The sequence below is a fragment of the Pristiophorus japonicus genome, chromosome 2, assembly GCF_044704955.1.
Source record: "Pristiophorus japonicus isolate sPriJap1 chromosome 2, sPriJap1.hap1, whole genome shotgun sequence".
In the NCBI taxonomy this organism is placed as follows: domain Eukaryota; kingdom Metazoa; phylum Chordata; class Chondrichthyes; family Pristiophoridae; genus Pristiophorus; species Pristiophorus japonicus.
In genome coordinates, this window is record NC_091978.1 from 38,642,712 (window position 1) to 38,714,800 (window position 72,089).

General features: G+C 45.8%; 1 long non-coding RNA gene and 1 other non-coding gene across 3 annotated transcripts; one reads left to right on the forward strand and one right to left on the reverse strand.

Moving 5' to 3' along the window:
- Positions 1–3,963: 3,963 nt before the first annotated feature.
- Positions 3,964–45,732, reverse strand: LOC139229973 (uncharacterized). 2 transcript variants are annotated; one of them, XR_011587871.1, is made up of 3 exons: positions 45,359–45,732; positions 40,343–40,423; positions 3,964–3,981 (listed from the first exon to the last, which is right to left on the reverse strand). It is a non-coding gene; the product is annotated as an uncharacterized lncRNA (long non-coding RNA). The 2 variants fall into 2 exon arrangements; XR_011587870.1 differs by lacking the exon at positions 3,964–3,981 and adding an exon at positions 37,599–37,642.
- LOC139252510 (U2 spliceosomal RNA) lies at positions 10,634–10,830 on the forward strand. Its single transcript, XR_011591490.1, has one exon. It is a non-coding gene; the product is annotated as a U2 spliceosomal RNA (small nuclear RNA).
- Positions 45,733–72,089: the final 26,357 nt, after the last annotated feature.

Consider the following 72,089-nt stretch of genomic DNA (forward strand, 5'->3'; position numbering starts at 1 on the left):
TATAACAGGATACAAACACCTCCCACACCCAGCCCCCCAACAGTCAAAAAATGTATAATGACAGTAACAATAGTAACATTAACAACCCCAACAGTAAACAATACAAAAACAAAATTAATGTTCCCCCACTCCCACCCCCCATGCTTACCTTGGCCTCTGCCCTTCCTGGTCTGAAACCCCCTTTCCCACTTACAGTCCCCCTTCTACATGCATTTACACCAAGCTGGCTTGCTGTAGGGCAGCTTGAGCGCTGCTGCTGTGGGTGGGGATGATGGTGGCAGAGTCACATTCTCTGTTGAAGCTGGAGAAGACGGTTCCAAAGAAATGTTTTCCAAGTTAGAAGTAACTGCTTCCTCCTGACTCGCATCTGTTGATATGGGTGGTACGGCACCTTGGGGTGCAGTGCCGTATCCCAAGTCCACTGCCTGCCACATGGCATCGACGGAATCGGCCATTCTCCGCTTTGCCGCAACCATCTGCGTCATGTCCTCCGAGATACGCGCAGTCACTGCGGCAATGTTACCGGTCAACCAGACAAAAGCAGAAAACTATAGACCAGTTAGCCTAACATCTGTTGCTGGGAAAATGCTGGAGTCTATTATTAAGGAAGCAGTAGCAGGACATTTGGAAAAGCATGATTCAGTCAAGCAGAGTCAACATGGGTTTTATGAAAGGGAAATCATGTTTGACAAATTTGCTGGAGCTCTTTGAGGATGTAATGAGCAGGTTGGATAAGGGGGAATCAGTGTGTATTTGTGGTGTATTTGTGTTCCAGAAGGCATTCGATAAGGTGCCACAAAAGAGGTTACTGCACAAGATAAAAGTTCACGGGGTTTGGAGTAATATATTAGCATGAATAGAGGATTGGCTAACTAACAGAAAACAGAGAGTCAGGATAAATGGGTCATTTTCCGGTTGGCAAACAGTGACTAGTGGGGTGCCACAGGGATCGGTGCTGGGTCCTCAACTATTTACAATCTATGTTAATGATTTGGATGAAGGGACCGAGTGTAATGTAGCCAAGTTTGCTGATGATACAAAGATGGGTGGGAAAGCAAATTGTGAGGAAGACACAAAAAATCTGCAATGGGATATAGACAGGCCAAGTGAGTAGGGAAAAATTTGGCAGATGGAGTATAATGTGGGAAAATGTGAGGTTATTCACTTTGGCAGAAATAATAGAAAAGCAAATTATAATTTAAATGAAGAAAAATTGCAAAGTGCTGCAGTACAGAGAGACCTGGGAGTCCTTGTGCATGAAACACAAAAAGTTAGTATGCAGGTACAGCAAGTAATCAGGAAGGCAAATGGAATGTTGGACTTTATTGCAAGGGGGATAGAGTATAAAAGCAGAGAAGTCCTGCTACAACTGTACAGGGTATTGGTGAGGCCACACCTGGAGTACTGTGTACAGTTTTGGTCTCCGTATTTAAGGAAGGATATACTTGCATTGGAGACTGTATAGAGAAGGTGCACTAGGTTGATTTCGAAGAGGAGGTGGTTGACTTAGGAGGATAGGTTGATTAGGTTGACCCTATACATATTGGCGTTAAGAAGAATGAGAGGTGATCTTATTGAAACTTATAAGATAATGAGGGGACTCGACAAAGTGGATGAGGAGAGGATATTTCCACTCATAAGGGAAACTAAAATTAGGGGACATAGTTTTAGAATAAGGGGCCGCCCATTTAAAACTGAGATGAGGAGGAATTTCTTCTCTCAGAGGGTTGTAAATCTATGGAATTCTCTGCCCCAGAGAGCTGTGGAGACTGGGTCATTGAATATATTTAAGAACATAAGAACATAAGAAATAGGAGCAGGAGCAGGTCATACGGCCCCTTGAACCTGCTCCACCATTTAATAAGATCATGGCTGATCTGATCGTGGACTAGCTCCAATTCCCCACCCGCTCCCCATAATCCCTTATCCCCTTATCGTTTAAGAAACTGTCTATTTCTGTTTTAAATTTATTTAATGTCCCAGCTTCCACAGCTCTCTGAGGCAGCGAATTCCATAGATTTACAACCTTCTGAAAGAAGAAATTTCTCCTCATCTCTGTTTTAAATGGGCAGCCCCTTATTCTAAGATCATGCCCTCTAGTTCAAGTCTCCCCCATCAGTGGAAACATCCTCTCTGCATCCACCTTGTCAAGCCCCCTCATAATCTTATAAGTCAACCCCCTCATCCCCGGAATCAACCAAGAGAACCTTCTCTGAACTGCCTCCAAAGCAAGTATATCCTTTCGTAAATATGGAAATCAAAACTGCATGCAATATTCCAGGTGTGGCCTCACCAATACCTTATATAGCTGTAGCAAGACTGCCCTGCTTTTATATTCCACCCCCTTTGCAATAAAGGCCAAGATACCATTGGCCTTCCTGATCACTTACTGTACCTGCATACTATCCTTTTGTGTTTCATGCACAAGTACCCCCAGGTCCCGCTGTATTGCGGCACTTTGCAATCTTTTTCCATTTAAATAATAAGTTGCTCTTTGATTTTTTTTCTGCCAAAGTGCATGACCTCACACTTTCCAAAATTATACTCCATCTGCCAAATTTTTTCCCACTCACTTAGTCTGTTTATGTCCTTTTTGCAGATTTTTTGTTTTCTCCTCACACATTGCTTTTCCTCCCATCTTTGTATCGTCAGCAAGCTTGGCTATGTTACACTCAGTCCCTTCTTCCAAGTCGTTTATATAGATTGTAAATAGTTGGGGTCCCAGCACTGATCCCTGTGGCACCCCACTAGTTACTGGTTGCCAACCAGAGAATGAACCATTTACCCTGACACTCTTTTTTCTGTTAGTTAGCCAATCCTCTATCCATGCTAATATATTACCCCCAACTCCGTGAATTTTTATCTTGTGCAATAACTTTTTATGTGGCACCTTGTCAAATGCCTTCTGGAAGTCCAAATGCACCACATCCACTGGTTCCTCTTTATCCACCCTGCTCGTTACATCCTCAAAGAATTTCAGAAAATTTGTCAAACATGACTTCCCCTTCATAAATCCATGCTGACTCTGCCTGACCAGAGATAGACAGATTTTTGAGCGAAAAGGGAATAAAGGGTTATGGGGAGCGGGCGGGGAAGTGGAGCTGAGTCCATGATCACATCAGCCATGATCTTATTGAATGGTGGAGCAAGCTCGAGGGGCCAAATGGTCTCCTTCTGCTCCTATTTCTTATGTTCTTATGTTCTTAATCCACCCATCACCTGGAGGAGCTCTCGACCAATGTCGACATTTGTCCTTGACAGTGCTACCATATCCAGGTTGACATCCGCCTGTCGTTGCGCAATCCTACCTCGCCGAACCAACCTCCGCAGTGTTGGCGTAGCTGTTGGACCACCCGGGTGCCCTGCTGCAAGATGCTTGGCCCCGCTACTTCCTCAGTTGGTGAGGACGTGGCCGCAGGAACATTAGAACAGCACACTCCTCATCATCCTCCTCACTGGTCTCCTCTGTGGTTAGCACGACCTGCACGAGAAGTGGTGATGCTCTAGGGGCCTCCATGTTCCTGTCTTGCTCCTGGGGAACCTGGGGATCTAGAAAACATAATTGAGGTTAGTAGAATAGAAGGAGAGGCCATGGTGACATGAGAATACTTACGCTATGCAGGCATATGTACAAGGAGCAACAGTACGGCAATAAATATCAACGACAGATGTCACATATAATTAACATCATGATTGTAATGCCATGCATCCTCTGTACTATGAGATTTCATGATCCCATCATTAATTACATAACATTACATCATTCATATATTATAATGAAACGGCATTAAATTACTTTAAATCACCAATGGTTTATACATTACTCACGAGGCACAACAACAGGACCAGCACCACCCCGGGTGGCCAAACGATTATGCGACCAAGTGCTGAGACACGCTCTTCCAGGTCGGTTAATTGGTATAGTTCAGCAGGCCTTCCTCCTGTGTGCCTGCGCTCAGCGCGTCTCTTAGATATCTTCCTCTGCAAAGGTGACAAGAGCATGGCATAAGCTAATTGCCGAGGTATTATTACAGATATTACTAGATACTATTACACAACACACAGAAAACACAGATATTATAATCCACAATTAGTCATCGCCCATGCTATTCACCGTTAACGTTAACTTTATATGCTAATTCAGGTCTCCAGCTGTCCTGGCTAACCCTTGCCACTGGATAAAGGCCTAGCTCTGTCGAGCCCGTGTGGTGGCTGATGTGCAACAGTCACCACACGTTTTTAAAAAAAATTCACGCACAGGCATCTTCCACCCCCTCAATTGGAATTCAGGACTGGAACATTGGGTCCGTAATTGAAACATCTGTGAATCCATGTGGAAGCAAGTCATCCTCGTTCGAGAGACCGCCTATGATGATGATATGATATATGCTAAAATGCTTTGTATGCAATTGATGCATGGTTATATCTCCGGTCGTAGAGTAAATTTAATAAGGACGTGGTTAGGAACTAATGCATAACACCAAGATTACCAGCTTAATTACAATCTGGCAGATTTACATTTTAATTAATGAGTCATTGCATCATTACAATTATAAATTGAATAATTTAATACTTACTCTTCCAGGCCCAATCAGGTGGTTCCAGCACTTGCGGCACTGGTTTGGCACTTGGACATCGTGAGCCGCCAATGATACAACCTCAGCGATCTCCGCCCAGATTCTTTGGTGTATATGGGGGAGGGGGTGGGGGGCGTTCTCACGACCACCCTGGGTTAATTGGACCCACCGAGTTTCCACCTTGTGGACCAAGGCAGCATTTGCTTCTTCAGAGAATCTTTTGGCTCTCCTGCTCCCACCAACCTCCGCCAAATCACTCCCCTCAGCCACTTCTGCTACTTCACCAACATCACTCACTCCCAACTTCACCATCTCCATTCTACTATCAGGTTTTTTTATTTTCTCCCTGCTTGCCTCGACTGTAATGCGTTCGCTCTCTCCCTCTCTTTCAGTCTTCTGAGCATGCGCAGATGACCCCCTGACCTCATGAATCATGGGAAAAGTTAATCACCTTAAACAAACCACACATGCGCAGAACAGCTGTTGCTATGGATGCTGGCCTTGCATGACAGAATACATCGCTATCACCCAATTCACATCACTACGGCTATCGGCCAAATTAAAAAGGCGAAACTAGCAGTTTTTAAAATGGGCGATATTCCGGCAATCCCGAAAAATAATACAACCACTAACGCTGGAAATATCGCCCATTTTAGGGCAATAGCGATGTAAATGGAAAGTCTAGCCCTTTATGTTATTGGCAAAAAATGCAATAATCTAAAACAATGTTTATCGTATAACAGCCAACTCTACTCAATGTGTTAATACACTTCATATCTAAAAACCAGAGTTTGAATCCAGATCAAGGGCCAGCGATAAATACATTCTTAAGAATTGTATATTATTTCTTTGAAGTTCACAGTGGGTATAGATCTCCAACTCTACTTGTAATTTGTCATGGGTCTAAGAAAATAAGGGATAAGAATATACAAAAGAAAAAAAATTATACACTTCGACGGCAGATGGGAATTGTATTAATTTTGCTCATAATTGTGAAAGTGCTGAAATAATTTTTAAACTCTCTAAAGTTACATTCAGAGTTAAGATCAGATAGGTCAGATATGAAAAACTCGCCTTGCTTTATAAATGTACTTGGTTTCAATGGTAACCTTAGGAGAACACCCATTAAGAAGTGAGGTTGTTTGCTGATGATTTTACAGTGTTCAGTTCCATTCGCAATCCCCAGATAACGAAGCAGTCCGTGCCTGTGTGCAGCAAGACCTGGATGACATTCAGGCTTGGGCAGATAAGCAGCAAGTAAAATTTGTGCCACACAAATATCAGGCAATGACTGGGCCAAAAACTGCGGCCTCGCCGGGTGCGTATGAAGTGCGCACGCACCCGGCGAGGCCTCGCAAGTCGATTCTCGGCGTGGGATGCACACGCGCCAAGCACCAGCTTTTCCGATCTGTCAAAATTTCTTTTGACAAATCGAATACATCCCCGCAGGAAGAACATCTGTGGGGCAGAGCTTTGGCTATTTGCCCAACTCTTGCCCAGTGAATGTTCTTCAAACTCTTATGCCTGGTAAAAGCAGGCATAGAGCCAACTTTTACCAGGCATAATACTATTAAATCATAGAAAAATTAAATGTAATCATTCATTTTTATATCAAAAACCCTGTCCATTAAGGTAAGTTTATTTTTAACCCTATTAAAACACATTAAAAATCAATTTCAAAAAAATATTTTTTTTCTGAAACATTTAATTGCATTCAATTTCAATTAATTTTAAATATGTGAGGTGTATTTCTTATTTATTGTGTTGTGTTTCTTGTTTAAGGGGTATTCTCATTGATAGTAATGGGAGATCGTAAAAACAGCTCCCATTATTATCAATGAGAATACTAAATAGTGATTGGTGGTCCAGGCCCACGTGATTCCAGGATACATTTGCGTATCTTGAGGACAGGTGCCCGTACGTTGCACAGCAAATGAAGGCCTCTGACTGGAAGCCTACTTTCCTTCAGGAACACCAGGTATTTTCGTAGATTTTTTTCAGGTTGGAGGCTTTCATCCAAAAGAAGCCCCCGACCGCAATTTTCCCCCACTATCTCCAACAAGAGAAAATCGAACCACTTTGAGAGTCAGTTGTGGCTCAGTGGGTAGTGCACTCATCTCTGAGTCAGGCGATTGTGGGTTCAAGACCCACTCCAGGGATTTGAGCACATAAATCTAAGTTGACACTCCAGTGTGGTGCTGAGGGAGTGCTGCACTGTCGGAGGTGCCGTCTTTTGGATGAGATGTTAAACCAAGGCCCCGTCTGCTCTCTCAGGTGGACGTAAAAGATCCCATGGCACTATTTTGAAGAAGAGCAGGGGAGTTATCTCCGGTGTCCTGGCCAATATTTATTCCTCAATCAACATAGTAAAAACAGGTAATTGGTCATTATCACATTGCTGTTTGTGGGAGCTTGTTTTGCGCAAATTGGCTGTCGCGTTTCCCATAGTGCAACAGTGACTACATTCCAAAAGTACTTCATTGGTGGTCATAAAAGGCGCTATATAAATGCAAGTATTTCTTTCTTTCTTGACATTTAATGGCATTACCATCATCGAATCCCCCATCATCAACAACCTGGGGATTACCATTGACCAGAAACTTAATAGGACAAGCCACATAAATACTGTGGGAACAAGAGTAAACCATAGAAACATAGAAACATAGAAAATAGGTGCAGGAGTAGGCCATTCGGCCCTTCGAGCCTGCACCACCATTCATGCAACGTCAGCACCCCATTCCTGCTTTCTTTCCATACCCCTTGATCCCTTTAGCCGTAAAGGCCACATCTAACTCCCTTTTGAAGATATCTAACAAACTGGCCTCAACAACTTTCTGTGGTAGAGAATTCCACAGGTTCACAATTCTCTGAGTAAAGAAATTTCTCCTCATCTCGGTCCTAAATGTCTTACCCCTTATCCTTAGACTGTGACCCCTGGTTCTGGACTTTCCCAACATTGGGAACATTCTTCCTACATCAGAATTTCTTCCCGTCAGAATTTTATATGTTTCTACGAGATCTCCGCTCATTCTTCTAAATTCAAATGAATATAAGCCTAGTTGATCCAGCCTTTCTTCATATGTCAGTCCTGCCATCCTGGGAATCAATCTGGTGAACCTTTGCTGCACTCCCTCAATAGCAAGAGTGTCCTTTCTCAGATTAGGAGACCAAAACTGTACACAATATTCAAGATATGGCCTCACCAAGGCCCTGTACAACTGCAGTAAGACCTCCCTGCTCCTATACTCAAATCCTCTCGCTATGAAGGCCAACATGCCATTTGCCTTCTTCACCGCCTGCTGCACCTGCATGCCAACTTTCAATGACTGATGTACCATGACACCCAGGTCTCGTTGTACCTCCCCTTTTCCTAATCTGTCACCATTCAGATAATAATCTGCCTTCCTGTTTTTGCCACCAAAGTGGATAACCTCACATTATCTACATTATACTGCCATGCATTTGCCCACTCATCTAACCTGTCCAAGTCACCCTGCAGCCTCTTAGCATTCCCTTCACAGTTCACACTGCCACCCAGCTTAGTGTCATCTGCAAACTTGGAGATATTACATTCAGTTCCTTCGTCTAAATCATTAATATATATTGTAAATAGCTGGGTTCCCAGCAATGAACCTTGCGGTACTGCACTATTCACTGCCTGCCATTCTGAAAAGGACCTGTTTATCCCGACTCTCTGCTTCCTGTCTGCCAACCAGTTCTCCATCCACGTCAGTATATTACCCCCAATACCATTAATTTTGCACACCAATCTCTTGTGTGGGACCTTGTCAAAAGTCTTTTGAAAGTCCAAATACATCACATCTACTGGTTCTCCCTTATCCAAGAGTAGGTCAGAGGCTGAGTATTTTCAACTACTGGCTCCCTCAAACCTTTCTATAAGGCACAAGTCAGGAGAGTGAAGGATAATTTCCATTTGCCTGCATGAGTGCAGCTCCAACAACACTCAAGAAGCTTGACACCATCCAGAACAAAACAGCTCGCTTGATTGGCAACCATCTAGCACCTTAAGCATTCACTCCCTCCACCACCTAGAAGCCTAACATCTGTGGTTGGGAAAATGTTGGAATCCATTATTAAAGAAGCAGTAGCAGGACATGTGGAAAAGCAAAATTCGGTCAGGCAGAGTCAGCCTGGATTTATGAAGGGAAAGTCATGTTTGACAAATTTGCTGGAGCTCTTTGAGGATGTAATGAACAGGGTGGATAAAGGGGAACCAGTGGATGTGATGCATTTGGACTTCCAGAAGGCATTTGACAAGGTGCCACATAAAAGGTTACTGCACAAGATAAAAGTTCACAGGGTTGGGGGTAATATATTAGCATGGATAGAGGATTGGCTAAATAACAGAAACAGAGAAGTCGGGATCAATGGTTCATTGTTTGGTTGACAACCAGTAACTAGTGGGGTGCCACAGGGATCAGTGCTGGGACCCCAACTATTTACAATCTATATTAACGACTTGGAAGAAGGTACTGAGTGTAATGTAGCCAAGTTTGCTGAGGATTCAAAGATGGGAGGAAAAGCAATGTGTGAGGAGTGCACAAAAAATCTGCAAAAAGACATAGACAGGCTAAGTGAATGGGCAAAAATTTGGCAGATGGAGTGTAATGTTGGAAAGAGTGAGATCATGCACTTTGGCAGAAAAAAATCAAAGAGCAACTTATTATTTAAATGGAGAAAGATTGCAAAGTGCCTCAGTACAGTGGAACCTGGGGGTACTTGTGCATGAAATACAAAAGGATAGTATGCAGGTACAGCAAGTGATCAGGAAGACCAATGGTATAGAAAATAGGTGCAGGAGTAGGCCATTCGGCCCTTCGAGCCTGCACCATCTTGGCCTTTATTGCAAAGGGGATGGAGTTTTATAGCAGGGAAGTCTTGCTACAGCTATACAAGGTATTGGTGAGGCAATACTGTGTGCAGTTTTGGTCTCCATATTTACGAAAGGATATACTTGCTTTGGAGGCAGTTCAGAGAAGGTTCACTAGGTTGATTCCGGGGATGAGGGGGGTTGACTTATGAGGAAAGGTTGAGTAGGTTGGGCCTCTAATCATTGGAATTCAGAAGAAAGAGAGGTGATCTTATCGAAACGTATAAGATTATGAGGGGGCTAGACAAGGTGGATGCAGAGAGGATGTTTCCACTGATGGGGGAGACTAGAACTAGAGGGCATAAACTTAGATTTTGGGGGCGCCCATTTAAAACAGAGATGAGGAGAAATTTCTTCTCTCAAAGGATTGTAAATCTGTGGAAGTCGCTGTCTCAGAGAGCTGTGGAAACTGGGACATTGAATAAATTTAAGACAGAAGTAGACAGTTTCTTAAACGATAAGGGGATAAGGGGTTATGGGGAGCGGGCGGGGAAGTGGAGCTGAGTCCATGATCAGATCAACCATGATCGTATTAAATGGTGGAGCAGGCTCAAGGGGCCATATGGCCTACTCCTGTTCCTATTTCTTATGTTCTTATGTTCTTACAAGGGTAGCAGGCTCATGGGAACACCACCACCTGCAAGTTCCCTTACAAATCACACACCATCCTGACTTGGAAATATATTGCCGTTCCTTCATCGGCGCTGGGTCAAAAGCCTGGAACACCCTCCTTAACAGCACTGTGGGGGTACCTTCACTCGCTTCTCGGCCTTTTGGCTAAGATCTGCATAACTAACCTGACCAGCCACCATGACCTCCGGGTGGTTTCTCCCTGGTCAGGAAGGTATATGCTTACATTTTTGTAAACAGGAGGTGGGTGGGATGGCTTGACCCATCCACCTCCACGGAGGTGTGTGGGGGACCTGACCCATCCACCTCCACGGAGGTGTGTGGGGGACCTGACCCATCCACCTCCATGGCACGAACCTGGTATTGCAGTACTTCCAGGAACGGTGCAGTGGCTCTAGGCCTTTTGGCTAAGAGCATTGGCGCAGAGTGATCCTTGACTGGTGCAGGGTGACCTCTGGCGTTTGACAAAGAATTGTAACGATTGGAACGATTGGACACGAATTAAAAAAAAAAAAAAAAAAATTGAAGAAAGCGGCTTCTTTCTCGGCCTTTTGGCTAAGATCATGCGTAACTGACCTGACAGGGGAGTAACCGTGACCCCAAAGTGGTTCTCCCTGGATCAGGAAGGTGGTTCTCCTATGCTTTTTGGAAATAGGAGGTGGGTGGGGTGGCTTGACCCATCCACCTCCACGGAGGTGTGTGGGGGGCCTGACCCATCCACCTCCATGGCACGAACCTGGTATTGCAGTACTTCCAGGAACGGTGCAGTGGCTCTAGGCCTTTTGGCTAAGAGCATTGGCGCAGAGTGATCCTTGATGTGTGCAAGGTGACCTCTGACGTTTGTGATTTGACAAAGAATTGGAAAGATTGGCTACGAATTTTAAAAAAAAAATTGAAGAAAGCGGCTTCTGAATGGTAATTAGGAATGGGCAATAAATGCTGGTCTTGCCTGTGACGCCCACATCCCATGAATGAATAGAAAAATAACAATGTCTGGCACTCTCTCACTATATTGTGTGCACAATAAAAGCAATGAACATCTCATTAAAAGTCATAATTGTTTCCAATACCAGCTTTAGAAAAACATTTAGCTATTGAATCTTCTGAGAAATACACTTCCGAAAATAACATCAATAATTATTAGGTCCCGAAATAAATATTAAGAAAGAATTGCTTGGCAGTTGCTATCTTTGATTTATTGCATTCCTTAGATGGGGCATCAGTGGGAAGGCTGGCATTTATTGCCCATTCCTTGTTATTCTGGATGCAACTAAGTGGTTTGTTAGGCCAATCAAGAGTCAAGAATGTTGGTGTGAGATTAGAAACCCATATAGGCTAGACCGGGTAAGGGACCAGGTTTCCTTCCCTAATGGACATTAGTGAACCAGTTACGTTTTTACGACAATCTGACAGCTTCATGGTTACTTTTAATTGAACCTGCTTTTAATGTCCAGATTTTTCAAAATGAATACAACTTCTCAGACTGCCGTGGTTGGATTAGAACCCACATTCATCTCGATTATTAGCCCAGGCCTCTGGATTACTAGTCCATCATCATAGACAGTCCCTCGGAATCGAGGAAGACTTGCTTCAACTCTAAAAATGAGTCCTTAGGTGGCTGAACAGCCCAATATGAGAACCACCATCTCTGTCACAGGTGGGACAGATAGTCATTGAGGGAAAGGGTGGGTGGGACTGGTTTGCCGCACGCTCCTTCCGCTGCCTGCACTTGGTTTCTGCATGCTCTCGGCGATGAGACTCGAGGTGCTCGGCGCCCTCCCAGATGCACTTCCTCCACTTCGGGCGGTCTTTGGCCAGAATTCCCAGGTATCAGTGGCGATGTTGCACTTTATCAGGGAGGCTTTGAGGGTGTCCTTGTAATGTTTCCTCTGCCCACCTTTGGCTCGTTTGCCGTGAAGGAGCTCTGCGTAGAGCGCTTGTTTGGGAGTCTCGTGTCTGGCATGTGAACGATGTGGCCTGCCCAGCGGAGCTGATCAAGTATGGTCAGTGCTTCGATGCTGGGGATGTTGGCCTGGTCGAGGACACTAATATTTGTGCGTCTGTCCTCCCAGGGGATTTGCAGGATCTAGTGGAGACATCGCTGGTGGTATTTCTCCAGCGACTTGAGGTGTCTACTGTACATGGTCCATGTCTCTGAGCCAAACAGGAGGGCGGGTATTACTACAGCTCTGTAGACCATGAGCTTCATGGCAGATTTGAGGGCCTTGTCTTCAAACACTCTTTTCCTTAGGCGGCCAAAGGCTGCACTGGGGCACTGGAGGTGGTGTTGAATCTCGTCGTCAATGTCTGCTCTTATTGATAGGAGGCTCCCGAGGTATGCAAAATGGTCTACCTTGTCCAGGGCCGTGCCGTGGATCTTGATGACTGGGGGCAGTGCTGTGCAGCGAGGACAGGTTGGTGGAGGACTTTTGTCTTACTGATGTTTAGCGTAAGGCCCATGCATTCGTATGCCTCAGTAAATACGTTGACTATGACTTGGAGTTCAGCCTCTGTATGTGCACAGATGCAGGCAACGTCCGTATACTGTAGCTCAACGACAGAGGTTGGGGTGGTCTTGGACCTGGCCTGGAGACGACGAAGGTTGAACAGCTTCCCACTGGTTCTGTAGTTTAGTTCCACTCCAGCGGGGAGCTTGTTGACTGTGAGGTGAAGCATGGCAACGAGGAAGATTGAGAAGAGGGTTGAGGCGCTGACACAGCTCTGTTTGACCCCGGTCCGTATGTGGATTGGGTCTGTAATGGATCTGTTGGTAAGGATCACGGCCTGCATGTCGTCGTGGAGCAGGCGGAGGATGGTGATGAGCTTTTGGGGGCAGCCGAAACGGAGGAGGACGCTCCATAGACCCTCGCAGTTGACAGTGTCAAAGGCCTTTGTAAGGTCGAAGAAGGCCATGTATAAGCGCTGGTGCTGTTCCCTGCATTTTTCCTGCAGCTGTCGTGCTGTAAAAATCATGTCCGTTGACATAGAAACATAGAAAATAGTTGCAGGAGTAGGCCATTTGGCCCTTCGAGCCTGCACCACCATTCAATATGATTATGGCTGATCATGCAACTTCAGTACCCTATTCCCGCTTTCTCTCCATACCCCTTGATCCCTTTAGCTGTAAGGGCCTCATCTAACGCCCTTTTGAATATATCTAATGAACTGGCCTCAACAACTTTCTGTGGTAGAGAATTCCAGTGGTTCACAATTCTCCGAGTGAAGAAGTTTCTCCTCATCTCGGTCCTAAATGGCTTACCCCTTATCCTTAGACTGTGACCCCTGGTTCTGGACTTCCCCCAACATGGGGGACATTCTACCTGCATCAAACCTGTCCAATCCCGTCAGAATTTTATATGTTTCTATGAGATCCCCTCTCATTCTGTGCACAATGGTCTCTCTTATTCCAATCTTATATTCTTATGGTAGTGTATCAGCATAAAAGTATCGTACTTTGATAGAGTGCCATTTTCTAACCACTAGCATGTTCATCAATAAGACTGCATGGGGCAAATAATTTGCTGGTGGTCACCTATAGAATCATAGAAATTTACAACACAGGAGGAGGCCATTCGGCCCATCATGTCCGTGCCGACTGACAAAGAGCTACCCGGCCTAATCCCACTTTCCAGCTCTTGGTCCGTAGCCCTATAGGTTATAGCATTTCATGTGCACATCCAAGTACTTTGTAAATGCAATGAGGGTTTCTGCCTCTACCAACCTTTCAGGCACTGAGTTGCAGACCCCCACCACCCTCTGGGTGAAAATATTTCTTCTCAAATCCCCTCTAAACTTTCTACCAACTACTTTAAATCTATGCCCTCTGGTTATTGACCTCTCTGCTAAGAGAAGTAGTGTAATATACTGCTGCACCTAGTGGACCACTGCTCCACCTAGTGGACTACTGTGGTAATGCAGCCATTGCTGTTTACAATAATAAAAAGGCCAGGTCACCTGACAAGTCTCTGTGTTAAGAGCCATTTTGTAAAAGTGTGTTTGTGATGTCGTGAAGAATATATCACAAATAGGTCCTTCCTATCCACTCTATCTAGGCCCCTCATAATTTTATACACCTCAATTAGGTCTTCCCTCAGTCTCCTCTGCTCCAAAGAAACATAATTTGCTGGAACAGGAGATCTGACGGTGTCTGTTAAACTTGCCCTTGCGCATTTAGGCTTTAAAAATGTTTCTGTGGCACATTGCTGAACGTGTGAGTTGAGAACAGCACCGCAAGGGAGACAGGGTATCTAGGAGACAGGATATCTGGGAGACAGGATATCTCCTTAACCAATCAGTTGTGAAATTATAAGCATAAGGACTGAAAAGGAAGTACAGAAAGAGAAATGAAAAGAGGGACAGGAAAATTGGATTAAGCAAGAGTGAATAAAGAGAGAAAGGAAAAGTTAAAAGCATTGAAATTTAAAATGTTACATTTTTAAAAATCTACAACAATTAAAACCTGAAGGAATGAGAGTCCACACGTGTAATAGTTAATTTTCCATGTCAGAGAGGCTGATTGGCAGTAATTAGCACACAACACGCCGTTAAAATGGAACTTAGAATTGAATGGATAAAACTTTCTGCCCTTTTCATTCTTTTCCCCATGGACGTCCAATCCCTCTGCACCTCCATCCCCCGTTAGGGTCCTCCTTCCACCACACCCTCCTCCGCCTGGCTCAACTTCGCAACTTGTTCTCACATTGAACAACTTCTTATTTCAATCTACTTACTTCCTCTTCTGGAATCTGGCCTCGATGTGCGTTGCAAGGGCCACAACCTGCTCGCAGCAATTGCGTTTGGGCCCTTGCTAACTTCAGTCACTTCCTACAAATAAAAGGTGTTGCTATGGGAACCCGTATGGCTCCTAGCTATGTCTACCTTTTCCTGGGATAGGTGGAACATTCTTTGTTCCAGTCCTACTCAGGTCCCCTCCCTCACCACTTTTTCCGATACATTGATGACTGTATCGGTGCTGTTTCCTGCTCTCACCCTGAACTAAAAAATTTCATTATCTTTGCTTCCAATTTCAACCTTTCCCTTGCCTTCACATGGTCTATCTCCAACTCTTCCCTTCCCTTCCTCGACTTCTCTGTCTCCATTTCTGGGGATAGGTTATCGATCAATATCCACTAAAAGCCCACTGAAACCCACAGCTACCTTGGTTATACTTCCTCTGACCCCGCTTCCTGTAAGGATTCTATTCCATTCTCCCAGTTTCTCCATCTCTGTTGCAACTGTTCGGACAATGTCACATTCCATACCAGTGCTTCCGATATGTTTTTCATTTTCCTCAACCGAGGATTCCCCCCCCACTGTCGTTGACAAGGCCCTCAACACATGAGGAAGTGTCCATTCCATGTTCCGCACTTCTGCACTCACCCCTTCTTATTCCTCCCAGAGCCATGATAGGGTTCGCCTTGTCCTCACCTTTCATCCCACCAGCCTCCGCATTCAATGGATTACTCTCCACCATTTCTGCCATCTCCAGTGAGATCCCACCAACAAACACATCTTCCCCTCCCCTTTCAGCATTCCAACAGGACCATTCCTTCCACGACACCCTGGTTCACTCCTCAATCACCCCCAACAGCCCCTCCCCTTCCCATGGCAAGTGCGGGAGATGCAACACCTGCCCTTTTACTTCCTCCCTTCCCACTGTCCAAATCCTACAGCCTGAGTAATGGCTGGATAAATACGTATACTCCTGTCATTCAGCCACTATTTCACCACGCTCCCGATACAAACAGTGGCACTGCAGTACGGAGGCACTCAGCTCCTCAGGTGAATAGTTCACAAGAACATAAGAAATAAGAGCAGGAGTAGGCCATTTGGCCCCTTGAGCCTGCTCTGCCATTCAATGAGATCATGGCTGACCTTCTACCTCAACTCCACTTGCCTGCATATCCCTTGATTAGCTCACGTACAAACTGAAAGACATTTAAATAAACAGTTCAATTTGCCTGAAATCAGTGGAGCTATTAAAACGGTAAATACAGCGGACTATGGTAATCTCATTTTAGCGAGGTTCGAAAAGCTTATTAAATTGCTCAAAATAGTTGATGCATTAACGCGTTATAAGTGGCGCCTTTGTAATCGACTTGAGTGGAAATGGCAAATGGTTAGTGCCATTTGTCCAATGTGGGCGATAAATGTAGATGATGTAAGTGGTGAGAACAGATCAGCACGAAAGCATCCAATTCTTCCCAATGCCCAGCACAAAGGGGAGATAAAATTCTACTTTTGCAGGGGCACAAAATGGTAGTGGCGGATTGGCTGTCCATTATATGCCCTGCTTGACTCTCATTTCTAGTGATCTTAATACCATTTAACAGAACTGGGTCCCAGCCCACATTCCATGCCCTTTCCTGAACCCTGAATAATGTTTGAGGAGCGTTCGCCGAAGCCCGTGAATTTGGGGCTTAATGCATTGAATGTCCAGTGTTCTTTATGCTTAGTGGTTGACGCAGAGACCACTGCATCTTTTAATGGAAACGAGGGGAAACACTTGCATCAGGAGAAGCTATGAGCCAATGGGGAGAGAGTTGAGCAATGGAATACATTTTGGATTGCAGTAGCAAAAAGCTGGCACAGACCCATGATGGGCTGATTTGGCCTCCTCCCATGCTATAAAGTTCGATTGTTTTATCGAAGTCTACCGTAACACATAAGAAACGCTTACCCTCAACAGATCTTTGCTGTGACGTGAGAAATGGTTGCAGGATTGTATGGTACCCCTCACTCCCGATATTACAGCTCAAATAAAATGGGCCTTACTGTTCATGGTAGCAGACCATAGTGCTACGTTAATCTGACAGCTGATGGGAATGGTAACATAGAAACATAGAAAATAGGTGCAGGAGGAGGTCATTCGGCCCTTCAAGCCTGCACCACCATTCAATAAGATCATGGCTGATCTTTCACCTCAGTACCCATTTTCTGCTTTCTCTCTATACCCCTTGAACCCTTTAGCCATAAGGGTCACATCTAACTCCCTCTTGAATATATCCAACGAACTGGCATCAACAATTCTCTGCGGTAAGGAATTCCACAGGTTAACAACTTTCTGAGTGAAGAAGCCTCTCCTCGTCTCAGTCCTAAATGGCTTACCCCTTATCCTTAGACTGTGTCCCCTGGTTCTGGACTTGCCCAACATCGGGAAAATTCTTCCTGCATCTAACCTGTCCAATCCCGTCAGAATTTTATATGTTTCTATGAGATCCTCTCTCATCCTTCTAAATTCCAGTGAATAAAGGCGCAGTCAATCCAGTCTCTCCTCATATGTCAGACCAGCCATCCCGGAAATCAGTCTGGTGAACCTTCGCTGCACTCCTTCAATAGAAAGAACATCCTTCCTCAGATTAGGAGGCCAAAACTAAACACAATATTCCAGGTGAGGCCTCACCAAGACTCTGGACAACTGCAGTAAGATCTCCCTGCTCCTATACACAAAACCCCTAGCTATGAAGCCCAACATACCATTTGCCTTCTTCACCGCCTGCTGTACCTGCATGCCAACTTTCAATGACTGATGTACCATGACACCCAGATCTCGTTGCAACTCCCCTTTTCCATATCTGCCGCCATTCAGATAATATTCTGCCTTCATGTTTTTGCCCCCAAAGTGGATAACCTCACATTTATCCACATTATACTGCATCTGCCATGCATTTGCCCACTCACCTAACCTGTCCAAGTCACCCTGCAGCCTTTTAGCATCCTCCTCACAGTTCACAATGCCACCCAGTTTAGTGTCATCTGTAAACTTGGAGATATTACACTCAATTCCTTCATCTAAATTATTGATGTATTTTGTAAATAGCTGTGATCCCAGCACTGAGCCCTGTGGCACCCCACGAGTCACTGCCTGCCATTCTGAAAAGGACCCGTTTATCCCGACTCTCTGCTTCCTGTCTGTCAACCAGTTCTCTATCCACATCAGTACATTACCCCCAATACCATGTGCTTTCATTTTGCACACCAATCTCTTGTGTTGGACCTTGTCAAAAGCCTTTTGAAAGTCAAAATACACCACATCCACTGGTTCTCCCTTGTCCACTCTACTAGTTACATCCTCAAAAGATTCCAGAAGATTTGTCAAGCATGATTTCCCTTTCATAAATCCATGTTGACTTGAACCGATTCTATCACTGTTTTCGAATTGCGCTGCTGTTTCATCTTTAAGAATTGATTCCAACATTTTCCCCACTACTGATGTCAGGCTAACTGGTCTATAATTACCCGTTTTCTCTCTCCCTCCTTTTTTAAAAAGTGGTGTTACATTAGCTACCCTCCAGTCCATAGGAACTGATCCAGAGTCGATAGACTGTTGGAAAATGATCACCAATGCATCCACTATTTCTAAGGCCACTTCCTTAAGTACTGTGGGATGCAGACTATTAGGCCCTGGGAATTTATCGGCCTTCAATCCCATCAATTTACCTAACACAATTTTGCGCCTAATAAAGATATCCTTCAGTTCCTCCTTCTCACTAGACCCTCGGTCCCCTAGTACTTCCGGAAGGTTATTTGTGTCTTCCTTTGTTCAACTGGTCTTCCATTTCTTTGTTCCCCATTATAAATTCACCTGAATCTGACTGCAATCTTCACTAATCTTTTTCTCTTCACATATCTATAGAAGCTTTTGCAGTCAATTTTTATGTTCCTGGCAAGTTTCCTCTCATACGCTATTTCCCCCCTCCTAATTAAACCCTTTGTCCTCCTCTGCTGAATTCTAAATTTCTCGCAGTCCTCAGGTTTTCTGCTTTTTCTGGCCAATTTATATGCCTCTTCCTTGAATTTAACACTATCCCTAATTTCTCTTGTTAGCCACAGTTGAGCCACCTTCACCGTTTTATTTTTACTCCAGACAGGGATGTACAATTGTTGAAGTTCATCCATGTGATCTTTAAATGTTTGCCATTGTCTATCCACCGTCAACCCTCTAAGTATCATTTGCCAGTTTATTCTAGCCAATTCACGTCTCATACCATCGAAGTTACCTTTCTTTAAGTTCAGGACCCTAGCCTCTGAATTAGCTGTGTCGCTCTCCATCTTAATAAGGAATTCTACCATATTATGGTCACTCTTCTCCAAGTGCATCGCACAACAAGATTGCTAATTAGTCCTTTCACATTACACATCACCCAGTTTAGGATGGCCAGCTCTCTAGTTGGTTCCTCAACATATTGGTTCAGAAAACCATCCCTAATACACTCAAGGAAATCCTCCTCCATTGTATTGCTACCAGTTTGGTTCGCCCAATCTATATGTAGATTAAAGTCACCCTTGACAACTGCTGTACCTTTATTGCACGCATCCCTAATTTCTTGTTTGATGCTGTCCCCAACCTCACTACTACTGTTTTGTGGTGTGTACACAACTCCCACTAGCATTTTCTGCCCTTTGGTATTCCGCAGCTCCACCCATACAGCTGCCACATCATCCAAGCTAATGTCCTTCCTTAGCATTGCGTTAATTTCCTCTTCAACCAGCAACGCTACCCCACCTCCTTTTTGTTTCTGTCTATCCTTCCTGAATATTGAATACCCCTGGATGTTGAGTTCCCAGCCTTGGTCACCCTGGAGCCATGTCTCCGTGATACCAATGATATCATATTCATTAATTGCTGTCTGTGCAGTTAATTTTTCCACCTTATTATGAATACTCCTTGCATTGAGGCACAGAGCCTTCAGGCTTGTCTTTTTAACACACTTGTAAGGTTCGAAAATCCACGGCCGCATTTGAAACACCGTAAGGACAAGAAAACTAACATGAGATCGTTTGAACATCTAAATGAACATTTTTGGCCGAGTAAAAGCAGGCTGGGAAAACGCGTGGGCGGATACAGACATTGTGGAGTCTGGCTCACAAGCGAGACAGAGGCACTGGCCAATGGGGGAAAAGTGCATTCTGGCAAGCCAATCAGGGGTCGAGTCGGGCCTGAAGTGGGGAAATCTTCAACCAATAAGGACTTCCCCCCCCCAAATCAAACTACGAATGTGGGACATTATCTACCTAATTAATATGGACAATAGCTCTGAATCAAAACTATGAATCACTGCAGGAATGGCCCACTGACTCCCAGGACTATAACAAAGGACCCACAGACTTTCAGGCACCAATGTGCACTGAAACAATACCCTGGTCCTCACACCTGCATGTACCTGTGACATCTTCTGATTAAATATTCAAAGCTATCTCCCCGTCCAAACTTACACAATGGACCACCCACTGGGTTTGAGCGCGAAAAGACCAGAACTGAATTGAATACAAATATAGGACATAGAACCACCAGAAAGACAGTTGTGGAGAAAAGAGTTGTGGAGAAAACAGTTGTGGAGAAAGACAGTTGTGGAGAGAAGAGTTGTGGAGAAAACAGTTGTGGAGAAAGACAGTTGTGGAGAGAAGGACAATTGTGGAGAAAAGGAGTGGTGAAGAAAAACAGTTGTGGAGAAAAGCAGGTGTGGAGAGGAAAAGACTTGCAGGAGTTGTGGAGAAAAACAGTTTGGGGTCAGTTCTTGAAAGGGCTGCTGGCTGCGAGGGGGGATGGAGCTGAGAGAATTTTGCAAACTTTGATTTTGGTCGAGACTAAAAACCCACGAGCCAACCTCCTGGTTGGTAAGTGGCAGCAGGTGCTGCTGTTAGCCCTGAACATACTGGACACGGTGAGAATAACCGAAGCATCAGGCTGGGGCATGCAGAGCTGTGCAGACCTGGACACCTGGTTCAATAACCTGGATTTACAGCTGTAGTCTGACGATAACCGAGAGGCAGATAGAAGAAACCGATGCAACATCGAAGAGGAAAACCAAACAATAACAATAACAGAGGGACCCTGAGCTGAAATAAATGCTACAGAACCCTGGAGTTGATAGGATTGTGAGTATAGACCAAACCCCCTCACAGACTCAATTTAGGATAGGAGTTGGTGGGAAGGGTGGGAGTGGGAGGTGTGGTTGTGTGTGAGTGGGATGTTTTAACCTCTTGTTTTCCCCTTCCCTGTTGCGAGATTTTTCGGGTTGTTGAATGAGATTTTGCCATTACTGCTATTTTATGACCTCTTCCTATGCCCTCTATCTTTGTGTTTGCTATTCTAAATAAACAACATTAGCCATTTTGTACTCTTACCCACTGTGTCTGGTGCCTCGTTACTCACCCACCCTCATAAATCGCACGTACAGAACCTCAGGGGAGTGTGGATTCGAACCCACACCCCAAGCTCCTCTTACACACTTTGCCCTTTTAGAATTTTGCTGCAATGTGGCCCTTTTTGATTGTTGCCTTGGGTTTCTCTGCCCTCCACTTTTACTTTCCTTCTTTTATCTTTTGCTTCTGCTCCCATTCTACTTCCCTCTGTCTCTCTGCATAGGTTCCCATCCCCCTGCCATATTAGTTCAACTCCTCCCCAACAGCACTAGAAAACACTCCCCCAAGGACATTGGTTCCGGTCCTGCCCAGGTGCAGACCGTCCAGTTTGTACTGGTCCCAGCTCCCCCAGAACCAGTTCCATAATTCTTATGTTCTTATGTTCAATGTCACAGGAATTTGAATCCCTCCCTTCTGCATCACTCCTCAAGCCACGTATTCTGCGATTCCTACTCTGACTGGCATGTGGTACTGGTAGCAATCCTGAGATTACTACCTTTGAGGTCCTACTTTTTAATTTAACTCCTAGCTCCCGAAATTCAACTTGTAGGATCTCATCCCGTTTTTTACCTAAATCGTTGGTACTGGTATGCACCACGACAACTGGCTGTTCACCCTCCCTTTTCAAAATGTCTGCAGCCGCTCCGAGGCATCCTTGACCCTTGCACCAGGGAAGCAACATACCATCCTGGAGTCTCGGTTGCGGCCGCAGAAACGTCTATCTATTCCCCTTACAATCGAATCCCTTATCACTATAACTCTCCCACTCTTTTTCCTCCCCTCCTGTGCAGCAGAGCCACCCACGATGCCATGAACTTGGCTGCTGCTGCTCTCCCCTGATGAGTCATCCCCCTCAACATTACCCAAAGTGATGTATCTGTTTTGCAGGGGGATGACTGCAGGGGACTCCTGCACTACCTTCCTTCCACTGCTCTTCTTGTTGGTCACCCATCCCCTATCTGGCTGTGTACCCTTTACCTGTGGTGTGGCCAACTCACTAAATGTGCTATTCACATCATTCTCAGCATCGTGGATGCTCCAGTGTAAATCTACCCACAACTCCAGTGCCACAATGCGGTCTGTCAGGTGCTGCAGGCGGATAAACTTCCCGTCAAGTAGTCGCTAGGGACGCTGGAAGCATCCCTGAGTTCCCACATAGCACAGGCGGAGCATAACATGTGTCCGAGCTCTCCTGCCATGACTTAAACCCTAGATTAACTTAATTTGGCAACAACAATGATAAAGTTTACCTACTGATAGGGAAAAGAAAAAGAAAAACTACTCACCAATCACCAGCCAATCACTTACCCCCTTGGCTGTGACATCACCTTTTGATTTCTTTCTACTTCTTTGTTTACCTTCTGCCCCTGCACCTGCACTGGCTAGCCTCACGAACTCCCGCCTCCTGCTGCGACACTGCCACCAATCCCCGGACTCCCACTGGGCCTTTTGTAGGCCTCACGAACTCCCGCCGCCTGCTGCGACACTGCTGCCGATCCTCGGACTCCCGCTGGGCCTTTTGTAGGCCTCACGAACTCCCGCCGCCTGCTGCGACTCTGCCACCAATCCCCGGACTCCCACTGGGCCTTTTGTAGGCCTCACGAACTCCCGCCTCCTGCTGCGACTCTGCCACCAATCCCCGGACTCCCACTGGGCCTTTTGTAGGCCTCACGAACTCCCGCCTCCTGCTGCGACACTGCCACCAATCCCCGGACTCCCACTGGGCCTTTTGTAGGCCTCACGAACTCCCGCCTCCTGCTGCGACACTGCTGCCGATCCTCGGACTCCCACTGGGCCTTTTGTAGGCCTCATGAACTGCCGCCACCTGCTGCAATGCTGCCGCCGATCCCCGGACTCCCACTGGGCCTTTTGTAGGCCTCATGAACTGCCGTCTCCTGCTGCAATGCTGCCGCCGATCCCCGGACTCCCGTTGGGCCTTTTGTCGGCCTCATGAACTGCCGCCACCTGCTGCAATGCTGCCGCAGTGGTTATGTGGTTATGTTATCTGGGCTAGTAATCCAGAGGCCTAGACTAATGATCCAGAGATGTGAGTTCAAATCCCACCACGCAGCTGGGGAATTTAAATGTAGGTGAAAGAAGGGCAGGTATGGCGGCTCGACATTCCTGGTTATATGGCTTTCAGACGAGATAGAGATGGGGGTACAAAACGGAGGGGTGGTTGTAGTATTGGAGTTGTGGAGGCTGGGTCATTGAATATATTTAAGGTGGAGATAGGCAGATTTTTGAGCGATAAGAGAGTAAAAGGTTATGGGGAGTGGGCAGGGAAGTGGAACTGAGTCCATGATCAGATCAGCCATGATCTTATTGAATGGCAGAGCAGGCTTGAGGGGCCAAATGGCCTAGTCCTGCTCCTATTTCTTATGTTCTTATGATTAAAGAGACATTTATAGCTGTGAGAAGTGATGATACATTAGAGGGGTCATCATTGGTTGAATTAAAGAACAAAAATGGGCGATCACAGTACTGAGAGTGTACTATAGACCCCCAAGCAATCAGAGGGAGATAGAAGAACAAATATGTGGAAAATTGCTGCGAAGTGCAAAAACTATAGAGCTGTAATAGTGGGGGATTTCAACCAACCTAATATTAACTCGGAAAAAGGTAGTGTGAATGGTACAGAGTGTGCAGAATTCCTAAAATGCATTCAGGAAAACTTCTTTAGCCAATATGTAACAAGCCCAACAAGAAAGTGGGCGATTCTGGACTTGGTTTTGGGGAATAAAGAGGGGCAGGTGGAAGGGGTATCAATGGGAGAGCATTTTGGTGTGAGTGATCATAATTCAGTCAGATTTACGGTAGTTATGGAAAAGGACAAAGGGGGAACCAGGAATAAAAGTTCTCAATTAGGGTAAAGCCAATTTTGGTGAGCTAAGATGGGGTTTGGCCAAAGTGGACTGGAAACAGTTACTTGATGGTAAATCATTGTCAGAGCAGTGGGAGGCATTCAATGAGGAGATCCTGAGGGTACAGAGCAAGTATGTTCCCTTAAAAAAAAGGTGGGGCTAATATATCTACAGCCCTCTGGATGTCAAAGGTCATACAGATAAAGAAAAAAGGGGAAGCTTATGACAGACACTGAGAACTCAATACTGCAGAGATTAAGAGGAGTATAAGAAGTGCAGGGGTGCAATTAAAAAAGATATCAGAAAAGCAAAGAGAGAGCATGAAAGAATGTTGGCAAGTAAAAGCAGGGAAATCTGTGTGTGGAGGCAGAAGACGTGGATAGGATTCTTAATGGATACTTTGCATCCGTTTTCACAAAAGGGAGGGGCGATGCAGACTTTGCAATGAGGGAGGAGGAGTGTGAAATATTGACAAGGTCCCACACAAGAGATTAGTGTGTAAAATGAAGGCACATGGTATTGGGGGTAATGTATTGACTTGGATAGAGAAATGGTTGGCAGACAGGAAACAAAGAGTGGGAAAAAAATGGGTCCTTTTCAGAATGGCAGGCAGTGACTAGTGGGGTGCCGCAGGGTTCAGTGCTGGGACCCCAGCTATTTACAATATACATTAATGATTTAGACGAAGGAATTGAATGTAATATCACAAGTTTGGAGATGACACTAAGCTGGGTGGCAGGGCGAGCTGCGAGGAGGATGCTAAGAGGCTGCAGAAGGACTTGGATAGGTTAGGTGAATGGGCAAATGCATGGCAGATGCAGTATAATGTGGATAAATATGAGGTTATCCACTTCGGTGGCAAAAACAGGAAGTCAGATTATTATCTGAAATACAATGAGACCTGGGTGTCATGGTACATCAGTCATTGAAGGTAGGCATGCAGGTACAGCAGGCAGTAAAGAAAGCAAATGGCATGCTGGGATTTGCATATAGGAGCAGGGAGGTCTTGCTGCAGTTGTACAGGGCCTTGGTGAGACAACACCTTGAGTATTGTGTGCAGTTTTGGTCTCCTAATCTGAGGAAGGACATGCTTGCTATTGAGGGAGTGCAGCGAACGTTCACCAGATGGGATGGCAGGACTGACATTTGAGGAAAGACTGGATCAGCTAGGCTTATACTCACTGGAATTTAGAAGAATGAGAGGGGATCTCATAGAAATCTATAAAATTCTGACGGGACTGGACAGGTTAGATGCAGGAAAAATGTTTTCGATGTTGGGGAAGTCCAGAACCAGGCAACACAGTCTAAGGATAAGGGATAAGCCATATAGGACTGAAATGAGGATAAACTTTTTCACTCAGAGAGTTGTGAACCTGTGGAATTCTCTACCACAAAAAGTTGTGGAATCTAGTTTGTTGGACATATTCAAAAGGGAGTTAGATGTGGCCCTTACGGCTAAAGGGATCAGGGGGCATGGAGAGAAGGCAGGGGTGGGGTACTGAGGTTGCATGATCAGCCATGATCATATTGATTGGCGGTGCAGGCTCGAAGGACTGAATGGCCTACTCCTGCACCTATTTTCTATGTTTCTATGTTTCTATGAGAGAGAGGTAGTATTAAGGGGCTTAGCAGCTTTGAAAGTGGATAAATACCCAGGCCCAGATGAAATGTATCCCAGGCTGTTCAGAGAAGCAAAAGAGGAAATAGCCAATCAGTTTCCAATCCTCTCTAGCTACAGGTGTGGTGCCAGAGGACTGGAGGACTGCTAACGTTACACCTTTGTTTAAAAAGGGAGAAAGGGATAGACTGAGTAATTACAGGCCAGTCAGCCTAACCTTAGCGGTGAGAAAATTATTGGAAAAAGTCCCGAGGACAGGATAAATCTTCATTTGCAAAGGAATGGATTAATCAAGGACAGTCAGCATGGATTTGTCAAGGGAAGGTCGTGACTGACTAACTTGATTGAATTTTCGAGAAGGTAACCGGGGGGGGGGGGGGGGGGCGGTCGATGAGGGCAGTGCGTATGATGTAGCGCATATGGATTTTAGCAAAGCTTTTGATAAGGTCCCACATGGCAGACTGGTCACGAAAGTAAAAGCCCATGGGACCCAGGGCAAAGTAGCAAGTTGGATCCAAAATTGGCTCAGAGGCAGGAAGCAAAGGGTAATAATTGATGGGTGTTTTTGTGACAGGAAGGATGTATCCAGTGGCGTTCCGCAGGGCTCAGTGCTGAGTCCCTTGCTTTTTGTGTTATATATCAATGACTTGGATTTAACTGTTGGGGGTATGATTACGAAGTTTGCAGATGACACTAAAATAGGCTGTGTGGTTGATAATGAAGAAGAAAGCTGCGGACTGCAGGGAGATATCAATGGACTGGTCAGGTGGGAAGAACAGTGGCAAATGGAATTCAATCCGGATAAATGTGAGGTAATGCATTTGGGGAGATCTAACAAGGCAAGGGAATACACATTAAATGGTACGACACTGAAAAGTGTAGATGAACAAAGTGACCTTGGAGTGCAGGTCCACAAATCCCTGAAGGTAGCAGGCCAGGTAGATAAGGTGGTTAAGAAGGCATATGGAATACTTGCCTTTATAAGTCAAGGCATGGAATACAAGAGCAAGGATGTTATGCTTGAACTGTATAAAACACTGGTTAGGCCGCAGCTGGAGTACTGCATGCAGTTCTGGTCACCACATTACAGGAAAGATGTGATTGCACTGGAAAGGATGCAGAGGAGATTTACAACAATGTTGCCTGGACTGGAGAATTTTGGCTATGAGGAAAGATTGGAGTCTGGGTCTGTTTTTTTTGGAACAGAGGAGGCTAAGGGAAGACCTGATTGAGGTATATAAAATTATGAGGGGCCTGGATAGAGTGGATAGGAAGGACCTGTTTCCCTTGGCAGAGGGGTCAACAACCAGGGGGCATAGATTTAAAGTAATTGGGGGGAGGGAGGTTTAGAGGAGATACGAGGGGAATTTTCTTCACCCAGAGGGCGGTGGGGGTCTGGAACTCACTACCTGAAAGGGTGGTAGAGGCAGGAACCCTCACCACATTTAAAAGATACTTGGATGTGCACTTAAAGTGCCACAACCTACAGGACTACGGACCACAGAATCATAGAAATTTACAGCAAGGAAGGAGGCCATTTCAACCCATTATGTGCACGCCGGCCGACCAAGAGCTATCCAGCCTAATCCCACTTTCCAGCTCTTGGTTCGTCGCTGGGACAAAATCCTGGAACTCCTTCTCTCACAGCACTGTGGAAGTACCTTCACCGCACGGACTGCAGCGGTTCAAGGTGGCGGCTCACCACCGCTTTCTCAAGGGCAATTAGGGATGGACAATAAATGCTGGCCTTGCCAGCGACACCCATACCCCATGAACGATTAAAAAAAAGCTAAGATTCTGAGCAAAGATGGGCAGTGGGAGTATTGCCTGTTCTGTCAACCTACAATTCTGCTACAAGTAATCCTGCTGTGCCTGAGGTAGTATGAGCCTGCATTCTAGGAACCTTCTGCCTCACCACTGAACAATTATTCTCCTCACTGCCGCTCTCCCAGATGCTGATGTATCCAGTCACAGATTATACACAGTGGCGGACTCAATCCTTTTTTAGCTCATGTGGTTTCGAGTTTACTGAGGTTGTTCTACACGATCCTGATTTTCTTTTTGGACTCAGTTCAGAGCCTCTCATGTTTGCCCAAGGGTGCGTTCAGCTTTCAAACGCTTGATTGACACGCAGCCGAATGGTGGAGTGCGGAACACGATTCTCGAGAGCAGTTTAGATCGAACCCTTAACCGTGGCTGAGTTGAAGGAAGACTTCTGATTAGGGTCAGCTTTAGGCTTTTTTCTCTCCGTCGCAGACTGAACAATGTTGCTGCTGTCCACCCAGATTTCTCCAGGTTACACTGTAACCATTGTACTTTGCAGGCAGAACCAATCACATCGCAATCACTTCCGGTACTGGCGAGTCCTCACTAATTACGTGCAAATTGCCGAATATTGGAAATGACTTGTTTGTGTCCAAGTCGATGTACCCGATTTAAAAACAATAACAACCCAAAGATTTATAAAGAAGGCTCCCTTTATTGTCATTTGTGTTAGCCGTGGCTCAGTTGGTAGCACCCGCACATCTGAGTCCCACTGGAGCACATAAATCTAGGTTGACACTCCTGAGGGAGTGCTGCACTGTCGGAGGTGCCGTCTTTCAGATGCGACGTTAAACCGAGGCCCTGTCTGCTCTCTCGGTGGATGTAACAGATCCCATGGCACTATTTTGAAGAAGAGCAGGGATGTTATCGTGGCCAATATTAATCCCTCAATCAACATCACTGAAACACATTATCTGGTCATTATCACATTGCTGTTTGTGGGAGCTTGCCGTGCTGGCTGCCACGTTTCCTAAGTTATAACAGTGACTGCACTCTAAAAATACTTAATTGGCTTTAAAGCACTTTGGGATGTCCAGTGGTCGTGAAAGGCGCGATATAAATATAATTCTTTCTTTCTTTACAGCCTGCCAAGTGTGTCCTGCAAGAGGAAGATAGGCCTGTTTCCCTGGCAGCTGAGAGGCTGGGTGGGGAGGGTAGATCCCAGGCCCTGCACACACAGACAACAAATTAGGTTAGGCCCCCCCACCCCCTCCACCCCACAAACCCCACTTCATTCAGGAAAAATACCGCGTTAGGCCCAGTTCTGCCTGGTTCAGATTTAGCAGAGAATGGCTGCCTGAAGGAAAGGTAAATCTGGCACCAACTCGGCAGTTCAGTTCCTGAGTAGGTGTCTGGAAACATTCTAAAATGTAAACCAGACACCAAAAATGCCTGCTTCTGAAATAGAGACCCGTGTTTCCTCCCCGACACCCCCCTCCCTTCCCCCCGCCACCAAGGTTATGAATATTTCAGTGAAGTTTCACCAGCAGTAAAGCAAAGATCAGTCCCGCTGTCGTCCTGACCCTAATCCGCCACTGGCCGCACCTCCACAGGCAGCTCGCCCCGTGGGAGTGGCTTTTGGGTCAGTCCCGGGAAGGCTGTTGGAGCAGGGGCTGGGAAGAGGATGAGCATGATGCCTGGGGAGTCAGGGGAGGACTCCTGCTCCTCCCCGCTCAGCAGGAAGGTTAACTTTTCATTTTTGAAATGTTAAGCTTACCTTTAGGTGAGGCCGCTGAAGAAATCTGAGTGGAGCAGGTCCGATGCCTTCAGTTCTGTACCGAGGATGGGATACATACACTTGCCGTTATCCCTATCCATGTGCACAGCACTGCATTTATCTACATTAAATAACACTAGGTGCGGCTCATTTCCGCCATCGCATCTTGATCAAATTGTCGTCTTTTGTTGGCATCTCGGGTCCCAACACTAGCATGCTCACAGGTTTGTAGAGCTGTTGCATTGTGAGTGGATTAGCCAGTCACATGATGGCCACAAGATTTAATAAAACCCCAGTCAGTTGAGTCTAGGTCATCCACGATGAGGTATGCAGTTGTGAGCCTAGCTCGGAACTCCTACCACGGCAAACGAACCCCAGGTGAACAGAGGAGACATTTCAAGGACACTCTCAAAGCCTCCCTGATAAAATGCAACATTCCCACCAACTCCTGGGAATCCCTGGCCAAAGACCGCCCTAAGTGGAGGAAGAGCATCCGGGAGGGCGCTGAGCACCTCGACTCTCATTGCCGAGAGCGTGCAGAAAACAAGCGCAGGCAGCGGAAGGAGCGTGCGGCAAACCAGACTCCCCACCCACCCTTTCCTTCAACCACTGTCTGTCCCACCTGTGACAGACACTATAATTCCTGGATTGGACTGTACAGTCACTTAAGAACTCACTTTTAGAGTGGAAGCAAGTCTTCCTCGATTTCGAGGGATTGCCTATGATGAATGTGTAGTGTGATTGTTAAATCATTGTTAGTAAACCAACCAGTTCTTAATAGCAATGTGTTGCTATGAATTCTTAAGCACAGAACCCATGAAGCAAATACATTACATCCAGAAACTTCCAGACAGTAACCGCCACACTTTTGTCTAGATCATCGATGTACATTGTGAAGAGCAGCAGTCCCAACACGGATCCTTGCGGTGCCTTACTAGTAACCGGTCTCCGTGCAGAACCACTTCCACTGATAACTGACCTCTGCCTGTGAGAACCCAATTAATTCCCTATCCAATCCAGCATCTGCCCTCCTATCCCACAGGACTCTATCTTATAAAGTAACCTATTTTGTGCCACCTTGTCAAAAGTTTTCTGAATTCCAAATAAACAATGTCGACAGGGCTACCTTTATCCACCAATCTGGTAACCTCCTCAAAAGATTCAACCAAGTTGGTGAGACATGACTTTCTATTCCAAAAGCCATGGTAGGAGTCTCAAATAACACCTACCCCTTCCAAGTGATTACACATGGTATCTTTCATACACGGTATCTCTAATCATCCTTTCAAACAACTCACCAATGACTGAAGTTAAGCTGTTGAGCCTATAATTTCCTGGTTCTGATTTGCTGCTCTTTTTGAATATTGGTTCTACAACACCATCCTTCCAAGCCATGGGAACATTCTCTGTCTCTAGTGAGCTATTAAATATATATGCTAGGGTCTCACTTAACACATCTCCATTTCTTTGAGCACCCTGCAGTGAGCTATCTTATTCTTTCCTGGATTACATGTACATTCCTTTTTGATACTCTCCAATTTCTTTTTATTATTCATTCACAAGATGTGGGTGTTGTTGGCAAGGCCAGCATTTATTGCCCATTCCTAAATGCCCTTGAGAAGGTGGTGATGAGCCACCTTCTTGAACCGCTGCGGTCTGCGTGGTGAAGGTGCTCCTACAGTGCTGTTAGGTATGGAATTCCAGGATTTTGATCCAACAACAATGAAGGAACGGTAATATATTTCCAAGTCAGGATAGTGCGTAACTTGGAGGGGAACTTGGAAGTGGTGGTGTTCCCATATGCCTGCTGCCCTTGTCCTTCTAGCTGGTAAAGACTGCAGGTATGTGAGGTGTTATTGAAGAAGCCTTGGCCAGTTGCTGTATCTTGTAAGTGGTACACACTGTAGCCAGGCTGCGCCTGTGGTCGAGGGAGTGATTGTTTTTTTAAGGTGGTAGATGGGGTGCCAATCAAATGGGCTGCTTTGTCCTGGATGGTGTCGAGCTTCTTGAGTGTTGTTGGAGCTGCACTCATCCAGGCAAGTAGAGCATATTCCATCTCACTCCTGACTTGTGCCTTGCAGATAGTGGAAAAGCTTTGGGGAGTCAGGAGGTGAGACACTCGCCACAGAATACCCAGCCTCTAACCTGCTCTTGTAGCCACAGTATTTATGTGGCTGGGCCAGTTAAGTTTCTGGTCAATGGTGACCCCAGGATGTTGATGGTGAGGGATTCAACGATGGTGACGAAATGAAGGTTAGACTCTCGCTTGTTGGAGATGGTCATTGCCTGGCACTTGTGTGGCGCGAATGTTACTTGTCACTTATCAGCCCAAGCCCGGATGTTGTCCAGGTCTTGTTGCATGTGGGCATGGACTGCTTCATTATCTGAAATAAATGAGTGCTAACTGTACATTGTCTACTGGAGTAAAGACAGATGCATCATCCCCATTTCGAATGTCCTGGTAGTTGACTAGAATTTGTGCTGCAGTGTACTTTAATAGCCCAATGGAGTGTTAGTTCCTTCTGAGTCCTCAGAGCTGAAGGAAGTGTGTTTATTGCTACCACAGTTACCCACTAACCTTTTGGCTGTTCCTACAGCAGCTTTTGTTGCCTTTAGCTGAGCCTGATATCAATCCCTAATCTCCTGGGAGTTATTTTCTTTTAATTTGGAAAAACATTTTTGTCCTTGCAAGAGAGTAGTACTCGTTCTGTGTACATTCCTCCCAAGTATTGGAGCTATAATTACATAGAATATACAGCAAGGCACAGGCCATTTGGCCTAAAGAGTCTGTGCTGGCGTTTGCACTCCACATGAGTCTCCTCCCATTCCATCTGCCTCATCGCAGCCTCTCAGCATATCTTTCAAATCCCTCTTCTCTCATGAACTCAGCGGTGCTGGGACCCCAACTATTTACAATCTATATTAACGACTTGGAAGAAGGGACTGAGTGTAACGTAGCCAAGTTTGCTGACGATACAAAGATGGGAGGAAAAGTGTGAGGAGGACCCAAAATATCTGCAAAAGAATATAGACAGGCTAAGTGAGTGGGCAAAAATTTGGCAGATAGAGTATAATGTTGGAAAGTGTGAAGTCATGCACTTTGGCAGAAAAAATCAAAGAGCAAGTTATTATTTAAATGGAGAAAGATTGCAAAGTGCCACAGTACAGCGGGACCTGGGCGTACTTGTGCATGAAACACAAAAGGATATATGCAGGTACAGCAAGTGATCAGGAAGGCCAATGGTATCTTGGCCTTTATTGCAAAGGGGATGGAGTATAAAAGCAGGGAAGTCTTGCTACAGCTATACAAGGTATTGGTGAGGTCACACCTGGAATACTGCATGCAGTTTTGGTTTCCATATTTACGAAAGGATATACTTGTTTTGGAGGCAGTTCAGAGAAGGTTCACTAGGCTGATTCCGGGGATGAGGGGGTTCACTTATGAGGAAAGGTTGAGTAGGTTGGGCCTCTACTCATTGGAGTTCAGAAGAATGAGAGGTGATCTTATCGCAACGTGTAAGATTATGATGGGGCTTGACAAGGTGAATGCAGAGAAGATGTTTCCACTGATACGGGAGACTAGAACTAGAGGGCATGATCTTAGAATAAGGGGCCGTCCATTTAAAACAGAGATGAGGAGGAATTTTTTCTCTCAGAGAGTTGTGAATCTGTGGAATTGGCTGCCTCAGAGAGCAGTGGAAGCTGGGACATTGAATAAATTTAAGACAGTAATAGACAGTTTCTTAAACGATAAGGGGATAAGGGATTATGGGGAGCGGGCGGGGAAGTGGAGCTGAGTCCATGATCAGATCAGCTATGAACTTATTGAATGGTAGAGCAGGCTCGAAGGGCTCCTATTTCTTATGTTCTTATGTTCTTATATACTCATCTAGTTTCTTGTTCAAAGCTTCTAAGCTATTTGCCTCAACCACTTCCTGTGGTAGCACGTTCCACATTCCAACCATGCTCTGAGTAATGAAATTTCTCCTTATTTCCCTCTTGGAGTTATTAGTAACTATCTTGTATTTATGGCCCCTAGTTTTGGATTCTCCCACAATTGGAAATGTTCTCTCCACATCGATCACAAAGTTTAAGACCTCTATCAGGTCACCTTTAAGTTTTCTCTGTTCTAAAGACAATAACCCCAACTGTTCCAATCTTTCCCAATAACTCTAATCTCTTAGTTCTGGTACCAACCTTGTAAATCGTTTTTGTACTTTCTCCAGTGCTTCTATGTCCTTTTTATAGTATGGAGACCAGAACTGTGCACAATACTATAAGTGCGGCCTGACTAGAGTTCTATACAAGTTTAACAAAATTTTTAGTATCACAGTTTAGTAAGCACTTAATATATAATGATATATTTTGCACTCATACTAAACAAGTACAGTCCCCGCCGTTTGTTGCGAACGTGATTCGTCCGCTAAAAATGTTGGATGGTTGTGATATATTCACAGAGCACAAGCACACACAGCTTCTAACATGGCAGGCAGCTCTGTCAGAAGCCTCCGGAACATGCCTACACAATACGTCCACATCCACAGCATGGAGCTACAAACATTTTAAACTTACAGACATTACACTTTTCCCTCCTTAATGAAGAAGTTATTATAACAAACATCATACATAACTTGCATGTTTATACATAAAATAGGATATAGACTTATTTTTTTTCTACATTTGCAAATTTAACTTAACCACTTGTTTTCTGTTTCGAACAGAACCTTCCAAACATGGTCTCGAATCTAAACTCATTCGAGGCTCACCCTGAGGAATGTTTTCCTCCACGGAATTTCCTTGATTTTCATTTGAACTCACTCTAACTTCAGGCTGTTTGTTTTCCTGACTCGGACTCAGACTTTCATTCTGATTCTCTCCTGGATTTGTTTCCAGTACAGTGGATGTAGGATATGCTACTGGTGTATCAAAACTATCTGATGAGTCAGAAATAATTGAAGCATTCCCACCTTCAACTCCTTCCACGTCTGTAGGTAAAATATGATCAATATGAACAAACCTAACCTGTCCATTATCAAACATCTTGAACAAATATGTGCGAGGACCACGTATCTTCACCACTCTTCCTCGTAACCACTTTAATCATTTATGGTGATGGTTCTTCACTCTCACCTTCTGGTTTAATTTCACACTTCTCTCTTTTACTCGACCTCTATAATGATTCTCTCAATTGTGTTTCTTCTATGGACTGTGCCAAATTTGATTTTAACAACGAGAATCTGGTTCGTGGCTGTCGTTTGAGAAACAATTCTGCTGGTGTTCTACCAGAAGTTGTATGAGGAGTATTACGATATGTAATTAGAAAATTAGCCAATTTGTGATCCAATGACAACCGTCGCTTCTTTCGATTTGGATCTAACATTTGTTTTATGAGGGCAAGTTTTTACAATTTGTACAGTGCCCTCTGCTGCATCGTTCGAGGCAGGGTGGTATGGTGGAACCTTGGTATGTTTCACACCATTTTTGCTCGTGAACTGTGCAACTTCTTCGGAACGAAATTGTGGTCTATTATCCAAAACAATTTCTTCTGGGAAGCCAAATGAAGAAAATAAATTTCGCAAAATGTCCAATGTTTTACTTGTTGTTATTTTCCACATTGGAAACACCTCGACCCACTTCGAATGGCTATCAATCACAATGAACAATTGTTGTCCTTCTAACTCAGCAAAATCAATATGTAGCCTTTGCCATTTCCATGGCTGTAATGGTACTGATGGTGGTTGCTTGCTTACCGCTTGACATGTCGTACACTAACTCACGATGTACTCTATATCTTTATCAAGACCTGGCCACCATAAATAACTGCGTGAAAAACTCTTGGTCAAGCACATTCCCAGGTGCTGGTCATGGAGGTCTGCTAATAATTTGGACTTTAATTTATTTGGAATAACCACTCTTGCACCCCACATGTTACAATCTTTATCGACTGATAATTCATTCCTTCGAATGAAGAATGGATGAATATCCTTGTCTGATACCTGAGTTGGCCATCCATTTGTAATATAATCATACACCTTTGACATCACTGGGTCACATTTAGTTGCTCTACCAATCTCTTCAGCTGTAACTGGCAGTTCATCAATGTATGAAAAATAAAATGAAACACTTCTTCCCTATTGGGTGTAGCTTGTGATGGGGAAGGCAATCTAGACATTGCATCAGCATTACTGTGATCAGCTGATTGTCTGTATTCAATTTCAGATATATATGCTGACAAAATCAAAGTCCATCTCTGCATTTGGGCTGCAACTAATGTTGGAACTGGGGACTTTGGGTGGAGGATTGCTATTAGGGGTTTATGGTCCGTTACAATGGTAAATTTACGACCATACAAGTATTTGTGGAACTTCTTGACCCCAAAAATTAATGCCAAAGCTTCCCTTTCAATTTGCGCATAATTACTCTCACTGACACTAAGAGTGCGTGAAGCAAAAGCAATTGCTCTCTCCTTCCCACTATGTGATACATGAGAGATCACTGCCCCAACTCCATATGGAGAGGCATCACATGCTAGCTTAATCTCCTTTGATATGTCATAGTGAACTAACATGGTGCTCTCTACCAATTTGCTTTTACACTCCTTAAATGCTGTATTGCATTCTTCTGACCACTTCCAATGGACCTGTTTTTTCAATAGTTCATTCAGTGGATGTAATACTGTAGCCAAATTTGGTAGGAACTTCCCATAATAGTTCAAAAAACCCAAGAATGAATGAAGTTCAGTGACATTCCTGGGAGTGGGTGCATTTCTAATTGCATCCAGCTTTCCCATGGTTGGATGTAAACCATCTTTGTCTACTCTATACCCTAAGAACTCCACTGAGTTTTTAAATAACTCATACTTATGAGCAGACACTCGTACTCTGTGCTTCTCTAGCCGTTTGAGGACTTCATTCAATATGTTATTATGAATTTGCCTGTTTGGTGCTGAAATTAGTATGTAATCCAATTAACATACTACCTCTTCAATACCTTGCAAAATCTGGTTCATCACCCCTTGGAATATGGCAGGAGCGGAAAACACTCCAAACGGTAGCCTATTAAATTGATATAGGCCTAGATGAGTATTTATAGTCAAGCATGACTTGGACTCCTCATCTAGTTCAAGCTGTAACTGGATTCGTAAGATCCAGTTTTGAGAAGATCTGACCACCTGTCAGTGTTGTGAACAAATCTTCTATATTTGGCAATGTATTGGGGACATTACCCTCTAGAACCTGGTTTACGGTTACTTTATAATCACCACACAATCTTACCTTACCATCAGACTTAGGTACAACAACAATGGATGTAGCCCAATTACATAGATCTATCTTACAAATAATGTTCTCAGTCTCTAGTCTTTTGAGTTCTTGCTCAACTTTCTCCTGGAGTGCATATGGTACGGAACGTGTCTTGTAGTAAACCGATCTAGCGTCCTTCTGTACCCTGACACTCACCATGAAGCCTTGGATCGGACTGCCCATTTCCCAGAACACCTTCGGATACTTCTTGATAACCTCATCCGTTGATGCAAATCTCGCTTCCACACAGAAAATCACACTCCAATCCAGCTTCAGTGAGCTCAACCAATTTCTTCCTAGTAAGGCAGACTTGTCTCCCTTCACTACTATTAGAGGCAAGTTCTGAAATTGATCTTTATATTTCACTGGTACGATGATACGACCTGCCACAGGAATTTTCTCTCCCGAGTAGCCTCGCAGCTCCATCTTTGATTTCTCCAACTGGAAATCACGCAATTTGTCGAGGTATAGCATCTCCGGTACTACACTCACAGATGCACCTGTGTCGATTTCCATTGATATCTTGAATCCCACAACATCTATGTGGATTTTGATACTTTCCGAATCGCTGTCTGTTAATTTCATGCTCCTGATGACGTGTAACTCTAACATCTCCTCGTCCTGTTGTTGTTCTTCTATGCTATGTAGTCTGGGGATTTCTACTCATAGCTTTGAACGATGGACTCAGCTTTGAAAGCTGGTTTACCCTTCAGTCGGCATGCTTTCGCAAAATGCCCAGTCTTTCTGCAGAAGAAACACTCTGCCTTCAGACATGGACAACTTTGTTCCAGGCACCTGTAGCACGACTTCGATGCTCTGTTAGAATTTCCAGTTTCTGAGACTTTGGGCCCCCACTGACTTTGACTTTGAACCTGCAGGCGATTTACCTTGGTTGACTGACGACCGTAATTATTATGAAATTCTCGGGAATATTGATCGGCCATGCCCATCGACCTCGCTGTCTGACAAGCAAGCTCAAAAGTCAAGTCATCCATCGTCAATAACTTTCTTCTGATCGCATAATTTTTCACCCCAAAAACAAAACGATCCCCGCAATGCTCGGTTTTGAAAGTTTCTGAAATTACAGTGAATAGATAGCTTTTTTAATGCTACAATATAATCATTGATACTTTCATCAGTCTTTTGATTTCGTATCACGAAACGATAGCTTTCAGCAATTTCTAATGGTTTGGGGTTATAGTGCTGCTCCAGTTTTGTTAAAATCTCTTTAAGCGTTGTGTCCTTTGGCTCGTCAGGCACAAGCAGATTTACCAGAGATTCAAACAATTCCAGTCCAGCTTCCGATAAGAAAATCGCTCTCGTACGTTCCAATATCGCCTGTTTCTGGACTGCATTGTCCGGAACTTCAATTATGTTATTTGCAGTGAAATACATTTCTAGCCGATCCACATATGCTTTAAAACATTCCCAGTCGTGTCTATATTCCCCCAAATGTCCCATTACACCCTCGGGTGCTGCCATTTTAATTTCTAGCTGTTCACACAGTGTGCTGTATTTTACCTAGGATTTTGTAACTTTTTCCAAAGACACAAACTTCCAAAGTCTCTCTGTCGGCTGGCTGAATCCTTCACCAACAAAATTTCAGCTTTAAATCATACGAAAAATCCCATCCTCGTTGCCAAATGTGATATATTCACAGAACACAAGCACACACAGCTGCTAACATGGCAGGCAGCTCTGTCGGAAGCCTCCGGAACATGCCTGGTTCTGTTTATTATTAACTCTGTAGTTGCAGTACAAAATACTTTCACATCCACAGTGTGGAGCTACAAACATTACAAGCTCACAGACCTTACACTGGTAAAACCAACATTAGCCTCGGGCAACCTCCAGAGGATTCAGGAGTGTATTAGAAGGTTACAAAGCTAATGCAAATCCAAGTAATCCATAGCATTGTGTCCCGCCCATGAGTCAGGTTCTGTTCCGATGAACCAGTTTCTTTCCTATACTGACGATCTGCTGGTGTCTGTTGCTGGAGGAGGATTTCAGAGGGCACTTCGAATCCGCCTGTCAGTTTCCGCCAGTTTCAACTTACTGTGTCAGTTTTTCATGAAGTGTTTTTCGGAGCCTTTTCATTCCACCAAAGTAGTTTCTCTGCCCCGGTTTGATGTTGGATGAGATTGACCAGCTAATATTGAAGAATTGCTCAATATAGCCAGTGCACTTCATGCCTAGCAACGGAGCCTTTATAATTGATTTCTATGGTGATGGAAATGGTTCTGGAAAATTGCCCGTTAAAGAAAGACTTGCATTTCTATAGCACCTTTCACGACCACTGGACGTCTCAAAGCGTTTTACTTTTTTTGAAGTGTCGTCACTGTTGTAATGTGGGAAACGCGGCAGTCAATTTGCGCACAGCAAACTCCCGCAAACAGCAATGTGATAATGACCAGATAATCTGTATTTTAGTGATGTTGATTGAGCGATAGATATTGACCAGTAACACCGAGGATAACTCCCCTGCTCTTCGTTGAAATAATGCCATAGGATCTTTTATGTCCAGCTGAGAGAGCAGACGGGACCTTGGTTTAATGTCTCATCCAAAAGACAGCCCTTCCGACAGTGCAGCACTCCCTCAGCACTGCACTGGAGTGTCAGCCTAGATTTTTGTGCTCAAGTCTCTGAAGTCGGACTTGAACCCACAACTTTCTGACGCAGAGACGAGAGTGCTACCCACTGAGCCACAGCTGACACACAATAAACAGTTACCCGCCATAAGCTTGAGCAGTATAAGTGGTAGGGTACATTATAAAGAAAATTGCTTATATAATGCAAGTGCCCAACAATAAGAACTTGCTTTTATATAGAACCTTTCACAACCTCGGGATGTCCCAAAGCGCTCAAACATAAATGAACAGAAATGGTAAAAATCTGCACATTATTTAGTTGACCCATGATTCCGATTAGTTTTGAACACCTGGAAAGTTGCATTAGGATCATCGGCAACTTTGGGGGAGAATTATAGAAGCACAATTGGCATTGGGTCATCATTCAACCAATAGTGGACAGAACGGAAATTTCTAAAAGTTAAAAAAAGGTCAATTTTTCCTCGTTTATTTCTGTAGTGAGACTTGGAGGCACTTGTTACTACTTAGAATGGCCACAGGCAGGAAAGGAAAAGTCTGAATCCAGATATGATCCCTTCTCCTTTCTTTGGCCCTGTCTTAATCCAGGGTTTGTTTTCATTTGTTCTGGGATGTCGGTAACTCTGGCAAAGCCCCATATACTGTGCAGGGAAGGTAGGTTGCGGCCTTCTATAGCCATCCTTTCTAGAGCACTTCAGAGGATATTAAGGCCCTGAAGTTGACAAGGGGTGGGTTTGGTAAGAGATGGGATGGGGCGGGGGGTGGGGGGGGGGGGGGGGGGCGGGAGGCAGTTGGGTTTCAGACCGGAAACAAGTGAATCTGTTTTTCCCCACCCAGAAGTCAGCCTGATTGACAGGCTTGGCTTCCTGTCAGGCAGGAGCACTCCGGAGCAGGCCGCAGCCCAGGTAAGGAGCCTGCAGCTGCTACTGGGAGCGTGGGAGTGGTCCCATCCCTGAACCCCAAGGGTTGGGTCTGATCTCTGACCCTGGGGTGAATTCTGTCTTTGATCGAGAGGGAGGGGATGTCTTTGAATGGGGGGAAGAATGGGCGGGGTTTCGATCCCAGGGAAGAAGGTAAGCTTGGGTGGTGGGGCGGGGGCGTGTGGTGGGGGGGTGGGAGGGAATCCTCCTGCTCCCCCGACCTACAAGCAGTGCTGTTAAGCCACTTACCCTTTCCCCGAAGCTGTCGTCGCCTCCCTTTAGCTGCCGGATGTTGTGAGGCCAGGGAAACCCAGCCGGCCAGAGTTATTCCTGTAAGACAGGTTAAATGTGAGGCCAACAGCCTCATTATAATATTTAAATGAGCAACCCACCTCTTGGGAGCGGGTTTACTGCCTGCCCCCTGTCCCGCCTCCGTTAAACCCGGAAGTGGACGAGGCTGGAGTCAGGTTTGAGATGAAATTTTTTTTAACCTTCTCACCCAGCCCTAACCCACCTATTTGCAGGGGCTAAAATGACCCCCGTATGATTCAACCATAGAACGTTGGCCTGGAGTCACATGGGGATAGACGACCGACCCGCTCTCGCACCTTCGACCCACAATCTCTCCGGGCCTCCCTACCAAGTGCACCCTGACCCTCAATCCTCTGCCAGGCCTGCCATCTCTCTGAGCCCCACCAACCCATAATCTCTCCTACTCGCCTCTCTGCTCCCTGGCTGTGCGGCCTGGTGCCACAAGCCTACCCGCCTGACTGACAGCCAGCTTATCAATCTGGCTGGCTGCAGCTAGGAAATGGAGCCCAAATCTGGTAATCAGGTCAGCCCTGAGCGCGAAATCACCCCACCGCACCCCTCCCCCCTCCACCCCCCCACCTCGCTCCCTTGCCGCCTCCCTATAATTATCGGGCCATACCATCCAGTATCATAACCGCGACACTACTGTACCCTTATAGCTTTGGAGGTACAAAATGGCAGCAATCCTAAACAAGCAGCTATAATTGTACGGCATGATTGCAAAATATAGCCATGAAGCATAATTGTTACTTTGCTTTGGCAGTATGTAATTTTGAAGTGGTAAACTGCGCTGAGATTTTTCTGATGTTAAGAACTTAAGAATTAGGAACAGGAGTAGGCCATCTAGCCCCTCGAGCCTGCTCTGCCATTCAATAAGATCACGGCTGATCTGGTCGTGGACTCAGCTCCACTTACCCGCCCTCTCCCCGTAACCCTTAATTCCCTTATTGGTTAAAAATCTATCTATCTTTGACTTGAAAACATTCAATGAGCCAGCCTCAACTGCTTCCTTGGGCAGAGAATTCCACAGATTCACAACCCTCTGGGAGAAGAAATTCCTTCTCAACTCGGTTTTAAATTGGCTCCCCCGTATTTTGAGGCTGTGCCCCCTAGTTCTAGTCTCCCCTACCAATGGAAACAACCTCTCTGCCTCTATCTTGTCTATCCCTTTCATGATTTTAAATGTTTCTATAAGATCACCCCTCATCCTTCTGAACTCCAAGGAGTAAAGACCCAGTCTACTCAATCTATCATCATAAGTTAACCCCCTCATTTCTGGAATCAGCCTAGTGAATCGTCTCTGTACCCCTTCCAAAGCTAGTATATCCTTCCTTAAGTAAGGTGACCAAAACTGCACGCAGTACTGCAGGTGCGGCCTTACCAATACCTTATACAGTTGCAGCAACACCTCCCTGCTTTTGTACTCCATCCCTTTCGCAATGAAGGCCAACATTCCATTTGCCTTCCTGATTACCTGCTGCACCTGCAAACTAACCTTTTGGGATTTCTGCACAAGGACCCCCAGGTCCCTCTGCACCACAGCATGTTGTAATTTCTCCCCATTCAAATAATATTCCCTCTTACTGTTTTTTTTCCCCCAAGGTGGATGACCTCACATTTTCCGACATTGTATTCCATCTGCCAAACCTTAGCCCATTCGCTTAACCTATCCAAATCTCCTTGTAACCTCTCTGAATCCTCTACACAACCCGCTTTCCCACTAATCTTAGAGCCATCTGCAAATTTTGTTGCACTACACTCTGTCCCCTCTTCTAGGTCATCAATGTATATTGTAAACAGTTGTGGTCCCAGCACTGATCCCTGTGGCACACCACTAACCACTGATTTCCAACCGGAAAAGGACCCATTTATCCCGACTCTCTGCTTTCTGTTAGCCAGCCAATTCTCTATCCATGCTAATACATTTCCTCTGACTCCGCGTACCTTTATCTTCTGCAGTAACCTTTTGTGTGGCACCTTATCGAATGCCTTTTGGAAATCTAAATACACCACATCCATCGGTACACCTCTATCCACCATGCTCGTTATATTCTCAAAGAATTCCAGTAAGTTAGTTGGACATGATTTCCCTTTCATGAATCCATGCTGCGTCTGCTTGATTGCACTATTCCTATCCAGATGTCCCGCTATTTCTTCCTTAATGATAGTTTCAAGCATTTTCCCCACTACAGATGTTAAACTAACCAGCCTATAGTTACCTTCCTTTTGCCTGCCCCCTTTTTTAAACAGAGGCGTTACATTAGCTGCTCTCCAATCTGCTGGTACCTCCCCAGAGTCCAGAGAATTTTGGTAGATTATAACAAATGCATCTGCTATAACTTCTGCCATCTTTAATATCCTGGGATGCATTTCATCAGGACCAGGGGACTTGTCTACCTTCAATCCCATTAGTCTTTCCAGCACTACCTCCCTAGTGATAGTGATCATCTCAAGGTCCTCCCTTCCCACATTCCTATGACCAGCAATTTTTGGCATGGTTTTTGTGTCTTCCACTGTGAAGACGGAAGCAAAATAATTGTTTAAGGTCTCAGCCATTTCCACATTTCCCATTATTAAATCACCCTTCTCATCTTCTAAGGGACCAACATTTAATTTAGTCACTCTTTTCCGTTTTTATATCTGTAAAGATTTTACTATCTGTTTTTATGTTTTGCGCAAGTTTACCTTCATAATTTATCTTCCCTTTCTTTATTGCTTTTTTAGTCATTCTTTGCTGTTGCTTAAAATCTTCCCAATCCTCTAGTTTCCCACTAACCTTGGCCACCTTATACGCATTGGTCTTTGATTTGATACTTTCCTTTATTTCCTTGGTTATCCACGGCTGGTTATCTCTTCTCTTGCCGCCCTTCTTTTTCACTGGAATATATTTTTGTTGCGCATTATGAAAGAGCTCCTTAAAAGTCCTCCACTGTTCCTCAATTGTGCCACTGTTTAGTCCTTGTTTCCAGTCTACTTTAGCCAACTCTGCCCTCATCCCACTGTCGTCCCCTTTGTTTAAGCATAGTACTCTCGTTTCTGACACAACTTCCTCATCCTCAATCTGTATTACAAATTTAACCATATTGTGATCACTCATTCCGAGAGGATCTTTTACGAGGAGATCGTTTATTTTTCCTGTCTCGTTACACAGGACCAGATCCAAAATGGCTTGCTCCCTTGTAGGTTCTGTTACATACTGTTCTAAGAAACAATCCCGTATGCATTCTATGAATTCCTCCTCCAGGCTACCCCCTGCGATTTGATTTGACCAATCGATATGTAGGTTAAAATCCCCCATAACTACTGCCGTTCCTTTTTCACATGCCTCCATTATTCCCTTGATTATTGCCCACCCCACCGTGAAGTTATTATTTGGGGGCCTATAAACTACGCCCACCAGTGACTTTTTCCCCTTACTATCTCTAATCTCCACCCACAATGATTCAACATTTTGTTCATTGGAGCCAATATCATCCCTCACAACTACCCTGATATCATCCCTTATTAACAGAGCTACCCCACCTCCCTTCCCTTCCTGCCTATCTTTCCGAATCGTCAGATACACCTGTACGTTTAACTCCCAGTCCTGGCCACCTTGCAACCATGTCTCTGTAATGGCTACCAAATCATACTCATTTGTAATGATTTGTGCCGTCAACTCATTTACTTTATTTCTAATGCTGCGTGCATTTAGGTAGAGTGTTTTCATCCTAGTTTTTAAACCATGATTTTTAGTTTTTACCCCTCCTGCAGCCCTTTTATATTCAGTGGTCCTTTTTGTTTCTTGCCTTGGGTTTCTCTGCCCTCCACTTTTACTCATCTCTTTTCTGTCTTTTGTTTTTGTCTCCTTTTTGTTTCCCTCTGTCTCCCTGTATTGGTTCCCATCCCCCTGCCATATTAGTTTAACTCCTCACCAACAGCACGAGCAAACACTCCCCCTAGGACATTGGTTCCGTTCCTGCCCAAGTGCAGACCATCCGGTTTGTACTGGTCCCACCTGCCCCAGAACCTGTTCCAATGCCCCACAAATTTGAATTCCTCCCTGCTGCACCACTGCTCAAGCCACGTATTCATCTGTGCTATCCTGCGATTCCTACTCTGACTAGCATGTGGCACTGGTAGCAATCCCGAGATTACTACTTTTGAGGTCCTACTTTTTAATTTAACTCCTAGCTCCTTAAATTCGTCTCGTAGGACCTTATCCCTTTTTTTACCTATGTCGTTGGTACCAATGTGCACCACGACAACTGGCTGTTCTCCCTCCCTTTTCAGAATGTCCTGCACTCGCTCGGAGACATCCTTGACCCTTGCACCAGGGAGGCAACATACCATCCTGGACTCTCGATTGCGGCCGCAGAAACGCCTATCTATTCCCCTCACCATTGAATCCCCTATCACTATCGCTCTCCCACTCTTTTTTATGCCCTCCTGTACAACAGAGCCAGCCACGGTGCCATGAACTTGGCTGCTGTTGCTCTCCCCTAATGAGTCATCTCCCTCAACAGCACTCAAAACAGTGTATCTGTTTTGCAGGGGGATGACCACAGGGGACCCCTGCACTATCTTCTTTGTACTACTCTTCCTGCTGGTCTTCCATTCCCTAGCTGGCTGTGGATCCTTCTCATGCGGTAAGACCAACTCACTACACGTGCCACTTATGTCATTCTCAGCATCGTGGATGCTCCAGAGTGAATCCACCCTCAGCTCCAATTCCGCAACGCGGTCCATCAGGAGATGGAGGCGGATACACCTCTTACACATGTAGTCGTAAGGGACACCGGAAGCGTCCCCGAGTTCCCACATGGCACAGGAGGAGCATATCACGTGACCGATCTCTCCTGCCATGCCTTAATCCTTAGATACCCTTAAATTGGTAATAACAATGCTACAGTTTACTTACTGATATAAAAAGAAAAAGAAAAGCTACTCACCAATCACCAGCCAATCACTTACCCCATTGGCTGTGACGTCACCTTTTGATTCCTTTCTACTTCTTTTTTGCTTTCTCTCCCGCTGTAGCTTTTATAGGCCGCTCCGACACTGCTCCCACCTCTCACCAACTGCCGCTGGCTCTCGAGCTCCCGCTGGGCCTTTATAGGCCGCTCCGACACTGCTCCCACCTCTCACCAACTGCCGCTGGCTCTCGAGCTCCCGCTGGGCCTTTTATAGGCCGCTCTGACACTGCTCCCACCTCTCACCAACTGCCGCTGGCTCTCGAGCTCCCGCTGGGCCTTTTATAGGCCGCTCCGACACTGCTCCCACCTCTCGCCAACTGCCGCTGACTCTCGAGCTCCTGCTGGGCCTTTTATAGGCCGCTCCGACACTGCTCCCGCCTCTCACCAACTGCCGCTGACTCTCGAGCTCCCGCTGGGCCTTTTATAGGCCGCTCCGACACTGCTCCCTCCTCTCACCATCTGCCGCTGACTCTCGAGCTCCCGCTGGGCCTTTTATAGGCCGTTAGGATTGGAAACTCAGACCTTGCTCCAGAAATGGGGCTCCTGGCATTTTAACTCCCAGGCCTCATTTAAATCCCGCCGGCCAACTTCCCGCCAGGAATGGGCAGGAAGTCGGCGTGAAGTGGCTGGAAACCGCATGGCCAGGAGGTGTTCCCCCTGCCCTGCCGACACCAAGTAGACAGCGGGATCGGCCTCAAGGGCTGTATCGGCCTCAAGGGCTGTATCGTGGGGGTCTCGCATTCGGGAAAGGTGTCCATGGCAGGGGAGGCCTAAGCTTTCTTTGTGGGACCCAGAGGTACATTCTTGCTCCTGCAAGGAAAATAAAAGAAAAACATAACCTTTTCTGGCCCTCCCCAGCTCCTCTTCCTAGTGTCTTCGCCCGCTGGGAAAGCTACAGTGACTTCCCTGAATAGGCCACCGGTTGAAATTGCAGTCGTGTCCTGATGTCGATAATGGGACATAATGGGCCGAAAATTGCGGCCTCACCAGGTGCGTACGAAGCGCTCACGCACCCGGCGAGGCCTCGCAAAAGCCGGTTCTCATCGAGCAATGCGCATGTGCCGAGAACCAGCTTTTTCGATCTGTCAAAATTCCTTCGGATAGATCCTACACATCCCCGGGAGAAGGACGTCCACGTGGCAGAGGTCGGGTTATTTGCCCAATGTTGTGTACATTAATAAACAGACCAAATGAAACAGGAGTAATGTAACTTACTGTGTCCTTTATCGCAATTCCCCAAAACCAGCATGAATCAGCATGTTTCCAGCAGTGTGTGAATAGCTCCCGCAGGGTCCTAATGCCTGTCTAGTGAGGGTTCGGGTAACAAACAGATAGAATATGAACACAATACCCATTTCATGTCCAGCGAATATCCTTCAAACTTTTACGCTTACTTTGAGCAGTGTAACACTTTTAAAATATAGAAAAATGTAATTTAATCATTCATTTTTATATTAAAAACTGTGCCCTTTAAGGTAAGTTTATTTTTAGCCCTATTAAAACACATAAAAAAATATTCCAAAAAGTATATTTTTTTCTAAAACATTTAATTACATTCAATTAATTTTAAATATATGAGGTGTTTTTTTTATTCATTGTGCTGTGTTTCTCGTTTTGGTGGGTTTTTTTCATTGATAGTAATGGGAGCTTGTACAAACGGAGTTCCCATTTTTATCAATGATAATACTACATAGTGATTGGTGGTCCAGGCCCACATGATTCCAGCAGATGCGTCCGTACGTGAAAGACATCTTCCCATGCACTGCGCAGCGAATGAAGGCCTCCGACCGGAATCCCACGTTCCTCCGGGACCAACAGGTAGTTTCGTAGATTTTTTTCGGGTCAGAAGCGTTCGTACGAAGGAAGCCTCCGACTTCAATTTTCGGCCCAATGTGTACGTTGATGGCTTTGAGCTGGTGTCCTTGCTGTCGATTCAGTAAAGCACTTTAAAATTTGAAATGGTGAGTTCCTGATGGGTAAGTAACCTGGACAATTTTAATTGCTCGCCCGCCCAGTTTTTGCTGAGTGGATAAGGTTAAAATCGCCCCCCCCTAAGTTCAACTTCAGTGCGACTGTGCATTCACCACACCAACCAAAGTGTGGCATAAATATCTCTGTAGGATGAAAGCCTTTGTAGCTGCAGTATTTGAATATGATAGCCATGACATTGCTCACTGCGCCACAGTTTGCCTCATTGATCTGCTGTACAATCATGCAACACAGAAGGAGGCCATTCAGCCCACTGCGCCTGTGCTGACTCTATGAAAGGTGCTCTTTATCCACTTCCCTTTTGGAAGTTACTGTTGAACCTGCTTCCACCACTCTTTCAGGCAGTGCCTTCCAGATCACAACTGGCTGCGTAAAAACATTTCTCTTCATCTCTCCTCTGGTACTTTTGGCAATTACCTTAAATCTGTGTCCACAGGTTGCAGGTCGGGGCAATAAAAGGAGCGGTGAGCGGCGGCCATGGAGCAGTGTGGAGGCGTGCCACTGCAAGGTACGGCGCGAGCTGGTGCAGGAGGGCGATGGCTGTGAAGAGTGACGTCATCAAGGTCCAGGTCGGTGATTGGAACGTGGGCAGATACAGCAGGAGCAGCGAGGTCAGGGCGAAGGAACGGCGAGAAACTGTAGAGGGACATGATCGGGGCTCAGGGGAGGCGCGAGTTCAGGGCCAGGGACCCAGGGGCAGCACGGGCCAGCCCACACTGCGATATGTGTGCGCACTAGGCCCATGCAGCAGAGCAGGTCTCCAGTTGTCTTGGGTAATCCTTGCCACTGGACCAAGACCTTGCTCTGTCAAGCCCGTGTGGTGGCTGGTGTGCAACGGCCACCCCACGTTAAAAAAAATCCACGCACAGGCATCTTCCACCCTTCAGGATGTAGTTCGGCTCCTCATTGAAACACCTGTGAACTCGTCGGTTTTTTGGCGTGGAAGCAAGTCATCCTCGTTTCAAGGGACTGCCTATGATGTGTCCACCAACCCTTCTGCCACTGGAAACAGTTTCTCCCTGTTTTTTTTATTTATTCATTCACGGGATGTGGGTGTCGCTGGCAAGTCCAGCATTTATTGCCCTTCCCTAATTGCCCTCGAGAAGCTGTTATTGAGCCACCTTCCTGAACCGCTGCAGTCCTTGTGAAGGAATCTCACAGTGCTGACTTTTCATAGCGGTGGAATGGCTTGATAGGCCATTTCAGAGGGCAATTAAGAGTCAATCTCATTGCTGTGGGTCTGTGGTCACTTATAGACCGGGTAAGTCAGCAGATATCCTTCTCTAAAGGGCATTAATGAATCTGATAATTTCATTTGCCACATACTCAGCAAATTTGCTGAGGCAACAGAACTGTTTGGCCTAACCATCAGCCTTAGTAAAACCAAGGACCTCTATCAGCCTGCCCCTGACACCACAGCACCTGCTCCCACAGTTTTCATCAGCAGTATACAACTAAAGTCAGCGGACAGCTTCAAATACCTAACAAGTGATGGGTCTTTGGACAAGGAGATTGATGCAAGGATCTATAAAGCCAGCCAGGCATTTTGTCGCTTGCGCACCAAGGTGTTGAGTCACCACCACATCCGACTGTCAACTAAATTGTCGGTGTATAGAGCAGTCGTTCTCTCATCTCTCCTTTATGGATGTGAGACCTGGACACGCTACAGGCGACACACCAAAAAGTTGGAAGCTTTCCACATGCGCAGTCTCAGATCTACACTCCACATACGCTGGCAAGACCGGGTGTCAAACCTTGATGTTCTGGAGAGAGCACAATCAACTAGCATCGAGGTGATAATCATGCGAGCTCAGTTCCGGTGGGCTGGACATGTCATCCGCATGGATGAGTCAAGGATCCCTCGTCAGCTTCTTCACGGCGAGCTCTGTGAAGGTCGAAGACACCAGGGGCGCCCCCGCAAGCGCTACAAAGATTGCATTAAGGCTAACCTCCAGTACTGTGGCATCCGACCAAAGGACCTCGAGAATACAGCAGCTAATAAAATCCAGTGGCGAACCCTCACGAGGACTGCCTGCCAGACCTTCGAAGAAAGCCGATGTCAACGCCTGCGGGACACTGGAGATAGACGACATCAGGTGGCAGTACTGTCAGCATCAGGCACATCGAACTTCCCTTGTCCGGTGTGCAAGAGTCTATGTGCATCCAGAATTGGCCTATACAGCAACTTGAAGACACATGCCATTGATGATTAGCACATCAACGTCTTTGTTGGATACGACAGACTACCAAGGCATTACTGAGACTCGTGTTTTTTTAAATTTCAGATTCATTTAATGAACTGAATTTTAAATTCCACAGCTGTGGTGGAATTTGAACTCACATCTCTGGATTATTAGTCCAGGAATATAACCACTATGCTACTGTACCCCCTAATTTACTCGACAGATGAGATGTTAAACCGAGGCCCTGTCTGCTCTCTCAGGTGGATGTAAAAGATCCCATGGCACTAATTCGAAGAAGAGCAGGAGAGTTATCCCCGGTCTCCTGGTCAATATTAATCCCTCAATCAACATAACAAAAATAGATGATCTGGTCGTTATCACATTGCGGTTTGTGGGAGTTTGTTGTGTGCAATTTCACTGCCGTGTTTCCCACATTACAACAGTGACTACACTCCAAAAGTACTTCATTGGCCGTAAAGCGCTTTGAGAGGTCCGGTGGTTGTGAAAGACACTATATAAATGCAAATCTTTCTTTCTTACTATCAAAGCCCCTGTCTTCAGTAATTTGCAGCCTGAATTCCAGCACTGCCCCCAGAATGAGCACACAAAGAGCCCGAAATTCATTGACATACCATCCACTATCGCCTGCTTACCGCCCGTTTACCGCCCAAAAATGCAAGTTTGGTTAAAAAACACGTACATACAGCAGACGTACCACTCGACAGAAGATTCATCATTGACATACCGCCGAGCGGTAGGCATACCGTCCACCATATAGAACCGCGCGCATATCACCCAAAAAGTGCAAGTTTCATGACATACCACCGACATACCACCGGAGCTGCATACCGTCCTGGAGAAGGTGGTTTTACTCGATCTTAAGTGGGCAGGAATGGGCAGTAGTGCTCGGAGCAGCCATTTTGAAATCGGGAACAGTTAGCTAAAGCAGCACCTCTGTATTTCTGAGATGAACTGTGACTTTACAGTGCGATTTACAGTGGGAAAGGTATTTTTATTGGTGTTGAGTACATTATTAAGATAGAAGACATTTCAGTTAATATTTTTTTCATTGAAAAATCATTTGAGTTTATCTCAGGATATTTGAGGAGATTCTGGAGATTTAAAAAGAATGGGGCCTGTACCATCTCAGCCTGTATTGCTAGCTACATGTCTAATGCAGGATCCAGATGGGAGAAGGTTTATTGAGCAGAATTATCAGGGTAATGGAGAAGGTCGCAGTCTGATGAGGAGGAAGAGCCTTACCCGCAAAGGATTTTCAGGGAGAAGCGCTCATACTTGAACCTGACCGATTGACAGTGCGTTCAAAGGCTGTGCTTCCAAAAAGAGGTGATCAATGAGATTTGCCAGCTCATTAAGGCAGACCTGCAGCCCAGTACCACCAACATTACTGCACTCTCTGTCGAGATGAAGGTGACTGCGGCACTTTCCTTTTATGCATGTAGCTCTTTTCAGGCATCAGCTGGGGACATATGCTGTATTTCTCAGCACACTACTCATCGCTGCATTCGACAAGTAACCGAAGCTCTATGCACGCAGGATGGAATTTATAAACTTCCCAATGACCAGGGAGGCACAGAGTGAGAGGGCTTTGGGATTTGCACGCATTGCCAGCTTCCCCAAGGTGCAGGGTGTACCCATATTGCCCTGCGAGCACCATTATGCGGAGGTGTACCGAAACCGTAAGGGATTTCACTCCCTCAACTTGCAGCTGGTATGCGACCATACACAGCACATAATGGCAGTGAATGCCTACTTTCCAGGGAGTACCCATGATGCGCACATCTTGCGTGAGAGCACTATGTCTGACCTGTTGAAGTCTGAGCCACAAGGTAAAAGCTGGATGCTGGGGGACAAAGGGTATGGCCTCGCCACCGGGCTCTTGATCCCCCTGAGGAACCCTCAGACAGAAGCCGAGCAACGATATAATAAGAACCATATAGGCACAGGTAATATTATCGAAAAGACAATTGGAGTGCTGAAGCAGCACTTTCGATGCTTGGACCACTCAGGAAGCAGGCTGCAATATCACCCTGAGCAGGTTGCTCAGTTTATAATGGTATGCTGCATGTTGCATATTTTAGCAATCATGGTGTGTCGCAGCACGCTTGCTCATCTGCAGATACTTGCGCTGGAGATGCCCCACTCTCAGACAGCCTTTGCAACTATATTGCTTAAATCAGTACTGCTGGTGCCGATGATTATCCCCCACAACCCCAACATGGAGCAATCGGATGCATTCCCGATGGCAGACTTTAGGCAGTCGCAGATTTTGCATACGCAATCAGGTAGGCCCTGCCATATGCCGCTGTGCCGAACGCCGAATCAATCATATTTACAGTACTTGTGGAGTTTCGATTTTTCACTGATATCTGCTTTAGACTCCTATCCATCGTCATGCATGACTGAGCGATTGTGATGGCCCTGTTCATGTCTCCACTACCAGTAGTTTACACAGGATCATCTCGTGGTTGATGCCAATTACAAAGATGTCCACAGCATGTCTGACAACAAAGCCCCAAACTTACACGGTTCCTCTAGACGTCTCAGGTCAGCAACGAATTCCGCCGCATTCTGGGCCTCTGAGCAAACGTGTGTGTAAAATCTGTATCTCGAGATCTTGATGCCTTCGTCTGGCTTAAGATGGTCCTGTACCAGTGTAGACAGTTCTTCATATGTCTTCTCTGTTGGACTCACAGGCAGGAGTAGATTCTTTATCAGACCATAAATTTTTGGACCGCAAACAGTGAGGAACACCACCCGGCGCCGATCTGCGTCGCCGATCTCCTCCATTTTGTTGGCCACGAAGAACTGGCTCAAACTGCTCACAAAGTCTGCCCAATCTTCTCCTTCCACAAATCGCTCCAACAATCCAATTGTGCTCATTTTTGCATGCAAAGGTTCTTGTTGCCTCATCGCCAAATGTTGTGTATGCAATAACTGTTAGACTGAGTACTGTTTAACTCCAAGAGGTATGACCTTGGCTCTGCTTTATTAAAGCCCAAAGTGACTAATATACAAAATGGCTGGCCTTTTATACTTGGGCTGCACACACGTGCGTGCAGCCCAATGGCCACCAACGGTGATGCCATCTAGTGGCTAGTGATCCCAAAAGTACAAACATGACAGAGGGGGAGGAGGATGAGGAGGAGCATCCAGATGAACCCATGGCACCACCCCCCCACCCAACACCACAGCGGAGGGCACATGGAGCGTATGCCACTGCAAAATTGTTATGTCAGCAGCTCATAAATGAACGCTTTGCTTGAATATAGAGAGCTGCATTTTGGAACCCTGATGATTGTTACCCCAAAACTTTGACACTGTACAAGAGTGCTTAAATTCAACTCAAATGTTTATGTAAAAATGTAAAAAATATACAATTGTAAAACTTTGTAAATCAGCGGCTCTTCCTCTTCCTCTTCCTCATCTCTGGCAGGGGTGAAGTTGGGGGAGGGCTGGGTGATGGCAGAGGTGGAGGCAGTGGATCTGTCGTCTGGTCTCTCTGCGGAGGTCTGGTTTGAATCGTCCGAGTCTGGAAGTACGAAACAACATTTAAAAGTGCTTGGCACCAGGGGAGGTGTCAGGGTTACATGAGTACATAGTACAGTGATGTAGTGCAGTCTTACTTAAATGTCCACCATTGCTGCAGTACTGCATTACATCTCGCAGAAAGAATACATATATGCATTGTGTTACATGCCCCCAACATTGCAGTACATCACATGAGGCCAACATTACAGTGCAATAAACTTACATTACATTACATAAGACCAACATTACAGTTACAGTTACATTACATGACATTACACGACCGGGATTGTATTGAACTGACCATCCTGTGTGGGTGGGTCAGCTCCAATGCCGGTGGTGGCACGGTTGGTATCCCTAACCAGCAACAGGGCACGGATCTCAATCTCCGTCAATGGTACTTACGTTGTGGGTCCTCCCCCGTACGCTGCTGATCGGCTGCTATTGCAGAAAGTGAAGTAAATGAAAGTAAAAATCTTCAATCCATTTAACATCGCACATACACAGGTTCACACATACACACACAAACACACACATGAAAACACTGGGATGATCCTCTTATCATTGCCTGAAAGCACAAATACATGGCTGTAACCTTGGGATAAATAACATCATCCGCATGACACTGAACCTACATTTACATGGCACATGGCACATGGGGGGTGCATAAATGAAATCATTACTTACTCTTGGTACCCTCACCAGGTCGTTCCACCTCTGACAACACCGTTACCCGGTGCATATCATGGTACTTGTGGAGGACACAGCCTCCCCAATTTCGTCCCGTATTCTGTTGTCCTCCTTTGGGGGGATGGCTTTCCATGACCACCGTTCGTTAAGTCGGAGTATCTTTCCGTGATATTCTCCAACAGGGCAGGTAGCTCCATCTCGTCGACGGGGGCGCCCTCAACCTCCTGTCCTTCTTGATGTTCCTGCGCTTAGACTTCTTTTTCAGCATTTTCATTATACTTATATTTATTATATGATTTTTGATTTATAAAATATGTATTATTATTGTTGATATTGTATAATTATTATTTGTTATTAATATTTTTTGACTCTAGAATCTGTGATTAAACCAACTGACCCTCAAAGACCTTGCTGCTCCTTCTCACTCTCTCTCCCTCGACTTCAACTCTCTGCGCATGCGCAGGTAACCTCTGACCCCCAAAATTGCGGGGAAAAAACATCTGCGAAAAAACTGCAAAAAAAAAATTTCCGCATGCGCAATGCAGTGCTGCACCGTCCTTCGACAAGAAAGTCGATCTCGATCGACTATAATGCTGCATACCAGCCATTGCACACCGCTCACATACCGCCCGCATACCGGCAAAAAACATTCAACCAAACTAGCGCTCTTCGGTCTCGGCGGCATTCCGGCAGTTTGAAACAACGCAACGCTGGAATACCGCCGAGAAATGGGCGGACCTTACGTTCTGACGAATTTCTGGCCCAAAGCATGTTTCGTTTGTTAACAGGAGAGAAGGAGAATTTGCAGGATGTATTGTATAACCACCAAAAGTAGAAGATGTTCACTGTGCACTAAGCACTCTTAGTTTAAACATCCATTGCAGTTCTAGCACTATCTATCTCAATTATAGCTAACTGGTCTTATTGGTAAATGAGCAGGCTCATTATGTTCAGAGGTGACCATTTAACAATAATTGCAGACTAGACAATTAGGCTGGTGAAGTGGCTGATTGCCAACAGCACTGAACAAAATGGTGAATCCAATATATCATCCTCCGAAGCATAAAAAAGGAACCTATTCATTGGCCAGTCACAGAATGACATCTTTTGTCCGTGATATACAGCAGACTCTCACTCATCAGCTGCCATCAGTGTAAAATCGTGAATCAAAAAGGGAGGAGAGTAAAGGAACAAAATGAAAACAGGCTCCTAAATAGGCCCCTTGTTCCAAATGTAGTCCTTCAAACTCTGCCAGGTTCCATCTACACTGAGCAGCAATAAATATGTTTTGATTGTAATTTATCTGCAACTCAAGTCTAAACTGAACAATTAATCTGAGTGAGCATGCGAACAATGACGGACAGGTAAAGACCCTCTGGTCCATCAAGCCTGTTCCACACAATTGCACAATATATAAACTCTCCACCCCACCTGAAACCATGTGATCTCCTGGGAGAGGCAAAAAAAAAACAGTTTTAAAAACCCCAGGCCAATTTGAGGAAAACAATCTGGGAAATTCCTCTCCAACCCATCGAGGCGATCGAAACTAGTCCAGGAGATCACTCTACCCCATAATTCCCTGTAGTACCTACTTTCTGTAGGAGTGGATCTCCGCCCCAGCCAGAAACAGGTCCAGCTCTCGCTTGAAGGAATTCAGCGAATCAGCATCCACTGCACAAGATGGCAGCCTGTTCCAGAGATCCACTTGTCTCCGGGAAAAGGACCATTTCCTGACATTTAAACTCAACGCATAGTGATTGGAGAAGGTGCAAAGTCTGAACTGGGAGCTTGTTGTTTGTCCTCAGTTATTGGAACGAAACCTGCCCCATGTTAATCTACTGCCAATGCCAATTCTTCTATTTCTTTCAATTGGAACAAACATCTGGTTAAATCAGGCTCTTTAAATGCCAACATGCAACATGTAATTAGAGAGAAAGCAGTTTTTTTCAAATCTCTGGTGGAATCTCATATATTTCTGCAACATTCAGGAATTTAAAAAAATAACAAAGAAAAAATTCAGAATAACAGCCTTGAATTTTCATTTTTAGAGATGACTGTTTATACAGAAATGTTATACATTGTGTTTTTCATTCACAAAATTCCAGATGTCTGTTGAACCAAATGGGATTTGGCAGTGCTAATTTACACCAAGTTACGAAGCCTAAATGTGGGGGCCGTACTCACTCACAATTCATGACTACATTCTTATTAACTCTTTAAATGTTAGAGTGCCCTAAAGATTTCAGTGGTATCATGTGGCCCTTAGAATCCTATGAATTTTGACTGAAATCCTTCTACATTAAAATCAAGGAGTAGGAAAAATGATCCTTGAGGTGCTGTTATAAATAAGATTGTTTTGAATTACTGAATGAACAACCTACAGCTGGGCGGCAACAGCTTTAATCATTTACCTCGCATTTATTTGGAGGGGATACAGTAATGCAACTATTGTTTTCTGTGCAATGAAATAATGGTGGTATTCACTCCCTCCTCCACCGGCGCACCATGGCCACAGTGTGTACCATCTACAAGATGCACTGCAGCAACTCGCCAAGGCTTTTTCGGCACCACCTCCCAAACCCACGACCTCTACCACCTAGAAGGACAAGGGCAGCAGAAACATGGGAACACCAAAACCTGCAAGTTTCCCTCCAAGTGACACACCATCCTGAATTGGAAATATATCACCTTTCCTTCATCGTCACTGGATCAAGATCCCGGAACTTCGTCCCCAACAGCAGTGTGGGAGCACCTTCACCACACGGACTGCAGGGGTTCAAGAAGGCAACTCACCACCACCTTCTCAAGGGCAATTCGGGATGGGCAATAAATGCTGGCCTTGCCAGCGATGTCCACATCCCTGAATGAATAAAAACATTTTTTTTACCTGAACAAGGTGAGTTCACAGACAACTAGGAGGAGGCCATTCAGCCCATTGGCTGTGTTGTATCTTTGTTAGAGCAAGCTAAAATGAATCCCATCGTCCTGCTTTCTTCCAATAACCTTGTATCTTCCTTGGCTTCAAATATTTATCCACTTTTCCCTTAAAAGATGCAATGGCCTCTGCTTCTATCATTCCCTGTGACAAGGTATTCCCTGCTTTGACATATCTCTTATGTAAAGAAATTTTTCTTAACCTCTGTCCACTACAGAGATTTAGAACTTAAGAATTAGGAGCAGGAGTAGGCCTTATGGCCCCTCAAGCCTGCTCTGCCATTCAATGACTTATCTTCTACCTCAACTCCGCTTTCCCGCCCAAATCCCATATCACTTGATTCCTTGAGAGTTCAAAAATCTAAATCTCAGCCTTGAATATACTCAATGACTGAGCATCCATAGCCCTCTGGGGTAGAAAATTCCAAAGGTTCACAAACCTCTGGGTGAAGAAATTTCTCCTCATCTCAGTCATAAATGACTAACCCTTTATCCCGAGCCTGTGCCTCCTAGTTCTAGACTCTCCAGTCAGGAGAAGCAGCCTCTCAGCATCTATGTCTTCCAGTATTTCCTACAAGTGACCATTCTTCATATGTGAACCTGGGAAACAAATGTCTGCAGCCGATTTGACCATGAAAGCTGAGGCCCATCTTGCTCTCACCTAAGATCCACACTATTATATTTCCAAGCAGAAGTGAGTATATAACAATGAGTTTGGGCATTTCTGACTGACTATTTTCCCGTCCTTGTTTACATGAAAGGCTAAAAAAGGAAAATAAATTGTGTTTATAAAGCACCTTTATCAACACTCCAAAGCACTTTACAGCCAATGAAGTACATTTGGAGTGTAGTCACTGTTGTAATGTAGGAAACGCAGCAGCCAATTTGCGCTCAGCAAGCTCCTTCAAACAGAAATGAGATAATGACCAGATAATTGGTTTTCTTCAGTGATGTTGGTTGAGGGATAGATATTGGCCAGGACACAGTGGGTTGGGGGGCAGCTAATCGTGGCAGTGAGGAGAAGCTGCAATTGGCAGAAGGTTTGCTTGAGGGGCCGGGGGAGCACTCCTGCATCTCCTGGCTCACAAAGAATGCTATTTAGAGCACTTACCTTCTCCAGCCAGCTGCCCCTGTCTCCATTCAACTGCCGGGTTTCCCAAGCCCTGGGAAACCCGTCCGGCAACCGTTGCATTTGAATCAGGCTCCCAACTGCACTGTGGGAGCCTGATTTAAATATTGTAATGAAGAGTCTCGCCTCTCCTGTCATGGTGGGGTGGGTAGCGGGGTTTTCTTCTTCTTCTTAGGCAGCCCCTCGGGGTCGCGGGTGACTTGCTTCCACACTAATATGAGTTCTCAGGTGACTGATGAGACCAATGCAGGATCTACAGTCTCTGTTATGGGTGAGGCAGGTGGCGGTTGGAGGGACGGGTGGATGGGGGGCTTGGGTTGTCGTACCCTCCTTCCGCTTGGCTTCCGCGTGCTCCCGGCGAAGAGACGCGAGATGTTCGCCGCCTTCCCAGACGCTTTTCCTCCACTTTGAGCGATCTTGGGACAGGGACTCCCAGGTGTCGGTGGGGATGTTGCACTTTTTCACAGAGGCTTTGAGGGTGTCCTTGAAGCATTTCCTCTGTCCACCTGGGGCTCGCTTGCTGTGTCGGAGCTCCGAGTAGTGCGCTTGTATTGGGAGTCTAGTATCGGGCAGGGTTTAATAACAACTCTATAACTGCCTGTGCCGATACTTGTCACATAGGGGTTTAAAATAGATTTGTCAAAAAATGGTTGGAACATGATAAGACTAACACTAGGAAACAGTTTTACACCTTTCAACAAATTAATGCGATAACTCGTAAATTCAGATTTGCCCAACCGCTCGTGCTTATTTCCTGCTTTCACGTATCACAGCCCACTGAGCCCCCAGAATTAAGAAAAGCAGAGTTAAAATAATAAAGCAAAGTCCTGGCTTCGCTTAATCGTAGTTTGAAAAATCATGGAAATTGTTATCACGGACTTAAAAGTATAGGTTACATGTGTTCAGCCAACTGGTGAAACTGGAGAATCCCAGAGCAAAAAGGCTGCTCTCTCCTTGCAAATACGGAGGTCTGCAGAACACAAAGAGCTCAGCATTAAAAAGACATGTAAAAATGCTTAGTGTTTGAAACATTACTATCCAAATGAGCCTGAGAATGCTTGTTGTGCTTGCAGACAGCTCCAAAAGATTTCACTGTGTAACAGATTAAATTATTTCCAAAGGGTAAAATTATGGGAGGAAATTCCGAGGCAGTGGGCAGAATTTTTTCCTTTTGGCCCGAACTTTCTGGAACTCATTCTGACTTCAAAATTCAGGAGAGGCCAAACTGCTTAGTCCTCTGGAAAGGTTAACGTTTTACTGCTGTTAAAAGCTGCACAGGCCCACAACGCTTATTATTTCTATCAGCGGTGCTTGTAACGAGCAACGACCTTCTGCACGAAAGGACAAAAACATCCATTCAGATATGACCAAGGCTGGGCTGCACACTGCCGAATTGCCCGGTGGTGTTTATTTACATAATAAGTACTGCTGATTGGTTGTTTGACCTTGCATGTTTAACCACACAGCCCCGCGAGGACTGGGACCTGGAAACATGTTGCCAACCTAATCTATGAAAGGCTCCCCCAGTGACTTAGCACATGGTTCGTTACTGAGCCATGGACAAGAGGAGCAAGGGGGATGGAGTATAAAAGCAGAGAAGTCCTGCTACAATTGTACAGGGTGTTGGCGAGGCCACACCTGGAGTACTGTGTACTGTTTTGGTTTCCATATTTAAGGAAGGATATACTTGTATTGGAGGCTGCTCAGAAAAGGTTCACTAGGTTGATTCTGGAGATGAGGGGTTGACTTAGGAGGATAGGTTGAGTAGGGTGGGCCTATACACGTTGGAGTTCAGAAGAATGAGAGGTGATCTTATTGAAACATATAAGATACTGAGGGGGCTCGACAAGGTGGATGCAGAGAGGATATTTCCACTCATAGGGGAAACTAAAACTAGGGGACATAGTCTTAGGCTAAGGGGTAGGTCATTTAGGACTGAGATGAGGAGAAACTTCTTCACTCAGAGAGTTGTTAACCTGTGGAATTCACTGCAGCAGAGAGTTGTTGATGCCAGTTCATTGGATATATTCAAGAGGGAGTTAGATATGGCCCTTACGGCTAAAGAGATCAAGGGGTATGGAGAGAAAGCAGGAAAGGGGTACTGAGGGAATGATCAGCCATGATCTTATTGAATGGCGGTGCAGGCTTGAAGGGCCGAATGGCCTACTACTGCACCTATTTTCTATGTTTTATTGTTTCTATGTTTCTATAGTCTCAGAATAAAGGGCCGCCCATTTAAAACTGAGATGAAGAGAAATTTCTTCTCTCAGAGAGTTGTATATCTATGGAATTCTCTACCCCAGAGACCTGTGGAGACTGGGTCATTGAATATATTTAAGGCGAAGGTAGACAGATTCTTGGGAGTAAAGGGTTATGGGGAGCGGGCAGGGAAGTGGAGCTGAGTCCATGATCAAATCAGCCATGATCTTATTGACTGGCGGAGCAGGCTCGAGGGGCCAAATGGCCTACTCCTGCTCCTATTTCATATGTTCTTATGTTCTTATAAGAGCTCAGGTTTGATTCCCAATCTATGTTCGCTGATCTGAACTGGGGTGACAATAGGAGTGGTACAATTGGCCAAAGCACCTCTGAGCCGAGGAAGGGGAAATCAGACAGTCCAACGTCGACCCCTGCGAGTATGTGTTGCTATTATGTGAGGTTTGGCTAATGGACATTGGGCTCAGGTTAGGTTTGGCATTCACGAGTGTGGAAACTTGGAAGCTGAATTCAAACCGTGTGTCAATGTTTGCAGTCCGAGTAGCTGATATTTAGTGTGACGTAGTTGGCTCAGTATGGGGATACACTGAAAAATGTGGTATATCATTAGTCACGGGATACTTGGATGCTGTAGTATATTTATAATGGGAAATAATTTCTTAGCTCTTTGTAAACTCTTCCAGCCCTGCAACCCTCCAAGATCTCTACACACTTCTGATTCTGGCCTCTTATGTATCCCCAATTTTCATTGCTTCACCATTGGCGGCCGTATCTTCACCTTCCTAGCTAGACCCTAAGCTCTCAAATTCCCTCCCTAAAGCTCTCCACTTCTCTACCCCTCTCTCTTCCTTTAAAATGCTCCTTACAGCTGTCATGTATGTACATGCTGCTTGAGCCACCAAATGGTGTCATTGTTGGAGGCCACTGAGCAGCAAGCACATGGTGCTGCTCTGGTATAAAAGGCCAGCCATTTTGTGAGTCAGGCACATTGGACCGAAATAAAGCAGAGCCAAGGGTGTACCTTGTTCAGTTAAACAGTACTCAGTTTGAACCTTTATTGCATACATAACATTTGGCGACAAGAATACAAGAACCTTTGTTTGCAAAATGAGCACAATTGGATTTTTAGAGCGATTCGTGGAGGGAGAAGATTGGGAAGACTTTGTGAGCCATTTGAATCAGTACTTCGACGATGCAGATCGGCGCTGGGCCGTGTTCCTCACTGTGTGCGGTTCAAAGATCTATGGTCTGATAAAGAATCTACTCATGCCTAGTGATCCAACAGAGAAAACGTACGAGGAGTTGTGTACATTGGTACGGGAACACCTCAAGCCAAATGACGGCATCATCATCTCGAGATACAGGTTTTATACACACGTTCGATCGGAGGGCCAGAGCGCGGTGAAATTCGTTGTCGACCTGAGACATCTAGCGGGACAGTGCAAGTTCGGGACGGTGTTGGCAGACATGCTGCGGGACTTCTTTGTTATCGGTATCAAACACGAGGTGATCCTGCACAAACTTCTGGTGGTCGAGGAGTTGGATTTAAAAAGGGCCATCCAGATCGCTCAATCATGTATGGCGACGGACAAGAGTCTAAAGCAAATAGCAGTGAAGAACCGAACCTCGGCAAGTACTGTAAGTGCAATTGATTCGATGTTCGACAGAGCGGCACATGGCAGGGCCTATTTGGCTACGTTCGCAAAACCTATGGCTGCCCAAAGTCTGCCCTCGGGAATGTATCCGACTTCTCCGTGTTGACGTTGTGGGGGAAATCATTGGCACCAGCAGTGCCAATTTAAGCAATATAGTTGCAAAGATTGTCTGAGAGTGGGACATCTCCAGCGCAAGTGTCCACAGATAAGCAAACGAGCTGCGACACAGCACGTGGAGGATGTGAGTCAGACTAGCGTGGATCCGGATATGCAATCCGAGATGCCAGAGGAGGAAGTGTATGGACTGTACTGCTTCATAAGCAAGAGTAAGCCAATTTTGATTAATGTGAAGTTTAACGCGATACCGGTATCGATGGAACTGGACACAGGGGCGAGTCAATCAATCATAAATGAGACGGCATTTAATAAGCTGTGGGACACTAAGACTGTGAGGCCCAGGCTGAGCCCTGTTAACGCCAAGCTGCGCACGTACACCAAAGAACTGATAAAGGTGATTGGCAGTGCACAAATTAATGTATCATATAACGGTGCGGTTCACAAGTTACCGCTGTGGATTGTTCCAGGCAATGGCCCAACGCTGCTCGGCAGGAGTTGGTTGGAGAAAATCAGATGTGACTGGAACAACATAAAGGCGTTGTCGTCGAAGGAAGATACATGTGCCCAAGTATTGAGCAAGTTCCCCTCGCTGTTCGAACCAGGTATTGGCAACTTCACGGGAGCCAGATGCAAGACCCATCCATCATAAAGCTCGGCACTGCCGTGTATGATGAGGGAGGAGGTTGAAATTGAACTGGACAGACTTCAGCGTGAAGGGATCATATCACCGGTCGAATTTAATGAATGGGCCAGCCCCATTGTTCCTGTGCTGAAAAGTGATGGCACAGTCAGAACTGTGGAGACTACAACGCTACAATCAACAGGGTTTCAAAACAAGATATGTACCCGTTACCGAAGGCTGATGACTTGTTTGCAACGCTAGCAGTAGGGAAGTCGGTCACAAAACTGGACTTGACATCGGCCTATATGACGCAGGAATTGGTCAAGACACTGAGTCTTACATGCATTAACACGCTCAAAGGACTGTTTATTTACCACAGTGTCCGTTTGGAATTCACTTGGCTGCAGCAATATTCCAGAGGAGTATGGAAAGTCTACTGAAGTCCGTTCCCAGAACCGTTGTGTTCCAAGATGACATCCTGATCACTGGCCGTGACTCCAAGGAACATCTGAACAACCTGGAAGAGATTCTACTGCGTTTGGACAGAGTGTGACTCAGACTTAAATGCTTGAAGTGCATCTTCCTCGGGAGGAAACTCGCAGCTGATGGCATCAGACCTACTGACGTGAAAACCAAAGCCATCAAGAATGCACCCAAGCCGCAGAACGTGACGGAACTGTGTTCGTTTCTGGATCTACTCAACTACTTTGGTAACTTCCTACCTAAATTGAGCACCTTACTTGAACCACTGCTATTGAGAAAAGGCAACATAGAAACATAAAAGCATAGAAAATAGGTGTAGGAGTAGGCAGTTCGGCCCTTCGAGCCTGCACCGCCATTCAATATGATCATGGCTGATCATGCAACTTCAGTACCCCATTCCTGCTTTCTCTCCATACCCTTGATCCCTTTAGCCATAAGGGCCACATTTAACTCACTTTTGAATATATCTAACAAACTGGCCTCAACAACATTCTGTGGTAAAGAATTCCACAGGTTCACAATTCTCTGAGTGAAGAAGTTTCTCCTCATCTCAGTCCTAAATGGCTTACCCCTTATCCTTAGACTGTGACTCCTGATTCTGGACTTCCCCAATATCGGGAACATTCTTACTGCATCTAACCTGTCCAATCCTGTCAGAATTTTATATGTTTCTATGAGGTCCCCTCTCATTCTTCTAAATTCCAGTGAATATAAGCCTAGTCGATCCAGTCTTTCGTCATTTGTCAGTCCTGCCATCCCGGGATTTAGTCTGGTGAACCTTCGCTGCACTCCCTCAATAGCAAGAATGTCCTTCCTCAGATTAGGAAACCAAAACTGTACACAATATTCAAGGTGTGGCCTCACCAAGGCCCTGTACAACTGTAGTAAGACCTCCCTGCTCCTATACTCAAATCCTCTCGCTATGAAGGCCAACATGCCTTCTTCAACGCCTGCTGTACCTGCATGCCAACTTTCAATGACTGATGTACCATGGCACCCAGTTCTCATTGCACCTCCCCCTTTCCTAATCTATCACCATTCAGATAATATTCTGCCTTCCTGTTTTTGCCACCAAAGTGGATAACCTCACATTTATCCACATTATACTGCATCTGCCATGCATTTGCCCACTCACCTAACCTGTCCAAATCACCCTGCAGCCTCTTAGCATCCTCCTCACAGCTCACACTGCCACCCAGCTTAGTGTCATCTGCAAACTTGGAAATATTACATTCAATTGATTCGTCCAAATCATTAATGTATATTGTAAAAAGCTGGGGTCCCAGCACTGAACCTTGCGGTACCCCACTAGTCACTGCCTGCAACAACTGGGTGTGGGGCGCATTGCAAGACAGAGCTTTCGAGAAAGCCACCAATCTGCTTTGATCAAACTAGCTGCTGGTACATTATGAGCGGCAGTCGGCGAGAGGTGGGAGCAGCGTCGGAGCGGCCTATAAAGGCCCAGCGGGCGCTCGAGTACCAGCGGCAGTTGGGGAGAGGTGGGAGCAGCGTCGGAGCGGCCTATAAAGGCCCAGCGGGCGCTCGAGTACCAGCTGCAGTTGGTGAGAGGTGGGAGCAGCGTCGGAGCGGCCTATAAAGGCCCAGCGGGCGCTCGAGTACCAGCGGCAATTGGGGAAAGGTGGGAGCAGCGTCGGAGCGGCCTATAAAGGCCCAGCGGGAGCTCGAGTACCAGCGGCAGTTGGGGAGAGGCGGGAGCAGCGTCGGAGCGGCCTATAAAGGCCCAGCAGGAGCTTGAGTACCAGCGGCAGTTGGGGAGAGGCGGGAGCAGCGTCGGAGCGGCCTATAAAGGCCCAGCGGGAGCTCGAGAGACAGCGGCAGTTGGTGAGAGGCGGGAGCAGCGTCGGAACGGCCTATAAAGGCCCAGCGGGAGCTCGAGTACCAGCTGCAGTTGGTGAGAGGTGGGAGCAGCATCGGAGCGGCCTATAAAAGGCCCAGCGGGAGCTCGAGTACCAGCGGCAGTTGGTGAGAGGCGGGAGCAGCGTCGGAGCAGCCTATAAAAGGCCCAGCGGGAGCTCGAGTACCAGCTGCAGTTGGAGAGAGGTGGGAGCAGCGTCGGAGCAGCCTATAAAAGGCGTACCGGTGCAGCTACAGCGGGAGAGAAAGCAAAATAGAAGTAGAAAGGAATCAAAAGGTGACGTCACAGCCAATGGGGTAAATGATTGGCTGGTGATTGGTGAGTAGCTTTTCTTTTATTTTTTTATATCAGTAAGTGAACTGTAACATTGTTATTACCAATTTAAGGATATCTAAGGGTGAAGGCATGGCAGGAGAGCTCAGTCACATGATATGCTCCTCCTGTACCATGTGGGAACTCGGACACTTCCGGTGTCCCTGACGACTACGTGTGAGAGAAGTGTATCCGCCTCGAGCTCCTGACGGTCCGCGTTGCGGAATTGGAGCTGAGGGTGGATTCACTCTGGAGCATCCACGATGCTGAGAATGATGTGAGTATCACGTGTAGTGAGTTGGTCTTACCGCAGGAGAAGGGTCCACAGCCAGATAGGGAATGGAAGACCAGCAGGAAGAGCAGTGCAAGGAAGGTAGTGTAGGGGTCCCCTGTGGTCATCCCCCTGCAAAACAGATACACCGTTTTGAGTACTGTTGGGGGGGATGACTCATCAGGGGAGGGCAGCAGCAGCCAAGTTCATGGCACCGTGGCGGCTCTGCTGCACAGGAGGGCAAGAAAAAGAGTGGGAGCGCGATAGTGATAGGGGATTCAATGGTGAGGGGAATAGATAGGCGTTTCTGCGGCCGCAACCGAGACTCCAGGATGGTATGTTGCCTCCCTGGTGCAAGGGTCAAGGATGTCTCGGAGCGGGTGCAAGACATTCTGAAATGGGAGGGAGAACAGCCAGTTGTCATGGTGCACATTGGTACCAACGACATAGGTAAAAAAAGGGATGAGGTCCTACGAAACGAATTTAAGGAGCTAGGAGCTAAATTAAAAAGTAGGACCTCAAAAGTAGTAATCTCGGGATTGCTACCAGTGCCATGTGCTAGTCAGAGTAGGAATCGCAGGATAGCTCAGACGAATACGTGGCTTGAGCAGTGGTGCAGCAGGGAGGGATTCAAATTCCTGGGGCATTGGAACCGGTTCTGGGGGAGGTAGGACCAGTGCAAACCGGACGGTCTGCACCTGGGCAGGACCGGAACCAATGTCCTAGGGGGAGTGTTTGCGAGTGCTGTTGGGGAGGAGTTAAACTAATATGGCAGGGGGATGGGAACCAATGCAGGGAGACAGAGGGAAACAAAAGGGAGGCAGAGGCAGGAGACGGAGGGGAGATGGGGGGGGGGGGTGGGGGGCGGAGAGGCCCGGGGCGGGGAACAGGAAGGGCCACTGTGCGGCAGAATTCTAAAAGGACAAAGGGTGTTAAAAAAACAAGCCTGAAGGCTTTGTGTCTTAATGCAAGGAGTATCCGCAATAAGGTGGATGAATCAACTGTGCAAATAGATGTTAACAAATATGATGTGATTGGGATTACGGAGACGTGGCTCCAGGATGATCAGGGCTGGGAACTCAACATCCAAGGGTATTCAACATTCAGGAAGGATAGAATAAAAGGAAAAGAAGGTGGGGTAGCATTGCTGGTTAAAGAGGAGATTAATGCAATAGTTAGGAAAGACATTAGCTTGGATGATGTGGAATCTATATGGGTGGAGCTGCAGAACACCAAAGGGCAAAAAACGTTAGTGGGAGTTGTGTACAGACCTCCAAACAGTAGTAGTGATGTTGGGGAGGGCATCAAACAGGAAATTAGGGGTACATGCAATAAAGGTGCAGCAGTTATAATGGGAGACTTTAATATGCACATAGATTGGGCTAGCCAAACTGGAAGCAATACGGTGGAGGAGGATTTCCTGGAGTGCATAAGGGATGGTTTTCTAGACCAATATGTCGAGGAACCAACTAGGGGGGAGGCCATCTTAGACTGGGTGTTGTGTAATGAGAGAGGACTAATTAGCAATCTCATTGTGCGAGGTCCCTTGGGGAAGAGTGACCATAATATGGTGGAATTCTGCATTAGGATGAAGAATGAAACAGTTAATTCAGAGACCATGGTCCAGAACTTAAAGAAGGGTAACTTTGAAGGTATGAGGCGTGAATTGGCTAGGATAGATTGGCGAATGATACTTAAGGGGTTGACTGTGGATGGGCAATGGCAGACATTTAGAGACCGCATGGATGAATTCCAACAATTGTACATTCCTGTCTGGCGTAAAAATAAAAAAGGGAAGGTGGCTCAACCGTGGCTATCTAGGGAAATCAGGGATAGTATTAAAGCCAAGGAAGTGGCATACAAATTGGCCAGAAATAGCAGCGAACCTGGGGACTGGGAGAAATTTAGAACTCAGCAGAGGAGGACAAAGGGTTTGATTAGGGCAGGGAAAATGGAGTACGAGAAGAAGCTTGCAGGGAACATTAAGGTGGATTGCAAAAGTTTCTATAGGTATGTAAAGAGAAAAAGGTTAGTAAAGACAAACGTAGGTCCTCTGCAGTCAGAATCAGGGGAAGTCATAACGGGGAACAAAGAAATGGCAGACCAATTGAACAAGTACTTTGGTTCAGTATTCACTAAGGAGGACACAAACAACCTTCCGGATATAAAAGGGGTCAGAGGGTCTAGTAAGGAGGAGGAACTGAGGGAAATCTTTATTAGTCGGGAAATTGTGTTGGGGAAATTGATGGGATTGAAGGTCGATAAATCCCCAGGGCCTGATGGACTGCATCCCAGAGTACTTAAGGAGGTGGCCTTGGAAATAGTGGATGCATTGACAGTCATTTTCCATCATTCCATTGACTGGATCAGTTCCTATGGAGTGGAGGGTAGCCAATGTAACCCCACTTTTTAAAAAAGGAGGGAGAGAGAAAACAGGGAATTATAGACCGGTCAGCCTGACCTCAGTAGTGGGTAAAATGATGGAATCAATTATTAAGGATGTCATAGCAGCGCATTTGGAAAATGGTGACATGATAGGTCCAAGTCAGCATGGATTTGTGAAGGGGAAATCATGCTTGACAAATCTTCTGGAATTTTTTGAGGATGTTTCCAGTAAAGTGGACAAAGGAGAACCAGTTGATGTGGTATATTTGGACTTTCAGAAGGCTTTCGACAAGGTCCCACACAAGAGATTAATGTGCAAAGTTAAAGCACATGAGATTGGGGGTAGTGTGCTGACGTGGATTGAGAACTGGTTGTCAGACAGGAAGCAAAGAGTAGGAGTAAATGGGTACTTTTCAGAATGGCAGGCAGTGACTAGTGGGGTACCGCAAGGTTCTGTGCTGGGGCCCCAGCTGTTTACACTGTACATTAATGATTTAGACGAGGGGATTAAATGTAGTATCTCCAAATTTGCGGATGACACTAAGTTGGGTGGCAGTGTGAGCTGCGAGGAGGATGCTATGAGGCTGCAGAGTGACTTGGATAGGTTAGGTGAGTGGGAAAATGCATGGCAGATGAAGTATAATGTGGATAAATGTGAGGTTATCCACTTTGGTGGTAAAAACAGAGAGACAGACTATTATCTGAATGGTGACAAATTAGGAAAAGGGAAGGTGCAACGAGACCTGGGTGTTATGGTACATCAGTCATTGAAGGTTGGCATGCAGGTACAGCAGGCGGTTAAGAAAGCAAATGGCATGTTGGCCTTCGTGGCGAGGGGATTTGAGTACAGGGGCAGGGAGGTGTTGCTACAGTTGTACAGGGCCTTGGTGAGGCCACACCTGGAGTATTGTGTACAATTTTGGTCTCCTAACTTGAGGAAGGACATTCTTGCTATTGAGGGAGTGCAGCGAAGATTCACCAGACTGATTCCCGGGATGGTGGGACTGACCTATCAAGAAAGACTGGATCAACTGGGCTTGTATTCACTGGAGTTCAGAAGAATGAGAGGGGACCTCATAGAAATGTTTAAAATTCTGACGGGGTTAGACAGGTTGGATGCAGCAAGAATGTTCCCAATGTTGGGGAAATCCAGAACCAGGGGTCACAGTCTAAGGATAAGGGGTAAGCCATTTAGGACCGAGATGAGGAGAGACTTCTTCACCCAGAGAGTGGTGAACCTGTGGAATTCTCTGCCACAGAAAGTGGTTGGGGCCAATTCACTAAATATATTCAAAAGGGAGTTAGATGAAGTCCTTACTACTCGGGGGATCAAGGGGTATGGCGAGAAAGCAGGAAGGGGGTACTGAAGTTTCAGTTCAGCCATAAACTCATTGAATGGTGATGCAGGCTAGAAGGGCTGAATGGCCTGCTCCTGCACCTATTTTCTATGTTTCTATGACCCATGTAAACTTTTAGTTTTTGCCTGTGACGCATCGTCATATGGAATTGATTGCGTGTTACAACAAGCCAATGAGTCGGGGAAATTTCAACCTGTCACGTATGCATCCAAAAGTTTGTCTAAAGCAGAAAGAGCCTACAGTATAGTAGAAAAAGAAGCTTCAGCGAGTGTGTATGGTGTTAAAAAGATGCATCAATACCTGTTCCATCTGAGGTTTGAATTAGAGACCGATCACAAGCCGCTCATTTCGCTGTTTTCTAAGAGCAAAGGTATCAATACCAATGCTTCATCCCGCATCCAAAGGTGGGCGCTGACATTATCTGCCTATGATTATGTCATTTGCCACAGACTTGCCACAAAGAATTGTGCCGATGCTTTGAGCTGGTTGCTATTGCTCACACCGGAGGTGGAAATGCCACAACCGACAGATTTAATGTTAATCCGCACACACATGGTGCTGCTCTGGTATAAAAGGCCAGCCATTTTGAGAGTCAGGCACTTTGTGCCAAAATAAAGTAGAACCAAGGGTATACTTTGTTCAGTTAAACAGTACTCAGTTTGTACCTATATTGCATACATACAACAGCCTACCACTTTGTCCAAGAATTTGGTCACCTGGCCTAATATATGGCTCGGTGTCAATGTTTGATGGATAAAGCTTCTGTGAAGCGCCTTCGGACATTTCACTACATTAAAGGTGCTTATATAAATACAAGCTGTTGTTGTTTTCAGATGACTCAATACTACATTGGGATTGATTTGAGTTATATGTAGGTACGTAGAAGCTACACTGTGACAGAATAGGACAGACTCGATGGAGAAGCCGGAATTTCCTGCCATTTGTTTTTGTGTATTTGCATCGCTACCATGTATGTTTTGCTGGTGCCATTGTTAACCTTTGTCACACAGTTACCTCATCCACAAGTGATAGCTCTCCGTAGTATCCTGATATTATGTAATACTCCTGGTAATACATTTCTGGTGCTTAGTACAACAACGAGAAGCAAATGTGTCAATACCGGCAGCCAGAGAACTTCTAATCATTTTAAACACTCATTCTCTAAAATAGTTCAATTGTCTCTTCCGGCCAGCCTTCAGTGTTTATTTTCCTGCTTTCCCCAGAATAGCTCGATGCTGCTGAAGGATTAGGTACACTGTGCTACCCAGTAACCACGGATTTCCATTGCCTCAGGAGACGTGAGATCGGGGAAGATAGATCTACAATATGAAAACAAGGAATTCGCGGGGACAGCTGAAGATTCTACTTTACGGTTGCAGCAAGAAGTTGTGAGATTCTTCAACCTGTTCTGATGTGCCAGCCACTTAGAAGCAACGCGTAAACAGCTGCTATCAATCGATCAATAGCTCCTGAGGGATCTTTAAAAAAGACTGTGGCAACTACAGAGGAATCTCCTTGTTATCAGCCATTGGGAAAGTCGTCATTAGAATCCTCCTCAACCGTCTTCTCCCTGTGGCTGAGGAGCTCTCCCCAGAGTCACAATGCAGATTTCGTCCACTATGGGATACAACTGACATGATTGTTATGGCACGAAAGCTGCAAGAAAAATGCAGGGACAGCACCAACCCTTGTACATGGCCTTCTTTGATCGTACAAAGGCCTTTAACACTGTCAACCGGGAGGGACAATGGAGTGTCCTCCTCCGTTTCGGCTGCCCCCAAATGTTTGTCACCATCCTCCACTAATGGTCTACAGGGCTGTAGTGATACCCGCCCTCCTGTATGGCTCAGAGACATGGACCATATACAGTAGACACCTCAAAATCACTGGAGAAATACCACCAACGATGTCTCAGCAAGATCCTGCAAATCCACTGGGAGGACACAGGCACCAATGTCACTGTCCACGATCAGGCCAACATCCCCAGCATCGAAGCACTGACCACACTCGACCAGCTCCGTTGGGCGGACTACATTATTCGCATGCCTGACACAAGACTCCCAAAGCAAGCGCCCTACTTGGAACTCCTACAGGGCAAGCGAGCCCAAGGTGGGCAGAGGAAACGTTTGAAGGACACCCTTAAAGCCTCCTTGATAAAGTGCAACATCCCCACCGACACCTGGGAATCCCTGGCCCAAGACTGCTCTAAGTGGAGGAGGTGCATCCGGGAGGGCGATGAGCACCTCGAGTCTCGTCACTGAGAGCATGCAGAAAACAGGCGCAGGCAGCGGAAGGAGCGTGCGGTAAACCAGACCCCGCCATCCACCCTTTCCTTCAACGACTGTCTGTCCCACCTGTGACAGGGACTGTGGTTCTCGTATTGGACTGTTCAGTCACCTAAGAACTCACTTTTTGAGTGGAAGCAAGTCTTCCTCGATTTCGAGGGACTGCCTATGATGATGAGCTCCTGAGGGATAAATAGTAAGCCCATCACTTTGTTATCTTGCACCAGCATATGCACTGCACCATTTCAGCCATCTTTCAGATGAGATGTTAACTTGAGGTCCCGTCTGCCCTCTCAGGTGGACGTAAAAAATCCCATGGCACTATTTTGAAGAAAAGCAGGGGAGTTATCCGCATGTCCTGGCCAATATTTATCCCTCAATCAACATAACAAAAAAACAGATCATCTGGTCATTATCACATTGCTGTTTGTGGGAGCTTACTGTGCGCAAATTGGCTGCCGCGTTTCCTACATTACAACAGTGACTACACTCCAAAAGTACTTAATTGGCTGTAAAGCGCTTTGAGATGTCCGGTGGTCATGAAAGGCGCTATATAAATCCAAGTCTTTCTTACTTTTATTATTGAAAGAAATTCAAGTCCTGCCAAGAAACATAGTGCAATCTGTGCAAGTGACCTCCCCGAATGAGCTGGTAAAGCCAGTAACTGAGCCGCA